Consider the following 72,089-nt stretch of genomic DNA (forward strand, 5'->3'; position numbering starts at 1 on the left):
GTGGGATGAACGTGATCGGTTTTTTGTCTATCATCGCGAATAATTCTTGCTTTCAAGATTGCAGATTGCAAAATTCTTTTGCTTGAATAAAGGATTTCTCTTGGTTCGGTTGATCAAAATTGGATTTGAATTGAAATTTCAGTTCTATGAAATTCAAAATTTTACTTTTTCTATGGAATTATCTTTTTGAATTTGAAAGAATTTCATTTAATCCAAGTCCATGGAATATAATGAATTCAAGATACTGAAAATTGAAATTTTTAGCAAGCAAATGCATCTAATTTCCTCTCCCATTGAAACAAATGTATTTGTTTGATTTGATAACTAAATGCCTATGATTATAAACTCTAAAATATTCATTTTTTTTTCATGTTGATCTATTAGTCATAGCAATCATTGGAGGACACTTTCTACTTGGGATATCTTGTCTTTTTGGCTATTTAATCTACAAGTTTCGACGGAGACATTTATCATTAGATGATGATATTGAAGAGTTTCTTCAAAATCATAAGAATCTCCAACCCATCAGGTACTCATATTCACATTTAAAGAAAATAACTAACAATTTCAGGAATAAGTTAGGCCAAGGAGGCTTTGGCTCTGTGTACAAAGGAATACTTCAAAGTGGCCGCATTGTAGCAGTAAAAGTATTGGTCATGTCAAAAGCCAATGGACAAGATTTTATCAATGAAATCGCCACAATTGGAAGGATTCACCATGTTAATATAGTACAACTTGTTGGATTTTGTGTAGAAGGATCAAAATGGGCCCTTATATATGACTTTATGCCAAATGGATCACTTGATAAGTTTATCTTCCTTAAAGGAGAAAAACACATTCCTTTAAGTTGGGACAGATTGTACAAAATTGAACTTGGAGTAGGGCGTGGGATTGAATACTTACATCAAGGGTGTGACATGCAAATTCTGCATTTTGATATCAAGCCACACAATATTCTTTTGGATGAAGACTTTACACCAAAAGTTTCGGATTTTGGCCTTGCAAAATTGTATTCAACAAATGAAAGTGTTGTATCTCTCACTGCAGCTCGAGGAACATTAGGATACATTGCTCCAGAGTTGTTTTATAAAAACGTTGGACATGTGTCGTATAAGGCTGATGTTTATAGTTTTGGAATGTTGTTGATGGAAATGGTGGGAAAACAAAGGCATTTTAGTAGACATCAAGAGGAAGATCTAAGTGAATTATTCTTCCCATCATGGATTTATGATCGAATTGAACAAGGAGAAGATATGGAAATGGGAGATGTCACAGAGGATGAAAAGAAATATATATGGAAGATGGTCATAGTTGCATTGTGGTGTGTGCAAATGAAGCCCATGGACCGTCCTTCTATGAGCAAAGCACTCGACATGTTAGAAGGTGATGTTGAACTATTGCAACTACCTCCTAAACCTACCTTATATTCTCATGAAATATCAGCTTTGGATCGGGAGAATAAACCAATGGGGGTTCCAATTTCCTCACATAATGCAAGTATTACAATTAGCTTAGATGGGAGATAACTCAACAATGTATCTACTTGCAAATGCTCTCTCTCTCTCTCTCTCTCTCTCTCTTTCTCTCTCTCTCTCTCTATATATATATGCAAATTAATGTACCATCTAAACAACATGTAAGCCAATTCCCTTTGTTTTTAAATTCTTAGGTAAATATAGTTACAAAGCTTGGAGAGGTTTGAGTAATTTATTTTGTAATGCATCGATTAGCGGCAACCCTCACAATTCAAAATTCATAGGCCAATTTTCAACATTTCTTCTTAGTTGACATGTAGGATGATTGATAGGAATGCATTTTTATATGATGAAAATCACAATGCTAAATTGATGTAACTTTTGCCTCTAAATGGGGTTGTTTATTTAATTTTTATTTTTGAATCAAATGAATATGAAATACCCTGACAAAGGGTTGTCTCGTTATATGATCCAACACCTAGTTTAAAAAGAGTTTCAGCTCCTTTCACCATGTGAGATGCATGGGAGGCAGAAACTACTTTTTATAGGGGAATATTATGGGTAAATCTGGTATTGGGGTGGTAAAAATATTACGTGTTGGAAGGCTGCCATATTGCTCTTAGCCAATGAGAATGGTGGTGTTGGAATAGCAACGGAAGCAAAGAGAGGATAGGATTTATGTTTGTGTATTGCAAAAGCTTAGGTTAAGAAAAGAGAAAAAAATGTCACTTTTCCCTTCTGACATAATTGTCTTAGAAAAAATATTATGTTAATAACAAACACTTCTAAAAATGTGCAAGACTAATCAAGTAAAAATAAAAATAGACGGTTTTAGTTTGAAACTCATGCAAGACTTGACAAAAAGTAACATTCCCGAATGTTACCAGTTCCGGTACATAGACCAAACGATACAATGCAAGTAAAAGTTCCTTGATTCATGGAGATATAGAACAACATATAAGTTATCATGCTTGCATGTCCACCATTTAAGTCTCCAATTGTCATTTATTACTTTACAAATCATGATAATTTTTCCCATGAAGTACCTTCGATATAAAGCCAATCCATAAGTTCTCTTAAAGCCACTTATTAATTCTCCTGTCCATTTATTATATTTTTGTTTAGGAAAAAATCTCTCTGACAAACAATATTATCTAAATAGCAACAATAACCTTACATGGATGAATGAGTACAACATGGTCAATATCTAGGTTGCATGCTCATAGTAATAAAAAGGATAAATTAGTTTTCACTCTATTAATTTTGAGATGACTGCCAACTCTTGTTGAAGAGATTTTTTACGTCTTCTAATGTTTGTTCTTGTTGGATCTATGGAAGCAAAAGGGTTGGGTGGCATGGTTAACTTGTCTCCTCCTTCCAACATTTGACTCAACTTTTATAGAAGAGCGATCTATTGGATACCATTGAATGCACCAAAGTCCCATAAATTGTTAGCTTCTTTGCAATTTTAATGTCTTCCTCTTCCTCAATTCGAATACACACCTCTTCCCTTGTATTTAACTGATTATAAACCCATTCTGGGAAGTATACTTGGCTAGTCTTCTCCATTGTTACATCAATATTCTTCCTTCCTCCTACCATTTCCAGTAGCAACATTCCAAATCTATAAATATCTTACTTATAGGACACATTTCCAAAGTTCCTTGATAATACTTTTGGTGCAATATAGCCCATGGTCCCTCTTGCTATTATCATTGAAACTGCACTTTGTTCCTTGGAACATAATTTGACTAGACCAAAATAAGAGATTTTTGATATGAAGTTTTGATCAAGCAAAATATTATGAGGTTTGATATCAAAATGGAGAATTATTTTATCACAACCTTGGTGAAGATACTCAATTCCTTTGGCCATGCCTAAAGCAATATTTTGAAGCTTCTCCCACCTAAGTTAACAACCCTTGACAAATTTTGAAAATATATACTTCTCCAAAGACTCATTTGGTAAGAACTCATAAATTAAAGCTCATTTAACTCCATCAGCACAAAATCCAACCAAGCGAACCACATCGACATGATGAATCGTACCCATTGTTCCCACTTCATTAATGAACTCTTCTCCATTTTCTTTTAAATTGTTTAGGATCTTTACTGCAACAAGAACATCACTAGAAAGCTTTCCTTTATACACAGTTCCATAACCTCCTTGACCTTATTTTTCCTTGAAATGATTTGTAATCTTCTTAACATCAGCGTAGGAGTATCTTGAGGGCTTGAGAGCTTTATAGTCTTCTATAGCCTGTTCTATCTTTTTTGTATTCTCTCTTTCTAATTTGTTTGAGCTATACACATGATAGTGTAATGACTACACGCATCAGAAGACAGAAACTGAGGATTACCGCTGCATGTGATCAGAAAAAAAATAAAAATAAAAGAAAGAAAAGGTTTTTCTAAATAGATGCTGAAAGAGTCAAATACTAATCTTTTCACTCTTCCTAATCCTTAATCAAAAGGAAGTATGAGTGAGTAGAAAGTCACCTGTAACCAGTTTGTTTTTTGATACACCTGTAAGGAAAATAATATAATTATTAGACTGTTAAGCTTGGTAAGCCCCTCTCATCACTACTGTGTGTCACAGTGCTCACCATGGATCTGCCACACTGGTTCAATCCTAAGTTAAGAAAATAATAATAAAAATAAGAGTTCAAGCATGGGAATTCTTGCTTCACGTTTTCCTCAGTAATGATCACCTTTTCAAACATAAAATGCAAAGTAAAAAAAGAAAAGAAAAAATATATATATATTTTATTTATAACTATATTTTCATTCCCTCTTCTGTTATTATTTTTCCTTCTGCTTTGATATTTTCAAGATCCAATTCCTATATAATTTATCCACAACAAACGAAACCCCCTAAAGTAAGTAGTATGATCAGGAAATAACACAGAGGAAGCAGATCGATTATAGAGGAATGAATTCATATAGTACCTTTTTCTGGCTTATCAATACATTCAGTTTCAGGTTCTTTGCCAAAATTGCTCTTCAGTCTGCATTTCGCAGTTTCCACATATCAATTCTGACCATGTTAAGGAAAAATCATTTTCCCCATTAACTATATCATCTGGGAGCGTAACGTTGTAAATCTTGTGGCAAGAGGATAGGTCCAAGCGGTCAAGATTATAGTAAGAACCAACATCATAGACTGGGTTGCTGAAGAGAATGGTGCAAGGGATGGACAAAAAGTAATTTGAGCTGTCTGTTTTATTTGAGAAACAATTGAACAAGGTGTAGTCACTTATTTTCTAATATGTACTAAAATAATTTATTTTTTTTATAAAAAATATAATTTATAATTTTATTATAATATTATTATTCATGTTTTGCTAAAAGCCGTATATTTATTTTTTTAATTTATTGGTAATTATAAAACTATTTTCATTTTTAATAAGATTTGAATTACATTTAAATTATATTATATAAATTGAATTTACAATATTCTTACAAAATCAAAACAAAAAAAAAATTAAAAACAACTTATCCAAATAAGCTTTTTGTTTTTCATTTTTTAAAATTATTTTTAAAAACAATTTGTCAAACATCCTTGGCCCTATTTGGGAAGTATTTTAAAAAATTGTTATAAAAAAACAGTTTTTGATATTTTTAGAAACAAAATTACGTTTAAGAATTGAATTTTGAAAAATAGTTTTGTTTTTCAAAAAAAAAAAAAACATGTTTGATTGGGTTAATAAAAAAGGTATTTTAGAACGAACAAAAAAAAAAAAACAAAAAACATGTTTGAAAGTTTTTTTTAAAAAAAAAAAAATTGAGTATTTTCTTTAATTAACTTGATATTGTAATTATATAAATAATTTTTAGATTCATTTAAATTTAAAAAAAAAAAAAACTATTCTATATATTATGAAATTTATTTGCGTGAGTTATATTTTTTTTTAAACAAAGGATTACTTTACTAGTATATTATACAGCATGGAAGTCTACAAATTTGTCCACCACTACTTCACCTCATCCTTGGACTAATTGTTCTTCATTGCTTGTAGTCATTCCCTTTGCATACACCTTTGGTTTATACTCACTTTAGAAGTAGTCATTACATGAAAACCCCCATGTCAAAGCACACACTACAATGAGAAGAATGTTTCGTTGTAGTCTAATTGATGAAAGGCAATAAAGGGACTCATAAATCTGTTCATCTACATCATTTATTTCATCCAATGAAAAGGTATCAACCATTGATGTCATCTAGTAGCTAAAACAAAAATGTAAAAACAATAACGATTCAAGTATTGGTACATTTCAGATCATTACAAGAGACTTTTTGGGTATCTACAAGCAAAGAATAAAGCGCAAACTAGCAGGAGATAGACTCAACAAGCGAATACAACACCTTCTCTCCTTGTCAGCCCACCATTGAACAATTGAGCCGAACCTATCCCAATGGTGTAGTTAATACTTGGGTCAGGCCTACTTCCCTTGGAAGTTGTACAAATGGTCTAGGAAGAGTTTGTAGTGAAGCACTCCAATGCTATAAGCACCTGCAAATCAAAGAAAGGGAACAGACAAAAACCATTTTTTGTTACACTACAAGAACTAGACCAAGAGCAGGACTTGTAAAATCACAGTAATACAAAACCGAAGGTCCAAAACCAATGGCCCATTTGCAAGAAATGAGAAATCAAATTAATGAAACACAAATCACAATCATTTTAAATAGAGCAGAGGTCATTCAAAACCTACGGCACTCTAGAAGATGCGTTAATGAACCAGGAAATATTCAAAGAAATCATAAAAGTGATCTATCTTAGCCTAATGTTAATATAAAAGATTTATAATTGCAAGAACATATGATTCTCCATTTGGTTGCTGCTATGAGAAATTGAAATATTGAATCCAACATTCAACAAATGAAAAAGACAAAACAATTTCTTTGTCTTTTCGAAACTACAAAGCAAGATAAGGGCTTCAAAGTGTTTACCCTTTTTCATGGTCTTAGTTTTTTATCAACCAAAATGGAGAAAAAAAAAATATACAGTTGAGAATCACTGGGAAAAAATGGAGAAAATTAACAAGTCTCATATTGAATAGTGAAAACAATAATGATAAATGCAAGTGAACATCAAGATAAAGGAACAAGAAAAATCACTTCAAGACCAAATTTGGAACCCATATCGAATTCAGAAAAAATACAAGAAACCCATATCAAAATCAACAATAAAGAGGAAGAAAAACACCAAGGCAAAACAATATAAATTAAATACAAGATGAAAGCTATGAAAATTCCAGCCCATCTAAATGGACTCTCACATCTTTTTATTTTATGTCTGTTGGCTGTTTTCACTTAGAGAGTCACACAACTTGCAATAGGCAAAGATTAAATCCAAATGGATTTTGAAGAAAACAATTAAGAATTTGAAAACTTCAATTACTAGCTAGTTCATATAATAATTGCAATAATATTAGTAGGTATGCTTATGTGAGAAGAGACAAAAATAATCAATAGTCTATTGCCAAAATGTCTGTAAAATATATAAGAATGGTGTTGGTAGATTTTTTATTTTGAAAAATGTATCTTCTCTAATATAATACAGGAAGCCAAAATATAAATTTAATATTAAGTATCTTGTGTTTGCCCAAGAATGAGGCCTTCCAAACAACTGACTTAGCAATCAATTCCTAAGCACTCTGAGCAACCAAAGGTCCAAAACACCTGCAACATGGGCTGACTTTTGTTTTTTAATAATTATTGGGGTCTCACATCTCTGGAAGAGAATGGATTGAGAGCTATTATATTGGATCTAAAAATGATCATTACTACTAAATATACAAAATATGCATTTTTAAAATGTAGAAATTCCATTCTGCATACTTGTTAATTTTGAAATGCATCCAGAAGTGATTATTACCAGTACTGCAATTTTAAGTTCAATCATTAATTGCATTTACCAGTTCTTGTATATAATGTGAGTATACAGAAATTAAAGGGTAGGGTCGAAAACTGATCTGTGATCCAATATCATAACAGAGGTAATGAGAACCACAAGAACCCATCACAACCTTTCAGTATTTTCTAAAATGAACATCAGAAACTTTTTCCCTCTTTCTGGTTTTTTCTCCTTTTCTGGTACTTTGTTTTTAGACCCAGAACTACCAAGAACTTGCGAATCACTGCCCTTATGGAGAAAAAAAATCCCTAAATCTTATAAACCCCAAGAAAAAAAATCCAGATTTTCTCAACAACCAAACAGAGTAACCAAGAAGAAGCATGCTTGAAAACTAAAAGCCCCACGGAAATTTCATGATAAATTAGACAAGAGCGAAGCTAGGGTGGCGAATCGCACCTGGGATTTGCATCTATGAGAGGGATTTGATAGAAAAAAATGAGCGAATCGCACCTCGGTATCGTGCTGGTAGAGAGACTCGTAGTAGACGTTGTAGACATAAAAAAATTAGTGGATTAAATTACCACTAATTTGGTGTTCTAAAAAAAAAAAAAAAAATCATCTTATGGATAAGTCTCCCATCTTATGGATAAGTCTCTCTCATCTCCAACTATAAAAAGGATAATAATAATAATAAGAAAATTGTTATTATTATTATTATCTTGTTGGTAAAACCTCCCGGATAAGAAAATTTTCTAAAATTAAGGAACTAAATCCCTTGAATTAAGCAACTAAAATTGGGGATTCTGAAATTCAAATTCCCTATCTTCACCTATAAATAGAGGTGTCTTCCATCAAGGAAAAAAAGGAGATGAAAGGAAAATTTCTAGAGAGGAAAATCCTAAGGCGGAAAATCCTAAGGAGAAAATCCAAAGGTAACTCCGTATAGGAGAAGGGGCTTCACAACAATAGAAAGCTTCATCAAATCTCCTTGCAAGTTCGGTAAACGGCAAAAGAACTAATACAATCGTTCTTTACCATTCAACAAGGTCATTCGAGAATAAGCCATTTGTGGCCTTCGATTGATCTCTGAAATCAAGAAAACATCATCGTCGTCTTCCGAAGTGTGATCAAGTCAAAAGAATCAGAGGGAAAAATATTCTTTTGGAAAGAATATTATTTATTTCTGAAATTGTACCTGCACTACATTTTTAAATTTAATAAATCGTTTGTTCGCATTAATTTTCCTATTTTATTTTGTTAATTTTTACAGGATAAAATTTTACGAAATTTGTGCGTACAAATTTTTGGCACGCTCGGTGGGACCTCTCTGCCTCTCATCTCTTTTGTTAGAAGATTGATCTCTACTACGTCGATGGCACCCAAAAGAACTCAAGTTGTGCATGACAACAAGGGCAATGATAAGATCGTCATTGCACAATCAACACATGACACCGCTACGGGCCCCATGACTCGTAGCAAAGCAAAATCAACATCTTCGCTCTCAACAAAACAAGCAAGTGAGTCTTCTTGTTTTCCAAAACCGGTAAGGACCCATGATGAGCATCAACCGCTCATCACCTTAGCCTCTTTGGGGGCAAAGAGCCATAGTCCTCGTAGCATGGGAAAGCTCTCTTCAACACTAAGGGACTTTGGGGATAAATCTCCTTGCTCTGTTACTGACGCCAACTCGAGCACTGGCTCATACTCCGGATCGCCAACCAGAATATCAAAGGAGGAAAACTACTCCAATCATTCTGACTCTTTTACTTCTCCCTTCTCGATGACCATGCCGGTAATGGCAACCGGCACTACATCCGTAGAGGAACAATTAGCAGAAATGGCTCTCGCCATCGCCAAACTCACCAAGACGGTTGAGGAGAAAGACATGCAGATAGCCTCTCTCATAAACAAGGTTGAGACACAAGTACAAAATGCGGGTGAGTCAAGTCACGGACTCAACCACCCTCCGAATGTTGCATCTCCTCTCGATGATGCGCTACATACGTATAAGACAATGCAAGGTGAGAGACAAATGACAGAATCTGCCTCAGTGGCGTCATTATCTGTCCAACAACTTCAGGACATGATAACTAACACCATTAGGGCACAGTACGGTGGACCCTCACAGAGTACACTCATGTACTCTAAACCTTACACTAAGAGGATTGATAACCTACGTATGCCTATGGGTTATCAACCTCCAAAATTTCAATCATTTGACGGAAAAGGCAATCCAAAACAACATGTTGCCCATTTCGTTGAAACCTGTAACAATGCAGCTACAGATGGTGACTTATTAGTTAAACAATTCGTCCGTTCTCTTCGAGGGAATGCTTTCGATTGGTACATAGACCTTGCACCAGAGTGTATTGATAGTTGGGACCAAATGGAACGTGAATTCCTCAACCGTTTCTATAGCACTCGACGAATTGTAAGTATGATGGAACTTACTAACACTAAGCAATGGAAAGATGAACCGGTTGTAGATTATATCAACCGTTGGTGTTCCTTAGGTCTCGACTGCAAAGATAGATTATCGGAGGTATCAGCCATGGAGATGTGCATACAAGGAATGCATTGGGGTCTCCTATACATTCTCCAGGGGATACGACCCCGTACCTTTGAAGAATTAGCTACCCGAGCACATGACATGGAGCTCAGCATCGCCAACCATGATGCTAAAAATGACCTTATCATTGGCCAGCAAAGAGAAAGACACAATGGGAAAGCAAGTGATAAGATTTCAATAAAACCCATCCAGGAGTCAATGATGGTAAATGTGACTCTTGCGCGAGATAAAAAGAAAGAAGTAAAAGAGGTTAGACCAACCCAAGAAAATGAGAGGTGTTGGTTCACCTTTAAGGAATTAAAGGAGAAGAGGTATCCTTTTCCTGACTCTGATGTGCCTAGCATGTTGGAAGACCTGCTCCAGAAAAAAGTTATTGAGCTACCTGAGTGCAAGCGTCCAGAAGAAATGGGTCATCTTAATGATCCGAACTATTGTCATTACCATCGAATTGTCAGTCACCTGGTGGAGAAATGTTTCATCTTAAAAGATCTTATAATGAAACTTGCAAAACAAGGAAGAATTCATCTGGATCTAGATGAAGTAGTAGAGTCAAATCATGCTATAGTCACATTTGGGTCCATCGATCCTGTTTTGTTACATGTTCCACCTAAGACACTGGAGGCATGCACCGATACTATCCAATGTGAGTCACCGAAACCAAAGCAAACGCAAGTGTCATGTCAAGACACCATTCGTCACTTCTATTTTGATAATGAATCAATGTTGTATAACGAAGAAGGTTGGACATTGGTGACACGAAGAAGATCTCACAAGAAGCAAGAATCTCATCCCTACCCAAATCTTCCTAGGAAGGAACAACGTATGCAAAATATTCATCGATATGCGAAGAAGAAATAAGAAAAGAAACCTAAAAGAAAACAAACGATTGTACAGGTTGATGATCTCTTGGTACAAAAGCTCATTACCCCTATCACCTTAGAAGAATACTTCCCTCAGGAGTTCTTCAATAGAGGGATGGTGACATCAACTCATATGGTCTCTTATCATGAGATTTCGAAAGAAGATGAGTCAGGTAAAGATGAAGAAAATGCTTTCAGTGCAGAGCCAAGCAAAACCAAGAAAGATGATGAGATACATAGGAATCCATCATTTTATGCCACAAAAATAAAGGGGGCAAAAAGATTTGAAGACAAAGACCACGATTGTGCGACATGTTGTGCAAACATCACCTACACCAGCGGCGATGAAAATGGCGTGACATCAAATTTTACCACAATTGTTTTCAAACCTCAGCATTCTAGTGATTCTCCTTAAAGCATGAGCCTAAACTACATATTGCTCCTATCCTACAAGAGCTTAAACTGTAGTAAAAAAAAAAAATCATTCTTGGCAAACTTCTTAAACCGAGGAACAAACCCTTTGTATTAAAGAAGTCAAATTTAGAGATTCCAAACTAAAATTTCTGACTTCTCTACATACAAGTGTTCTTTTTTTCAGCATGACGCGTTCTCAAAAGGGCGATGCAACCTAGAAGCTTCAAAAGTCAAAATAAAACTCCAAACATTCTTCAACAAGCTCGTGGAAGAATATCAAACACAAACAAAAGTGTCATTCATCCACCTTCAAAGCTAAAGAAGACAAGGATGGGTTCTTCAAAACACTTGAGGAAATTGTTGATAAGTTTACTTGAGAGCAAGTCATCATTGACCCTCAATTAAATTTTCCTCCAAGAACACGTGGTTACCACCCTTGGATTAAAATCAAGTCCAAGCTTGACACATTCTTCAACAAGCTCGTGGTAGAATATCAAATACAATACAAAAGTGTCATTCATCCACTTTTGAGACTGAAGAAAATCAAGACAAATGACTTCTTTTGTTCTCCAAAATGCTTAAGAAAGGTCTTCATAAGTTTGGTTGAGAATAAGTCATCTTTGACCCTCAATTAAACTTTATTCCAAGGGTGTGAATTTATCATCCTTCAATCAAACTCAAGACAAGTGATGCTCCTAGCCCACATGAGCATAAACTGCGTACGGCACACAAAAAAAAAAAAAAAAAATTATTACTTCAAGATTCACCCCATCTACATGACAATGCATGTACGTGATAATTCTTGAAGTGGGGGCACTTATAGACATAAAAAAATTAGTGGATTAAATTACCACTAATTTGGTCTTCTAAAAAAAAAAAAATCATCTTATGGATAAGTCTCCCATCTTATGGATAAGTCTCTCTCATCTCCAACTATAAAAAGGATAATAATAATAATAAGAAAATTGTTATTATTATTATTATCTTGTTGGTAAAACCTCCCGGATAAGAAAATTTGCTAAAATTAAGGAACTAAATCCCTTGAATTAAGCAACTAAAATTGGGGATTCTGAAATTCAAATTCCCTATCTTCACCTATAAATAGAGGTGTCTTCCATCAAGGAAAAAAAGGAGAAGAAAGGAAAATTTCTAGAGAGGAAAATCCTAAGGCGGAAAATCCTAAGGAGAAAATCCAAAGGTAACTCCGTATATGAGAAGGGGCTTCACAACAATAGAGAGCTTCATCAAATCTCCTTGCAAGTTCGGTAAACGGCAAAAGAACTAATACAATCGTTCTTTGCCATTCAACAAGGTCATTCGAGAATAAGCCATTTGTGGCCCTCGATTGATCTCTGAAATCAAGAAAACGTCATCGTCGTCTTCCGAAGTGTGATCAAGTCAAAAGAATCAGAGGGAAAAATATTCTTTTGGAAAGAATATTATTTATTTCTAAGATTGTACCCGCACTACATTTTTAAATTTAATAAATCGTTTGTTCGCATTAATTTTCCTATTTTATTTTGTTAATTTTTACAGGATAAAATTTTACGAAATTTGTGCGTACAGACGTGTTGGAGGTTGCAGACGTGTCGGAGGAGAAATATCACAGGGACAACATGGAGAACACCAAATTGAAAACACGGAGAGATGCCGTTTTTTCTTTGTTCTCTAAACAGTAGGAAAAACAAGGGAAACAACTTTTTGTTGTTTTTTGAAAAGGGAGATTTGAAAACACGGAGAACAATGGGAATCAAGACAACAACCACTCGCCAAACTTGCATTTTGTGTTTTTTGTTTTGAAGAATATTAAACAGTTCTAAAAAACACCAACCTAACACCCCTTATTTTTATAAAATATTAAAAAATTGTTTTTTTTTTAATTTAAAAGTAGTTTTAGAAAATATAGCCAAATCGACTGTTAGTCATGGACATTTCAACAATAGTCTTGGTCATTGTGGGATTGTTTTTTATCATCAACAATTCTGCACTTATTATTGCCAAAATAAACTGATGAAGAAACCTTTTTGCATAAGCTTCCTCACAATCAAAAAGGTTTCGAGTTAAATTATGTACAAAAGCAAAGTCTCTAGAGCAGGGATTTTCTTACAACCATCCCAAGCCCAGCCCAATAAATTCATTGGGTTGTAAGTTGTAATCCATAATAGATTTTCGCAGGGACAGAAAAATTATAAAATAGATAAGTTTATTAAAATAATGGCTGCCCTTGATTTTTTTTTTTTCTTTTTTTTTAAGAGCTAATTCATGAGGTTGGGTAGTTAAACAAAAAAATTTAAATGAGAGGATAATAATTGATAATTGGATGGATAACTCCGATAATTAATGACGTGTTTACTCCATTTTTCGTAATAAAATCAATAAGTTTGATTCCTACTTCAACCATTACACTTACTTGGTAGATGGTGAAATGGGGTGCATATTTATTATAGACTTAAATATTTAGAAATAAATACCTATTATAATTTGATCTTTTAAATATTTAAATATTTTTTAAGTCATTCAACTTATCTTAGAATTTGATATATTTAAGTATTTTTAAACCCATTAAAATTATAAACATAAAGATAAATGAGTTATTAAAAAAATAATCTTGAAATATTATTTAGAGAAAAAAAAAGTCATACTAATATAATCATTAAACTAAGTTATATAAAAAACAATAAAAATAGATTTTTTTTTATAAGGCTATCACGATAAATGCATACATTTTTTTTTTTTTATTTCTTACTATGAAGAAATAGTTAAAATCAATTATTTTTATTGTTATTCAATTTCTAGACAATTATTTAAATACTTCAATCACTTGTGAATACTTCAATCACATTGTTGATTTTGATTCTATTTCCTTTCATTTTGTGGTTTTTCTTTTTCCTTGCAAGATATCTCAAACTAGGAATAGCCACAATTAAGAAGAAGAAAGGCAGAGGGTTGTAGGGATAAACGAGAAAGCACACATTGAAAATTCTTATTGATACTATGTTTAAATATACATGAGTGTTGACTTGATGTATATGGCAATAACAAAAATGTTGCTATAGAAAATTGGGAGAATTATCTTTTGGGGCTAGATGGGCCCCAAATTAACAAAAGGTCCATATAACTCTTCAAATTGAGTTGAAAGATATGAAATAGTAACGGACAAATATACCCTTTAATAATACATATAAAATATTTTATAAAATTAAGTTAAATAATTTTTTTTCAATAATTTTTTTTCAAAAATACTAAATTAAATAAAAGTAGTTTTCAAAAATATTAAATTAAATAATTTTTTTTTCAAAAATATTAAATTAAATTTTTTTTTCAAAAATATTAAATTAAATTTTTTTTTCAAAAATATTAAATTAAATTAAAGTATTTAAAAAAATATTAAATTAAATAAATTTTTTTTTTAAAAAATATTAAATTAAATAAAATTATTTTAAAAAATATTAAATTACATAAAAGTATTTTTAAAAAATATTAAATTAAATAAAAGTATTTTTCAAAAATATTAATTTTTTTTCTCAAAATCAACAAAGGGCATTTTTGGAAATACTGAAGGATGATATCCTTCAACTCAATTTCCATACTTTCATTGGGTTTTGGGCTCAATTTGAAGAGTTACATAGACCTTTTGTTAATACGGGGGCCCATCTACCCCCAAAACATAATTATCCCTAGAAAATTCTAGTCTATAGTAATTACAAAGAATATATACATTGATCAAGCCTTGATTTGAGGAATTCTTATTGCACTAGAATTTTCTTTGGAATCTCCCTTATTGGGTGCATTGGAATAATATATTCTAGAAATGTTGTTGTTGCTATTACCAAAATTATCTCTATCATGCCCTTGCAAAAGTGGGCATCCTGGGAGGACACCAATCTTGGACCGTAATAAGAGCAACCGTTGGTGTGATAGGGGCTTGGTTAGGGCATCAACAAGCTGATCTTGGGAGGAGACATGAGATACACTAAGATTGCCATTATTGACTTGGTCACGGACAAAATGAAAATCGATTTCAACATGTTTCATACGAGAATGGAAAACAGGATTGACACATAAGTAGGTGGTCCCCACATTATCACAATATATAGTGGGTTGTTGTGGAAAAGAGACATTGAGTTCCATGAGTAAAGAGCGAATCCATGAAAGTTTAGTAGCAGTAAAAGCAACTACTTGGTACTCTACTTCAATGGATGAACGAGAAACAGAGCATTACTGCTTAGAAGCCCATGAAATTGGATTGTGGTCAAAGAAGACAACGTAGGCAATGGTTGACGTCCTATCATCTTTATTCCCAGCCCAATTAGAATCAAAGAAGGCATGGAGATGAAGTGGGGAGTTCTTGCGTAAAAAGAGACCATGTGAGATGGTACCTTTCAAGTAACAAAGAAGATGTTTGATAGCAACCCAGTGGGCAGTGGTGGGTTGATGCATGAACTATGAGAGTTTGTTGACTGTGAAAGAAATATTAGGACATGTAATAAACAAGTACTATAAGATACCAACAACCTGTCGATATTCAGTAGCATTAGAAAGGTTTGCACTATCATGGAGAGATAAAACGGAGCTAGTGGAAAGAGAAATGTGAACTTCCTTAGCATCAGACATTTTGGTACGAGAAAGAACATCCTAAATGTACTTACTTTGAGTGAGTAACAACCCATGTGCAGTGGTAAGAACTTTAATGGGAGAATTGTGTTTTGGGCCCAGCTGGGCCCAAAAATTAAGGAATGGTCCATCTAACTAACTAAATTAATGATAAGGATATCAAATGTTAACAGACGAAAATGCCCTTTACATTTCCAACTCAAGTTGTTGTAAAATAATGGGTTTCACAGCTGGTAAACGTGAAATGCCATGTCACCAGAGTGAAAATTCTGAATCTTCCTAAAAACCACTCACATATACCCTCTCCTTCTACTCTCTTTCTTGCCGGAGTTTCAGTTTCTCCGTTCAACCCCAACTCTTCTCCGGCCAATTCTTACTCGTCCCACCATTCTTTCCTTCAATTCTCACCAGAGTTTGCCCCTTTTCCACCAAAGTTCACTCCTTTTTCACGAAAGCTCACAACTTTTTCCCACCCGAGAAACCATTTTCCGCTCAAACAAACAGGATTTTCTCCTTTTCTGGTTTATGGGATTTCGACATAGTTCCTAAAAAGAGACACTTGAGAGCGAACTAAGGTTTTCTCTGTATACACAAAAGGGTTTTTAGAGAGAGAAAACAGAGTGCAGTTTCACTGAGCCATTTTTGTTTGCTTTGAAGGAAATTTTTTATGTGTTTTGGTGAAGATTTTAGGGCCTAAAGCTTCAGATTATTTGTTTGGTAATGCAGAAAATATATTCTGGGTGAGTTTTTTCTCATCTTCATTTTTGAGAAATTTTTTTCTCGTATATGGCTTTGATTCTCAGAAATTTATTCTAAGGTTTGGATTATGTTGATGAGATTACCTTGAAGAACTATGCTTAATTGCTGAATATTTTTATGAATTTAGGTTGTAAATATATAAATATATCAGTGATTGATTAATTAATTAATTAATTGATTGAATGAATGATTAATTGACTGATTGATTAGGGGTTAGTTGTTAGATTGTGTATTCAATGGGTGGATTCATGCATGATTTAAATTTATTTATGAAAAATGGGCCGACCAAAGTCATTTCTTTAATTCTTAGTTTTCAATCACATTCACCATTGATTATGATCATTTTAATATCATATATGCATTGCATACCCAAAATTGTCTATCCAATTCTACCCATTTACAATTATGTTAATGGAATCTAATGAAATTGATGTATTTGTTCATGAAAATGAGCTCATTTGGTCTGATTTGATTCCGGGTGATGGCATTGCAGTGAGTTTAGGTGTGTTATTGGTATGATTATGTTAATCAAAGATTCGAAATGGCCGATTTCTTCATGAAAATGAGCTCATTTGGTGTGATTTGATTTTGGGTCATGGCAGTGAAGTGAGTATAGATGTAGTAATCAAACAATTTGTTTGTGAAAATGAACTCATTTTATTTGGTTTGATTCCGGGTCATGGCATTGCAATGAGTTTAGCTGTATTATTGATTATTTGAATGAGGGCGATTTGTTAGGGGAAAATGAGCTCATTTGGTGTGATTATGTGAATCAAAGGATTTGAAAATGGTCAGATTGTTCATGAAAATGAGCTCATTTGGTCCGATTTGATTCCGGGTCCTGGCAGTGCAGTGAGTTTTGGTGTATTAGCATGATTGTAATTTATATCAATCAAACTATTAGAAACACTAGATTTCTTCACGAAAATGAGCTCATTTTATGTGATTAGGTTTCGGTTCACTGCAATGCAGTGAGATTTGGTGTATTAGCATGCGATTGGAAAAATGATCTCATATCATTTGATTGATCTCCGGCCATGATATCACAATGAGTCTAGGTCTACTACGGTGATTATATCAATCAAACGAGTAAAAATGCTTGATTTATTCATGAAAATGAGCTCAATCCATGTGATTCCATTTTGGGTCATGACAATGCAGTCAGTTTAGGTGTACCATTCATGCATTGTGTAATTAGTAGGTGATCGGGTTTTTGATTAATTAATCAAGCTTGTGTCATTCGTAAAACCTACTTACAATACATTGTGATATTGTTTTTTAAGCAAGCAACCATATTAACATTTTTTTAGCTCATGTTTTATTGTTTCATCCATTGTTGATGAGGGGTTAGGCTCTGACTACAAACGATGCATGTCTTTTTTCGGGATTTATTATACGATAAGAATCATCAATGTGTATATATTTTGTGCATGTTGTCATCTAGGGTTTATCGTATTTGATTATTATAAGTCATACCGTGAATCCTTCTTGACCGACACATGTTTCTTAATTAAGAAACCGATCTCATTGTAGTATAAAAAACAAAACACAGGAGAATTGTGTTTTGGGCCCAGCTGGGCCCAAAAATTAAGAAATGGTCCATCTAACTGACCTAATTAATGATAAGGATATCAAATGTTAACAGACGAAAATGCCCTTTACATTTCCAACTCAAATTGTTGTAAAATAATGGGTTTCACAGCTGGTAAATGTGAAATGCCATGTCACCAGAGTGAAAACTCTGAATCTTCCTATGCATGAGTATACATTCAGTAGTGGTTGTATGGAATTTATGTCTGTGTACAAGACATTTACACTAAGTGTACAAGGTACCTGTGCTTAATGTACAAGGGTGTACAAATGTACCTATGTTGAAGTATTTGCAATGTTTAAAATCATTTCCATTTTGAAAGGATGAGGAACATTCCCTCACACACATTCCTTGATGACGCACTCATCCCCTTCAATTTTATTACTTCATACATGTTGATTGGATGACCAACGACAATAATGATGAATAAGAACCTATATTGTATTTCACTTCCCCCTTTTCCCTTCCCCATTTTCCCTTAGGCATCACATTGGAACATGGTAGCTCACCCATATGCACGCTATTAGTTTTAGGTATGTCAAATTTTTGCCATTGTACAAGGCATTTAAACTAAGTGTACAAGGCCAATGTACTAAAAGTACAAGGGTGTACAAGGGTGTCTATCTTACTTTTTCCAAACGTGGGGAACAATCCTCACACATGTTCCTTGAAAACACACGCATTGCATGCAATTTAATTGATGTCTACCATGTTCATTCATCCTATTAGCTTCCCTAGTAATGATGAATATGAACCGAAATTTGGGTGACCTTTTGTGTCATTTTCCCTAGTCCATGGTAATGGAAACATTGGTTACCCACCCATATTCACTTGGAAATATGTACCTATTAGGGATTTGGTGACTGGACAAGCCATTTACACTAAGTGTACAGGGCAAATGTACTAAAATACAAGGGTGTACAAGGGTGTGTATCTTACTTTTTCCAAACGTGGGGAACAATCCTCACACATGTTGCTTGATAACACACGCATTGCATGCAATTTAATTGATGTCTACCATGTTCATTCATCCTATTAGCTTCCCTAGTAATCATGAATATGAACCGAAATTTGGGTCACCTTTTGTGTCATTTTCCCTAGTCCATGGTAATGGAAACATTGGTTACCCACCCATATTCACTTGGAAATATGTACCTATTAGGGATTTGGTGACTGGACAAGCCATTTACACTAAGTGTACAAGGCCAATGTACTAAAAGTACAAGGGTGTACAAGGGTGTCTATCTTACTTTTTCCAAACATGGGGAACAATCCTCACACATGTTGCTTGATAACACACGCATTGCATGCAATTTAATTGATGTCTACCATGTTCATTCATCCTATTAGCTTCCCTAGTAATCATGAATATGAACCGAAATTTGGGTCACCTTTTGTGTCATTTTCCCTAGTCCATGGTAATGGAAACATTGGTTACCCACCCATATTCACTTGGAAATATGTACCTATTAGGGATTTGGTGACTGGACAAGCCATTTACACTAAGTGTACAAGGCCAATGTACTAAAAGTACAAGGGTGTACAAGGGTGTCTATCTTATTTTTTCCAAACGTGGGGAACAATCCTCACACATGTTGCTTGATAACACACGCATTGCATGCAATTTAATTGATGTCTACCATGTTCATTCATCCTATTAGCTTCCCTAGTAATCATGAATATGAACCGAAATTTGGGTCACCTTTTGTGTCATTTTCCCTAGTCCATGGTAATGGAAACATTGGTTACCCACCCATATTCACTTGGAAATATGTCCCTATTAGGGATTTGGTGACTGGACAAGCCATTTACACTAAGTGTACAAGGCAAATGTACTAAAAGTACAAGGGTGTACAAGGGTGTCTATCTTACTTTTTCCAAACGTGGGGAACAATCCTCACACATGTTGCTTGATAGCACACGCATTGCATGCAATTTAATTGATGTCTACCATGTTCATTCATCCTATTAGCTTCCCTAGTAATCATGAATATGAACCGAAATTTGGGTCACCTTTTGTGTCATTTTCCCTAGTCCATGGTAATGGAAACATTGGTTACCCACCCATATTCACTTGGAAATATGTACCTATTAGGGATTTGGTGACTGGACAAGCCATTTACACTAAGTGTACAAGGCCAATGTACTAAAAGTACAAGGGTGTACAAGGGTGTCTATCTTACTTTTTCCAAACGTGGGGAACAATCCTCACACATGTTGCTTGATAACACACGCATTGCATGCAATTTAATTGATGTCTACCATGTTCATTCATCCTATTAGCTTCCCTAGTAATCAAGAATATGAACCGAAATTTGGGTCACCTTTTGTGTCATTTTCCCTAGTCCATGGTAATGGAAACATTGGTTACCCACCCATATTCACTTGGAAATATGTACCTATTAGGGATTTGGTGACTGGACAAGCCATTTACACTAAGTGTACAAGGCCAATGTACTAAAAGTACAAGGGTGTACAAGGGTGTCTATCTTACTTTTTCCAAACGTAGGGAACAATCCTCACACATGTTGCTTGATAACACACGCATTGCATGCAATTTAATTGATGTCTACCATGTTCATTCATCCTATTAGCTTCCCTAGTAATCATGAATATGAACCGAAATTTGGATCACCTTTTGTGTCATTTTCCCTAGTCCATGGTAATGGAAACATTGGTTACCCACCCATATTCACTTGGAAATATGTACCTATTAGGGATTTGGTGACTGGACAAGCCATTTACACTAAGTGTACAGGGCAAATGTACTAAAATACAAGGGTGTACAAGGGTGTATATCTTACTTTTTCCAAACGTGGGAAACAATCCTCACACATGTTGCTTGATAACACACGCATTGCATGCAATTTAATTGATGTCTACCATGTTCATTCATCCTACTAGCTTCCCTAGTAATCATGAATATGAACCAAAATTTGGGTCACCTTTTGTGTCATTTTCCCTAGTCCATGGTAATGGAAACATTGGTTACCCACCCATATTCACTTGGAAATATGTACCTATTAGGGATTTGGTGACTGGACAAGCCATTTACACTAAGTGTACAAGGCAAATGTACTAAAAGTACAAGGGTGTACAAGGGTGTCTATCTTACTTTTTCCAAACGTGGGGAACAATCCTCACACATGTTGCTTGATAACACACGCATTGCATGCAATTTAATTGATGTCTACCATGTTCATTCATCCTATTAGCTTCCCTAGTAATCATGAATATGAACCGAAATTTGGGTCACCTTTTGTGTCATTTTCCCTAGTCCATGGTAATGGAAACATTGGTTACCCACCCATATTCACTTGGAAATATGTACCTATTAGGGATTTGGTGACTGGACAAGCCATTTACACTAAGTGTACAAGGCAAATGTACTAAAAGTACAAGGGTGTACAAGGGTGTCTATCTTACTTTTTCCAAACGTGGGGAACAATCCTCACACATGTTGCTTGATAACACACGCATTGCATGCAATTTAATTGATGTCTACCATGTTCATTCATCCTATTAGCTTCCCTAGTAATCATGAATATGAACTGAAATTTGGGTCACCTTTTGTGTCATTTTCCCTAGTCCATGGTAATGGAAACATTGGTTACCCACCCATATTCACTTGGAAATATGTACCTATTAGGGATTTGGTGACTGGACAAGCCATTTACACTAAGTGTACAAGGCCAATGTACTAAAAGTACAAGGGTGTACAAGGGTGTCTATCTTACTTTTTCCAAACGTGGGGAACAATCCTCACACATGTTGCTTGATAACACACGCATTGAGATGAGCTGGAAGCAAGGCTTACGAAAATTCTCTCTCATCATGGAATTCAAATCTAGTAATGCTTATTCCATGAGACTTGTTTTACCTTAATGATTTGCACTTTATTTAGACACAGTGTTATGATTTTCAACTAACCCATTACATGGTTTTTCGTAATGCCTTTTTCATTACATGTCAGTGTGGTTGATGATGGGAAACGGATGTCCACAATCCTCAAGGACCATGTGGGAAGGATTATGTTGGGTCTTTTTCTATTTATAAATCAAGTGTTTATATTCAAGAGAAAAGGCTTTCATACTTGGTATGTACCCATAAGCATCACTGAAAATGCAACTTCTCTTTCTATCTAGATTGATTACAGAAGCAAGCTACGTTTTTTTTCTAATAGGATCACAATGTAAATTAATCATGAATGCACTTTATAATTTGATGTGTTTAGATTTATGTACAAAACGGATTTTTATGCTGCTAGTAACTTCTGTTGGTGTTTAAAACAAACATGGAATTAACCATAATGTTCTCTGTGCTCTTTGCAAGATACTGGTATATTGAGTTGTGGATGATGTTAGTTGGTTTATATGCCTTTCCAATCCCTCATGCTACTTGTTTGTTCAAATTGCTAGAGAGATGGTAATCAGCGCAGCAAATTCAAGGTTGGGGCTTACTGCTTTGACAAAACGAGTGCGGTTAATAGATAGACCTGATAGTCCATATGGCGAGTTGATAAAGTACAGTGTATATTCTACTTTTATTCCATGCCTATCATTTTCCCCAAGTTGCTTAGTTGATTATTTTCTCCATATATCTTTGTTGTGTAATTTCTTCCATTCATATATGGGTGTGTTCAATATGACAGAGACAATCATGGGTCTCAATGCCTGCTGACTTGTTCGATGCTGTGACCTAAAGAAACCTGCAACCATGCATGATTATGGACATATGCCTAATCCCTATATGTATAACATGTGTCAGCATGAAAAAGGAAGGATAAATGCTTTGTCTTTGTACATAAAATGCCAGCAAATTGGGTCATTTTGCCAGGTTTTCATTGAACAAATGAACAGAATGACATCCATTATTTTAGTCTGAATGATCATCTAAAGCAACCCATAAAAATTATTCCAGTTGCAACCAATTGTAACTTGTAACAAAAAGGAACATGTAAAATGATACATAAGGAGGCTTACATTACAGTCCCTTTGGCATTGCTTATTCCATTGTAATATGCAAGTAGTGACATTTGGTATTGATCCAGTACATTGAACAGACAGAAGAAATTGCAATGAGTGGTTTGAAGGTGAACAGTCACATACTTTGGAATTGCAAGTGTTATGAATAGTATATGCCCATCATTCACAAATTTCCATTTAGTACCTCTCACCATTAGTGTTTGGACAATCCACATTTTAAGCAAAAATTTATAGAGAAACCATCCCTGCCTGATTGGATGACTTATATGGTGTCTCCAAGCCTGTTATTCTTGCTATATTTTCACCAATTCCTGATGTGGAATCAAGTTTGTACTGAAATCAGGATCCTGTATGTTTTCTCACATTGCATGGTGCTTGTTTCTGTTTCTGAAACCTTCTTCCATGGAGTTTGGCTCTATTGTTAGTAGTGATGGTAATAAACGTCTATTTCCTTGCAATTTCTTCAGGAGGGACCCTTGCCTCACAACGATCGGGTGATATATCAGCCACTGGACGTATATCCTGCTCCACTCCACAGATGTTAAAAGTGTTAACGGAACGACGCAGGGTTCTCAGTTCCTACCATGTTGTCTTTGATCCTACTTTGGCTGCCCTCTATCTGAGTCCAAGCTAGACATTGATTCGGGCTCCTGGGAGAAGAAAGAAACCCGGCTTTTGACACCAATGCTCTGGTTCTTAGATGCTGAAGTTATTGAATATTGTCAGCTGCCTCTTGAGTAGAAGGGTGAAATGCCAATGGAATGTATATTGAGATGAGGCTTAGGAATGTGGTTTACAACAGTTTTGTTGGCTTATTTATTACTGTTTTGATGTTTCTGTACAATGAAATTGAAGTTATAAGAAGGGTCAATTTGTCTTCGTGTACAGAGAAATCTGTAATGAAAATACTTTTTGCCCATTAATGTATTAATGTGCAGAACATCCCTGTTGAAGTGATCAATACAGAAGTCCAAAGAGGAAACACCATGACTTTCTGAAAATGTTTTTTAATGTTTTGTAAAACATTTTGTTTGATAACTTGAAATGTTTTTAACTTTTTTTTTTTTAAGTTTTTTTTAAATGTTAAATATTTTTTTTTTTAAAAATTTATATGTAATGTTTTATTTTTAATATTTTTTATATTTATATAATAATATTTAAAAAACAAGTAAAAACAATTAAAATATATTATTTATAAATTTTATATCTTTAAACATCTAAGAGTATAAAATTATTTATTGATTGTCAATTTTTTTCTAGAAAATAAAAAATTGGTTTTGAAAACAATTAACAAATAGGGTTTTAGAGTCAATTTGACAACTGTTTTGAAAAACAAAATTCTAAAAAATAGAAAATAGTTTTTGAACTTCAAAAACAACTAACTAAAGAGTAATAGATGGAACCGGTCGACCGGCCAATGATAGGCGGTCGACCGGCCAATGACATGGTGTAGACCGGTCGCTTTAAACCGGTCGACCGGATTACTCCATTATTGTATTATATTATTCTTTATGTAAGAATTTAAGTTAATGGGTCAACCAGTACTTCAATATGGTATTATAACTTGGTCATACTGAGAGACCCAAATGTTTATTTTATTAAAGTCATATATACAAGGAAAAAAAAAAACAAGAATATTCATAAGATGCATGAATGGCCTTTATTTTAAATATTGTTAGTATATCATCTAAAATTAAATTCGAGTTTTTAGGTCAAATTAGTAGCTACACAAATTTATTGAGTTGTTCTATTTGAAATATGCCGATATGAATTGATTCTCTTTAATTTTATTAAAAAAATTTATAATTTAAAATATATATATATATAAAAAAAAAAATTGTTTCTCCTGAAAACTCTATTTTGCATTATATAATAAGTTATAAGCCTTTAACGAAACATTTATAATAATGATATTATTCTACAAAAATTATTGTTTTATTTCAACTTCTATCAAAATTGGAAAAAACAAAACCCAGTTTAAAATCTCAAAGCCCTAGGTTGTTAATTATGGTCAAACTGGTCTTCAGGATCATTTATTATACTTGGGGTAAAATTTGTATTATGGGATCATTTATTATTTGGGCTAAGGATGGGGTGGGTACACCCTAAGCTTGAGCCTAAAAACTATAGGCCAAGTTGGTATGAGGGGTAGATGGGGTTAGGCCTCAGCCTTATACTTCGACCGGTCGCTTAAAAACATGACATTATGAAACAGTATATTATTTCATTTATATTTATGCTTTTGGTAACCCTTTACTATTATATTTATGTGTCTTAATTATTTTGAACATTCAAGTCTACTTCACTTACATTACACATTTGGGTGCGTGATAAATTGCATAAAAGGTCTAACTCCTTCCAAGTTGATGAGTTGTTCATTGCTTACTCATGGACTTAGGTAATTTGCCGAATGTTAAAGTTCAGTACCTCCTAATATGGATGATATGACTTGGCGATCTTGTAAATATTACTAAACAACATATAATAAAGTAAATAGCATAATATATATATATATATATATATATATTGAATCCAAATTAAAACAAAATCAAAAACATTTGCATGCTGACACAACTCTAAATATACGTATGCTAATACAAAATATATATGTCCCAGTTTTGCAAGCTAAACAAAATAACGACGTGGTCTAAATGCAATCAAGGTGCAGCGGGTGGCGGTGGGAACACGGCGCGGAGGTACGCCATCAACTCCTCATGCTGACGCTCTTGGCGATCAAGCCTCTGTAGGATATGCTCATGCGTAGCCTGCTGCTGATCCATACGCTCCTCAATACGAGTCCCAAGTGAGGTAATCTGCGCAGACAACTCCATCCAAGGCGCATGCTCAGCGGCGTCAGGAGCCTGGCCAGGTGATGTATGGGTGTAATGAGGCTCAGTAAATGATGGTTGACCAGATGGTCCCGCTGTGTAACCCGTCTCAGTCATCACCGCATCTAAAATAGTCGGGTCAATGTGGCCACCCTCCGACTGCCGTGGAGGGATATCAAACTCAGGCTCTCTATGCTCAAAATCGGGCTGAGGGTCTACCCCACCCTCCATCTCCCCAATCTCCTCCTCTTCGTCTTCCTCTGCCTGTGGATGTGGTACTGATCGGTCCGCCCTCCTAATCCATGACCCATCTGGGGCCTTCTCCAACCTCATCCGCGTCATCGACTGCTCATCATATGTGTCATAACTGCTGGGCGCCTCGACCTCCTGCTCCCTGCTCAAATCCACCCCCGCATCCTTGAACACTCGTGTCATGAAGCGGCCATATGGGAGAATGCGTTTGGGCCTCTCGCAGCATGCCATCATGTGCATCATCATGACATACCCGACGTCAATACGTCTCCCCGTCATAATCGAATCAATCAGAAATGCCTCCAAATAGGAAACCTCATCTTGATGACCGCCACGTGGTAGGAGGATGTACGCTATCATGTGGTGAAGGACTCGGCAGGTCACAGTCAGGCTATGGGCCGATGGTTTGCCCAACCCCGGGGCATCTGCAAGGTCGCACATCCTCTGAATCGCCTCTCTCGGATCGAAACCCGGCACCGTCGGCCAGGCCTTGGCATCATATACTCGGAGTCCACCAGGAGGAATGTCCAAAATGCGGCAGATGCTCTCCGGGTCCAGATGGATCTGAACCCCCCTAACGGTTGAAGTGATCGGTCCTCCATGTCCAAATGTCACGCGGGAATAGAATGCCCTGACTAATGTCGGAAAAATGGGCTCTGAAATAGTGACTAAGGGCAGCCACCCCATGCGTGCAAACAGGCTCTCAAACCCGAAATGTTGTAGATGGGCGAAATTTATATTTCTCCCTGCAACCACCTTCCTCTGGACGAAATGCTGCTTGTACCTCTGGTATTCGTCGACCGAAGTGAAAAGACCGGTGTCGAACCTCGCCTTTCGGCGAGCCTCCGCCTGACCGTCCTGAGAAGGCTGAGCAGGGCGCTTGCCCAGTGCCTTCGACGCACCCCTAGCTCTCCTAGGCGCCATGAAACACTACAAAGGGCCACCCCTATGTCAAAACAAGGGCAATGAAATCTCCTGTGATGCGCGCGGGAAGAGAAGAGAACCCGCCTGTGACGCGCGATGAAGGAGGACCACTGCCAAACCTCACGCCCTAGGTCCGAAATGTGAAGCCGCACCCCTCAAAACTCACTCCGAAGGCTTGCAACAGCTGGAATCGCGTCCAAAATGGGTGTGTGGCAGCTCAATCGGCGGATCCCTTCGACTACCAGAGGAAAACACTGAAGAAATTACGCGCGGAATGGGTTTTTAAACGTCACCCCGGCCGACCGGATATGAACCGGTTGACTCAGTAACATGTTCCATGGTATTCTGCACTTTTTAGAAATAATTTTTGAAAATATAAGATTTTTAAGTTAATACCTTTTATAAAAAGTTTCTATTTTTTACATAAAAAAATTTTATTTTTAAAAATAGAAATCACAAAATATAAGGTTTTTTAGTTAATACCTTTTATAATTCCTTTGTCTATTTAGCCTATTTGATTATTAATATTTGTATATGAAGAATTTATTCGATTTATAAAAAATAAATATGAATATAATTAAAATGTAAATTGAAGAAAAAAATATATTTAATTCAAAAATGAAAACAAATCACAACAAAACAATATCGCACATCAATAACATGTTACTTTGTCATAATATTTATTGTTTTTGTTTTAGTTTTCATAAATTGAATGGTTTTGGGTTTGGAAAAATATTGTTGTTATAATTCTAGTATAATAACATACCTTTGAGAAGTTGAAGGTACGCCAACATTTGAATTCAGGGATGGATAGTGATTAATACTAATGTTGAACTCATTAACCTTCCCCATGTTTGTATTGAACTGAAAAGTTGACATTACACCATCTTGCCTGTTTTGATTGTTCTGGAATGAAAAAAAAATTCAAAACACTTAGTTAATAAAACATTTTACAATTTCTTAGAATATTAGACTGAAAAAAAAATGAAAGGACGATTGAAAAAATGTTGTTTGATTCTGAGATATAGTACCTCATGATTGCCTAATGTTGGTGTTGAATATTGTTGCTGAATCCCATAAGATGCATCATGCCCAAATTGACCCTAAATCCAATCAGAAGGTTAAAATCTGCAAAGTTTCCCAAACAGCAAAACAATTTGATAAACTTTTTAAACAATCAGGTGAATTTTGAGGACATGCAAGTTTTAGGCATTATAAAGTGGCTTGAGAAAACAACTGAATACATGTATTGTATATAAGTACGCAATACCTTTCCAAAGAATAACTCAAGAAAACTTTGAATTTTATTCTTAAACCCAAACAAGAACTGTTTTTAAAAATTAATTTTTAAAAATTATTTTCGAAAACTATGTTTAACAGCCCTTGAAATTTCACAATCCCTATAACTACAATGAAGAACTTTGCCCTTTCTAACTTTTTACTTGAATCAATATATTTCCAGTTTGTATATAGTGTGACTTCATACCATGGATGAGTTATTCAACACTCCCACTTGCTGATTTTGGGGTCTTTGTACAATTTGATTCCTCACCATAGTTTGCTGCTACCATTTTCCCAATGTTAAGTTAAGAGTAGTCAGAATCTTGTAAGAAACAAATCTTTAAACAAAATATATCCACTAGAAAATGGGGTAGCTGCATAGGAGTATAAGCTGGTGAAATTTGAAATTGTGGAGTTGGTGATGGAGCTCTCAACTGGTACATGGATGGAGAGGCACTAGGTAGAGGAAGTAGGAAGTTTGAAGTTGATGTCGAAGCTCCCAATTGGCTCATTAATCCATCGATTGGGTCTTGAAAAATGTTCTCATGGACCTTGGAACTTTCGCAAGGAATAGAACGAGTAATGATTTTAATCCTCTTATGTAAATGATAACCATTTTAGTCCTTTGATGCAATCATTTAATGAGTATATGTATGTATGTACTTACATGGATGGAGAGACATAAGTTGGAGGAATTCGAGCCTGTAAAGTTGATGCTGAAGCACCCAAGTGGCTCATGGATCCATCAATTGTGTCTTGAAAGATGCTCTCACTAGCCTTGGAACTGTTGCAATAAATAGGATAACGATTTTAATCATCTTATATGTACGAGTGTATAGTTATGTATAATTGTAACATGCATATATGTATTCATTACTTACATGGATGAAGGGGTATAAGTTGGTCGAGGAATTTGGAACTGTGACATGGGTGTTGAAGCTCCCAACTGACTCATGGATCAATTTGTTGTATTCTGAAAATTGCTCTCACTAACCTTGGAACTATTGCAAGGAATATAATAATGGTTAATATACTATATGCATGTATGTATGGTGATATGTATATTTGTACGTACTTACATGGATAGAGGGCCATAAGATGGATGAATTTGGAATTGTGAAAATGATGTTGAAGCTCCCAACTGGCTCATGGATCCATTTATTGTGTTTTGAAAAGTATGCTCACTAACCTTGGAACTGTTATAAAGAAATAATAGTTGTAAGCTTCTTATGTAATCATAGAACCATGTGAATATACATATTTAGGTATGTATATATAGATATATGCATATAAATGTAAATAGTAAATACATGGTTGGAGGGGCATATGTAAATAGTAAATACATATTTATGTATGTATTTATGTTTAAAATCTCCATCAGGATCATCAAGAAGAATTGAGAATTTTCTTGACTTGGATCAAATGAGCGGTGAGAAGTCTTATATACGCACTTGCCAGATTCCAAATGAGTTTTATCAGGAAAGAAGAGAGAATGCTATCAATGAGCCTTCATTGATTCAGAAATCCTCAACAACTGTATCTTCATCTTCTGAACATTCGAAGAAAATTGATTCTAGTGTTGACAACTGTATTACCAATGTTATACCATCAGAGAGTAACTTGGCTTCTGTTGGAAGAGCTGCTGATAAAGGAGCATGCTCTTTAAACACCAGAGAAACTAGTGATGTCACAATGCGAATTGCTATGGATATTCGTAAAGACGGGTCTACACCTTCAAATGTGCTCAATCCAATAGATTTTGCACAGTTCCTTAAAGAGGGTTACCACAAAACATTGGAGCTTGGCGGATGCCGTGAGTTAGCTGAAGTTGTAACTGATGATGTAAACAGTAGCGGCAGCCACAGTGAGAGGGAAAACCCTGAGGAGGATGATGAAGAGAACAATGAAATGCTTGGTGGCATATTTGCCTTTTCTGAAGAAGGTACAATATTCAGCTGTGGACTTTACCGTTGTGATTAAGTACGGTGACTGCAAATTTAGTTGATGTGGAAGTTACTATTTTCAATTTATTAACTTGGTCTAATTCAGCTTTCACCATTTCTATTGCAGGTTGATTTATAGCTTTTATAGCTTCCCTTTGGTCCGGATCATGGAAGAAGTGCAATGGTTCAGTAGGTGTGCATAAATGGGGGTGATCAAAGCACAGAATGTGATCATCCCCCTTTCTCTCTTGTACATTTTGTAGATGGAAATTCATAAATTCATGGGCATGGGGTTGGGTTTGAATTCTTGATAGAAGTAGATTTGGGTGTTCATTCCCAATATTGAACTTTCTATCAAGCTGTACATAGGATTTCAGTTTGAACAAGTTCTTTTCAAGTTGTACAACTATTTTTCCTTTCAAAAATGTGACCAACAAAAAAAAGAAATGAAAAAAAAAAGACAATGAAAATCAACATTATGTTCATAATTGCTGCTACTTATTTATATTATTTTTTGTTTTGTCCCCCTCATTTTTCTCATTTTATGCCCTAAATATCATCAATTTTTCTAATTCTCAAAATAAATAAAGTAGAAAATGAAAAATACCCATTTTAGAGCCCGGAAATTTGGCTCATCTAAAATAGGTTCCAGCATCGGAAATTTGGCTGAAAATTGTCCCCTTAATTTATATATAACCATAATATCCCAATCATTTATATTTTTCCAAAGTTAAAAAATCCACTATATGAAAAATTAGCATTTAAGAAAAGAAATCATTTGTTTTCTACAAAAATTAAGTACTAATAACTTGTATATTGTTTTATCATTCCTTAAAATTTTGTCCAAATTTAAAAATAACTTCTTACTTTAATTTGAGCCCTTTCTTAATTATATTACATTTTGAGTTTTTAAATATAACTAAGAATTATTTAAAAAATATAAAATATTGGCCAAGCCTCCTGGAACCGGTCGACCGAAGCTTAGCGACCGGTCTAACTCCGGACGAGGGTGCCAAAATGCACTCTCTCTCATCCAGTAGGTTGATCAACACTCCATGAACCGGTCGACCGCATATGATCGACCGGTCTATCTCCGGTCGATGGTGCCAAAATGCACTCTCTCTCATCCAGTAGGGTGTGCGCGACCGGCTGAAGAAAGGTTCGACCGGTTGACCAATGGCTAAAGGACAATCTCGACCGGTCGACCCTTTATGCTTTCCGATCCACGGGTCCATCTAGACCGGTTCCTGGGATGGCCATATATACACCTGCATTGTACTGTATAAATTGTTAACGATATGATATGTTCGAGATTGTTGATGAAAAGGTTTGTTATAGGTTGTAATGTCGGTGCCTTTTGTTAGATGTTTTGAGATAGTGAGGGAAAATGCGACTTCATCACAACCTTCATTAAATATATAAGCCATAAAATTGGCAATACAATGTCAGGAGTTGGTTTTTCCTGTATAATGTACAATCATCTTTAATTTGCCCTATTTACTTACAATGCATTGACAAGCAACTTAAGTAAAAAAACAATCAAATTCTGACTAATCCCATAATCCCAGTGTTCATTTCCGCATATGTCCACCATAAATTACATACAAATGTGCTAATTTTATACAGTTTTATCACAAATTACAATCCCCTTCAATCTCTCTGGACACGGTCTCGGTGTGCATTTTGTGCTGAGAACAACATACTCCCCATGATCTTCAACCTGTAATGTTTCAATTTCCCATGCGTTCATTCACGTTGATAGCAACAAATCAGCAAATTAATTAATTAGGTTTTTCTAACTATTTTAACATTAATGAGATAGTCATAGATAATTCCTCCTACGTACCACATTGATTGATTTGGAGAACCCCCCCATTGACCACAATTCCATGAATTTCATTACAAAAACTCCGCAATCGTGCCTACGCCAATATAATTACCAACACGTTATTAAGTGTGGAATTATAAATACGAGATGAACTTCAAATAAATTGCAATCTTATACAATATCCCGGACTGCAAGATCAACACTCACTCATTAGTTTGGAGGGGTACATCAGGTGTTATGAAATTGAATGTCCTCAAATCATAAGGTGATACCTCTTTTTTGTGGGCAGCCAACCACGGGACAACCTTGGCCTGAAACATTTATTAACGCAACAATTGAAATTTTAATGGGAAGACATACCTATCAATTTATTACTTGTTGCTTGTTACTTTACCAGATTTTGTTGGACTCCACTCAACATTGTCTTCTTTCTACCAGGACGAGAATCTAGCAGTTGGATTCTCCTGTTTTCTAGGTCATATACATACAATGTCCAATGGTTCTTTATGAGAACCGGTAAGAAGACCTGCACCAATAGACTGCCATTAAACATACATCTAAATATTGTACATTCATGGAATAAAAATACAAATCCAAGCATTAAACATATGAATCCACCTCGTTAACATTGACATATGGAATATCAATATGATACAGATGTGGTTCAAAGCGTCCAATAACTGCCTCCCTAACTAAGTGTTTTGCCTGGGAGTGGATTACCATTTCCTGCATGTTAGACACGGGATAATATCAGGTTTCTCATTGTAGGTGATGCCTGGTTCAAGACAAAAAATAAAGATAAGCAAGGATTTAATGGAATAGTCATCATTACAGCTATGTAGGGGGATAGAAAAAGTTTCGACTTCGGTTCATGTTGATACTGCAACAATCTACAGTAGGCATCGACGACCTGATTTCATATATCATAAAAGTGTAAGCAACAAATTATATTAGAACCACACTTTGATTTTGAAACTTAAAATAATGCATAAAGAGGGATAAGAAATGATATGCACGTCGTTTCCTATCCACCCATTCCCTTGGAAGCAGCCCAAATTGCCTCTGGTTAGGATAGTGTCATGCATAGACACTAGTTCCTCACTGTTACAAAAAAATACATTTTAGTTTTTTTGTTTTAACTATCATACAATGAGAGGAGTGTCACTCAAGTATGTTACCTTGCATCCAAATCGTCTCCAAATACCAGTGCAGCTCCTTGTTTTAGGTCGATTTTGATGGCAGATTGTTTCGTTTGTGGTTGGGATATGTATGGGGACAACAGGTTTGGAGCCATGCGACGCACTCGACGTCTCCGGACGTTTCTATTTGTGGGGACAACATTACCTTCTGGTTGTTCTTCACCATCTGCAATACGAGATTTAGAACTACTCAGCAAAGGTATACATTATGATTGGGTACATGGGTTGTTAACCATATGGGTGTTTGCATAAATTTTATCACTTACCGCTTACAACATTAATGGGTACACTGGGCTGCAACTCATACTCAGGGGCGACAACGCGATCTGGTGTGTCTAGCACATGGTATGCAGCATGCGAAGCCATGTACTCATCACCAGGAAATGCATGGTCATCGGCTGTGGGAGTGCTGGCTGGTGCATAGCTAGAGTGACCCCCCGCATCTGAATTTACCCCACTATGTCTGCGAGTCCCTAACTTATGCATAAGGCCACGCATTATTCTCAGCTGCTGCTGAATGCCCCGTTGATATTGGTCGATTGCGCGTTCTGCATCATGATATTGATGCCATATTTCCTATGACATGATATTGATGTCAATATTTTTTACAAAATGTGACAACAACATATTTATTTGTAGTTAAGAAGTAAAAATAAATTACAATGACAATGAAATGAACATTTATTAAGTTTTTGAAAAATTCACAGCTTACATCACTATTTTCAGCATCAACATTTGTGTCATGGTCCACATTAGTCTCTGGCTCCGGAGTTCTCTCTACGGTTGGAGATCTCTGGGACGCCTATAATTAGCACTGAAGATTAGTACTTAAATAATGAGTGTTATGCTAGTAATGACAATATATTTATGCATGCATAACATACAAAATCAATCTCAGCATGTCCGAATGCTCCAAACTCCTTTATCTCAGCGACTAGTCGTCGCTTAATCAAATCATCAGTCCATGCCAATGCTGGGGGCACTATAATGGGGACTTGGACTGAAGGAATTTGGAATTTAATGACATAATGCAGCTGCAAAATGAATAGAAACATCAGTAGGCAAATGTGAATATGTTGTGCAATAAAATTAGATAACAAAATGGAAGAGAAAGACTGAATAAGTTAACTACCTGAAGAAATAAAACGCAGCCATGTACCCAAGAGGTCTTAGATTGTTGGTATCGCCTAATTCCCTCAACTAGTTGGTCAAGCACAAACTGGGCCCAATTAACATCATTTCGGAATCCATCCTCATGGATGGTATGCCACAAGTTACGGCAACCATTGAGCCTAGACGTGGGGGCCAACAATGTGGCACATGCGTAGTAAATGAATGCTCTACGGAACTCCTCACCTACAGGTAAGTCTAGGAGTTTCTCCTCGCATGCCCGAATAGGCCCAAATGGATGATCTGATGATGTAAAGGTCACCTGCAAATTCCGTCCTTCTGTTGGGAGGCCCAAAATAAGGCCAACATCGGTGGCTGTAACAGGATAGTGTTTCTCGGCTGAGAACTCTATCCGTCTAAATCCAACATTGAAATGTTGGATTAGAAAGATACAGAGGTTGTGGCGCACCTCTGTGCAGTTTAAGTTTAAGAGACCTCCAAATTGGAGGTCTCTTATGGCTTGAATTTTTGCCTCTGGTAATCGGTTGCACAGTTTCTTAAATCTTGCAGCTGAGCATCGTGTAAACATTGATGTGCCCTGCATGCAATGTTTGAAAACATGGACATGTTAGCAAATTTATGAATAAGGCGATATAGAATAGGCAATAACAGTAAAAATGTACAGAATAGACTATAAAAGAAAAAAATAAATATGATAATACTACATGATATATAAAAGAAAGAAATCAAATCAATTTATGGAAATAAATTGACTAATTATATTAGAGAAAGAAACCATCAACAAATCAATGAATAATCCTTGTGATACTTATGACATACACAAAATCTAGAGGAACTGCTAGAGCAAGCACTTTGCTACTGCCATTGAACATGGACAAGGTTTGGAATCCAGGTTTCTGTTGAGAGTATTCCAACATGGTACTAACTATCAGTGAAGAATTGTACACTATCATTTGATACCACGAAACATGTGTTTGACCAAAGTTCATTCATACCTAAGTTGTTAGCTGAGTGAGGATTCATGGGAAAATAAATGAAACATAGGACTATTAATCTAAACATGTGAAAGTTTTGAGGCTTGAATCTGATTCAATGGCCATAATAATCTAAAATTTGCAGCAAAGAGGAAGTGGGCAGTTAAAATAAGGTAATGATACACTATGAAATGCTACTACATACTTTTTTGTAGAATAGTAAACAAAGAGTATGTTTACGCTTGAAAACAAGAATAAATAAGATGAATCCATGAGTGTTGGAGAATTAAATGAATGAAGAGGAGTTTGGAAAACATACTTTATGTTGGAGATTATATATAAACAAGGGAGTAATTTGTTCACACCAATTCAAATATGTAAAATATCATCAAATGAAATTTCACCCATTTTGATACCAACATGCATTATGATTTATGTTCTGACAATACATTAAAATTGCATGACTATAGATTATAACTTCTTGTGGCACTGTACTAGAGAAGCGAAAACCTCTCAAATAGTATGTTGGCAACGGAACAATGCAAAAAACAACAAAGATAAGCAAGTATGAGGAACCATACCGAGAGTGGGCGTGAACTGGCAGCAGAACCATCTAAGCCATTACCAGCCATTGTTAATATTATAACTGCATCATTTGGCATAGAAAAGTCGAATGAAATGCACAGATAAACTAACCAACTGAATAATTAGACAGCAAGTATAGTACAATACTATGAAAGTTCAGCTAAGTGATACGAAAAACGCAAGCATAGGGAAGTGAAAGTATACATCAAGTTAAAGGATACCACATTGAAAGTGCAATTTCAAATTAAATCAGTAATGAAAGCAACTCCAAATCATGAAAATTTAAAAGTAGTCTTATAAAAAATAAAATGAAAAGGTAGTGCATCGTGTCTATAATAAGGACAATACATAACATCCAAAAGCAACAACCCTATCACCATAAAGCAAATAATGGAACAATGAGGGATCGTACACAAAATGAAAACCTTACAAGCAAAGAAATGAACATGTCACGGCAATGGATTATTACATTTAGACCGATTGTGACCTATGCCATTGCATCGAGAGCAATGAATAGCTCTCTTATGGCTAAATTGTGACTCAATACGCCTTTGTCGGGGTCTTCCTGGAGGACGTCTCACTTGTGGGGGTTGGAGACTAGGAAATACGTTGCCTTGGCCATCTTGCAAAGTCCCAGCCTCACAAACTTTAGGCATGTTGTGTGTTGGTAATGGTTGAAACTGACCCGAGTAAATCAACTGTTGGGTGGAGACTTTAAAACATGGGTCGATATAGTCATACACATCGTGTCTCAATGTACGGATCACAACACATACATGTGGACATGGCAACCCGGACATTTGCCATGTTAGACATGTACACTTATGTTGCTGCATATCCACAACCAAATAAACTTCTCCAGTAAAAACCTTGAACGTCCCACCCAAATAAGGCATCACAGTAATCGGAGCAGATCTCGTGATATTTGACATTAGCTTTTCCTCTGTTTTGGGACCAACCACGCTCTTCCACTTATCTGTACCACGCATATGGGTGTCCAACATGGCTACAAGCTTATCCATGTGCATCATCAGCAACGTATAAATTGTTTGGTGGCGTTCCTCTCTTAACCACGCATTGAAGGACTCTGCAATATTAGTTGTCATTTTATCCCAACGTTTTTTAAGGAACTTTGACATCGCCCAATGCTCCGGACTATTCTCCGCAACCCACCTTGCTAGGTCGCCATTAAAACGCACAAGTTTTTCAAACGCCTCATTGTAGTCTATATCCAACCGAGCATATGCAATGTTGTCTAAAAGCAACAAAGCATCTTCTTTCCCTTTCTTTCCCCTAATGTTTTGCCTGTTGAAGAAGCTTGAAAAGTTCTCTTTGACATGTCGATAACAATAGGCGTGATTTTCTACCCCAAACAACTCCGAAACACTACGCAATATCCCTTGATGTCTATCTGATATAATAATTACTTCTTGACCATCTAGGATCCCCTTCAATTTCACCAAGAACCAATACCAATCCTCATAATTTTCTGAACCAACCACACCCAAGGCTAGAGGGAACATTCCATCATCTGCATCATATGCAATGGCAGACAAAAGAGCTCCTTTGTATGGACCACTTAGGTGGCAAGAATCAATAGCCAATACCGGTCGACACCCCATGGTGAACCCTTGAATTGAAAATGCGTGGGCAAGGAACAATTGCTTGAAGTGACCTTCATGAGAAGTGTACTCGGCAATAGTTCCAGGGTTAATTTCCCTTAGCCTATGGCATAACCAAGGCAAATACGCGTAGGACGCACGTGGAGATCCATATACACGCTCTTTTGCCTTCTCTTTAAGATGCCATGCTTGGTTATAAGTCAATTGAACTCCATGATCACGTTCAAAATCCTTGCAAAGTTGTCGAGGAAGGTATTCTGGAGTTGTTCTAAACACGTCTTCAACAACAACAGCTCCTCTCTTGGAAGAAACCCGCACCTTAGATGAACACTCATCTTGAGCTATATGATTATGATTAACTTGGTAAGTATAAACTCGCAATATTTGATTTCCTTCAACAGCATGAGCTGTTATCTTCCAAGGACAATCCTCAACCGAACACTTTACTGACATATGGGTAGGTGAATTTTTATTGTACTTGTATTGAAACCTTCCAGCTAATGACATTTGGTATATTGCATTCCGAAACTCATCTGCATTCTTAAATGTATGTCCGGAACCTAATATTGCCTCACGAAACCGATTCGATTCCAAAGGGGTGTACTCAGTATCTGCACAACGCGATGCAAAACCTCTTGATAACATCATAGTATTAGGATTTGCATCGCATGATGCATTAGATGAAGGAAACGTAGGATGTGGACCTCTGCATTTACATTCATAACCAAAATTAGACTACATAATGCGTAAAATTGATATTCATAAAATTTTAAATAGACATCCAAGTGAAAACGCATTACCCAAGTGCCAACTGTGTATTCGGTATATTTGCCTCTATGGCTTCCACACCGGGTGACTCGACTATGTACACATTTGCAAAGTCATCACTGTGTGAAACCACATTATCCAAGTCATCCTCATTTTCTAAATCTTGGATGACTCTAGGGTTAAACTTGAGGGTGTAGTGCATCCTCATCACATGAAGGGAAATGTCGAATTTTTCTAAGACCTTCTAAGTGAATTCTTCAAATGTCATTCCCTTATAAATGTGAATACCTTTGCTTCTTCCACCAACATATTCCCAAAGGCCATCATTTTTTTGGACAAGTTTGCCTCCCACGAAAATATAACAGTATATTCTATTTGTGGCATCCATCAACCTATTGAAATAAAGCACAAATTTATATTGTTGAACAAACAATAATGCATATTGAATGTGATCTTACAAGTTTTTTCATCTCACAATATACTAATTTCCCATACAAAAAAGTTATATTTTAAAAAATGTATATACAAAAAAATGTAACTTTAAAGTCTTAAAAAATAATTTTTGTTGCTCCTTTTGATTATTCTAAACATTGTCAACGGTAAGATTATTTTAAGATAGGCACTAATAAACAAACGGTCAGTTGAACTAAGATATGAAGACCGAGCTTCTCTCTTCTCTTGGACTGATAAATACTACATAACCTAAACAAAACTAAAAATAATAATAAAAAAAAACAAAAATGAGAAATGTAAAACTGAAATGGAAATTAAAAGATTGAAATTAATAGATTAAAAAAATCATTAAATTAAAAACTAAGAAAGGCTTTAAAAGGAAAAAAAAAACAAATCTCTAACTTATTTTCCCTATCATTCCCCTTTACTTATATATTCATAGTTCACATTTTTATAAGCATAAACCTCTCTCTCCAACTACTTTAGTGCTACCCAATTTGACACTACTACTTACCTATGCTAATAATCTAATCGTGTCAATACTTGGAACTTTAAGACAGAACATCACAACAATATCTAGTAAAGTAGGAGGATTTTGTGTCCGATTCGACATAATACTGCAGAACATATATATATATATATATACACCAAAAACATTGGAATTATGGAACTATAAGACATTCAATAGGAAAGAATCCCCCACGTTTTATTAAGCTCTGACCTATACTTACACTAGGTAGAAAACAAATTCTCATTCTCACTCAAACCCTTAGACAATTTCTGTTGGTACTACTATATCAGACATGCCTACAAACTTATTCAAAGAGAATGGAGATATTTAAATATTAATTATAAAGCGTTGCTTTTCAAAATAATATGAAGAGATAATAGCCTAAAAAATGTAACAAATATAGAATTCTCTTCTAAACTATCATCTCCTACTTTAGATGATTCATACAAAACCATAAGCAATAGTTTAACACATTTAAGGTTTAAGGGTCAAAAAAACTAATAGATAAAAAGAGATAACTCTGTTACTTGTGCCTACATCTCAAGCCAATGCACCATAAGAAAACTTTAGGGTTTTTAGGTTATCCATTTCCCCTTTCCATTTTTCCTCTCCTGGTTTTCTAGCAACCAATTAAACAATTATAAATTATTTTCAAGTATATATGACAATTTTTCACAATTATTTTTTTTAATTTAAAATATACAAATAGCATGAAAAAAAAATCTAAAAAAAATTACAAAAATATAATCAGATCGATTAAGCCATGAATCATGAGTTGCAGGTAAAGTGCATTTTCTGTATTCTCAAGGATTAAAGAAAAAATTATGGTTCAAAATTTTTCCTTTCTTTTTCTCATTACTTTCTCAGCATCCGAATAATAGTAGCAAACCAAGAAGTCAATTATTGAATGGGAACACTAACTTGAACTCCGGAGATCAAGTTGAACACAATTTAGAGATTTGGACTAAGAAAATTTAGGTCGAGATTTAGGCAATCTACTAACCTCAAATATGCAACAAGAGAGACCCAACTGAAATCCATACCTTATTCAAATTCTCGAGAGAGACGGATGAGAGAAAAAATGAAAGAGCCGCAAAGATTGAGATGCAACCGATGGAGGTGCTCGGGAGGAAGAGAAGAAAACGGCTTCTAGGCTTGAAATGCTGAAGAGACCAAAATTTAGGCAATCTACTAACCTCAAATATGCAACAAGAGACACCCAACTGAAATCCATACCTGATTCAAATTTTCCAGAGAGCCGAATGCGAGAAAAAATGAAAGAGCCGCAGAGATTGAGATGCAAGCGATGGAGAAACTCGGTAGAGCGTTTTCCCAGTGCGCGGAGCCCCAACGAGGAAGGTGTTAGTGGTTTATCATTGGGTCAATAATGGTAATCCCTCTTTTTGTGCTACTCCTACTCCTAGGGCGGGAAGAAGATAAGAAAACGCGAATCGTTCTTGATCTACGACCAACCTGTTGCTTCTAAAGGCTGCCCTCTCTCGGCTGGATGTTGGTCCAGCCTACTACGAGGATCCCGTATCCAGCAACCCAACCTAGTAAAAGGTTTTGGCTTGCCCCTTGTATAGGTTTCTTAACGCCCTTATTATTAGAGAAAGGGTGGCCGGAACGAGAAGGAAAAACGGCTTCTAAGCAGAGAAGAAAACGACTTCTAGGTAGAGAAGAAAACGGCTTCTAGGCAAAGAAGAAATCGGCTTCTACACAGAGAAGAAAACGGCTTCTAGGCAGCGAAGAAAATGGCTTATAGGCTTGAAATGCTGAAGAGATCAAAATTAGGGCAAAATTCCCAAGAGCCGCAGACGAAGAGAGGAAAACGGAGGCTTGAAATCTGAAGAGACATAGGGCAAAATTCCAACCTGGCTTTTTTTGTTTATTATATTTTTTTTTTCATAATCAGCAAAGGTTATTTTTGGCATTAATAAAAGTGCATATCCTTCTTTTTAATTTTGACACTTCCTATGGGTTTTCAGCTTAAATGGGTCGGTTAGATGGACCATTCCTTAATTTTTGGGCCCAGCTGGGCCCAAAACACAATTCTCCCAACTTTCATACCTAAGAAGTAATGAAGTGCCCTAAGATCTTTAATGGGAAACCTTGTAGATAACCGTTGGACAAAACTTGTAAGAAAAAAAAAGTAGTGTTTACCAATGAGAATAAGATTATCCACATAAACAAGCAAATAAGCAATGATGCCATCATAAGCATAAATAAATAAGGTGTCTGATTGAGCATTAGAGAAACCAGTAGAGAGAACAAAATTTTTCAACTCATTATACCTTGCACGTGGAGCTTGTTTGAGTCCATACAAAGCCTTCTATAATTTGTAGACATGATCAGGGAAATTTGGATGAACAAAACCAGGTGGTTGATTCATGTAGACGCCTTTTGAAAGAGAACCATGAAGAAATGCATTATTCACATCAAGTTGCCCAATAGACCAATTTTGTGGAAGTGCAAGGCAAAGAACAAGGCGAACTGTGGTAGGCTTGATAAGTGAACTGAAAGTGTCGATGTAGTCAAGGCCAGGTTGTTGGTGAAAGCCTTTAGCCACAAGACGGGCATTTTATTTAGAAACTGAGCTATTAGGATTTTTCTTAACCCGAAAAACCCACTTGCAACCAATGAGATTATGTTGAGAATTAGAAGGAACAAGTTGCTAAGTTTGATTATGGATAAGAGCATCAAACTCATCAGACATTGCTAGTCTCCACTCAGGAATATTCAGTGCATGTGAGACACAAGTAGGTTCGATAAGAGAATGGGGTGAAGAAATGGTAGAAATAAAAAGGGTTTTAGGTTTGAAAATATTATTTTGAGAACATGTAACCATGGGGTGAGTATGAGTAGGAGGATAATAACATACTTGTTGTGGAACACTTTGATGATTAATGAGAGGTGGGCGAGGTTTAGTGGAAAAGGGCTCTTCACGAATAAGAGCATCACTAGGGGAAGGAGTAGAATCTGACAATGATATAGATGACAAAGAGAGAGATGGGCAAGAGGGAACTTGGGAACCTATAGGCAGTGGAGAGAATGGCCCAGGGGATTTGTGAATAAGGGAAGAAGAGGAATCAATGGGGAGAGGTTGAGAAGATAAGGGTTGAGAGAGATTAAGAAGCACAATGGAAAATAAAGGTGTTGGGTTGATTGGTTGGTACCAATTCTGAACATTGTCCGGTGTTAATCTAGACAAGTTTTGGTCAAACAAAGAATAAGAAAATTAAGATATTTTCAAGAAAATCAACATGTCGAGATATGTAAAAACGTTTCGTGGAAGGATCAAAGCAACAATAGGCACTTCGATTCTTTGAGTAACCAAGAAAAACACATGGTTTCGACCTTGGGTCAAGTTTATGTCTAATGTATGGCTTCAACCAAGGATAACAAAGGCACCCAAAAACCCTCAACTTTGACTAATTCGGGGAGCAACCAAACAATTTTGCAAAAGGAGTATGAAAAGATAATGTGAAAGTGGGCATGCGGTTGATAAGGTATGCAACAGTCATGAAGGCATAAGACCAAAATTGAAAAGAGAGAGAGGCTTGTGTCAGAAGTGTGAGACCAGTTTCTCTAATGTGGTGATGACGACATTCAGAGAATCCATTGTGTTCAGGTGTATATGGAGGCATGATAAAATGACTTATACCATGAGATTCGATTTTTTTTTTTTAAGAGTAATAAACTCACCTCCACCATCAAAATAAAAGGAAATGATTGGTTTTTGAAAATATTTTTCAACTACCAATTTAAACTTTTTCAACACAGTGGGAACATCTAATTTGAATTTAATTGGAAACAACCATAAATATTTTGTGAAATGGTCAATGAACATAACATAATAATGAAAACCATCAAATGATTGAATAGGAAATGACCCCCAAACATCTGAATATATTAATTCAAGAGGTACATGACTTGTCAAAGTAGAAACATAAAAAGGTATTTTATGCAACTTATTACATTTGCAAGCATTACAAGCAACATCACCACGTAAGGAAGAAGACAAAGGCAACTTATTAGATGAGACAATTTGTTGGAGAATTTTGATGAAGGGATGGCCAAGACGATTGTGCTCTTACTTTAAAGAGGTTTTGAGATGACAAACGCAAGGATAGTTGTCGATGAAGTCACATGTGATGGTCATTCATACACTCCATCTCGATTACGCCCTATCACTAGTGGTGCCCCCGTTCGAAGATCTTTCACCACAAAAGAAAAAGGTAGAAACTCAACTGAGATATGGTTCGATTGACAAAATTTAGAAACAGATACTAAATTCTTTTTCATTGATGGAACACAAAGGACTTTAGAAAGGGTAAAAGGTTGAGAGAAATTAGAATAGAAGGAGAAAAGTTTGGTAAAACCAGTGTGAGTTATGTGCAAACTAGTACCATTACCGATCACTATGTCGTCACTATCATCATGTTCTGAGTGAAGAGACATATTTTGCAAGTCAGAAGTGACATGATGAGACGCACCAGAATCCATCAACCATCCTGTATTAGAGCCATTTGATTGTGCTACAAAGTGAGCTCTTAGTTGGGAAGAAAAGGAAGGTGGTTGATAGTTGAGTGGAGGTCGTGAAAACCGTTGAATAAGTATTGCAATTGTGGCTACAATGACGATGGAAAGACACAAAACCTCAGGCAATGCTTAGCTGTATGACCCTATTCATCACATAGATGACAATACCCTTTATAAGGCTTTGGGTTAGAGTTTCTATTTGGATTCTGACTTTATTTAGCACTGCTATTACCACCAGTGTTGTAAAATCTACCTTACTTATAGGGGTTGTAGTTGCTTCGATTATTGGGATTCTGTTTGGTTGCTATATTTGCAGTGATGTTTTGTTTTGTTTCAAGCCTTCTCTTTTGAGATAACCTGCATGAGCAAGTAGTTTGTCATGAAGTTCCTTGAAGATAATAGAGGTCTCACATGCTCTCACAACAACAACAATCTCCTTGAATTCACTACTGAGACCATCAAGAATGTGTATAATGAGGAAGGTTTCACCAATCGGGGCATCAACAAGTGCTAGAGCATCATCATAATCTTTTGATTGCTGCATGTATCGAGTAATAGTGAGAGTGTCATGTGAAAGATGAGTAAGATTTTCCTTTAGATGATGGATCCGAGTATGGGATGGTTTGGCATATGTAGTGGCAAGTTTCTTCCAGGCTGCTTAGGATGATTCAGACAGTGTAATGAGAGGAGAAATATCTTCAGAAACAGAACCCAAAATTGCATTAAAAATGAGATGGTCCTGACAAATCCAAAATAGGTAAGCAAGGTTAGGAATTTCAGTATTATTCTCAGTTATGGTTTTTGATGGACAAGGGGTTGATCCATCAATATAATCTTTGAGATTAAGACCAACAACCAACGAGTTGAATTGTGCTCTCCAAGTAGTATAGTTGTTGGATGTAAGTTTCAAGGGGGTTTGAGAAGCAACATTAATGGTGATGATTTGATTTTGAGAATCAAAGAGAAGAGAAGTTATTGAATTGATAGGAGAAGAAATTGAGAATTTGTTGCTATTACCAGACTTATCTCTATCAATAATGATAAGGCTGGTCTTTTATCTGGAAGGGGAACTTGTGGGGCCTTGGAGGTCGGTTGGCCCCATCGGGGCATATCTTCCGTTCAGCATAGAACCCAGCTTAATGTTTGCTATATCATGATCCTTTTACTTTATTGTTGGTACTTGAGTATTGTTTTATTTTTTTATTTACTTTAGTGGTAGAAAGTTGCAGGCAACATTTTATTGTCTAATGATGACTTTGACCATTGTTGATTAAGTGGAATTTTGGGGTTGAGCCTCAATAGTTCACTTTCTCAGCACTTTTTGTCATAACAGTGTTGAACCCTTGTTTTATTTTTTTGTTACCTTCTAACATAGCATAAAGGCTAGCACTTTGCAGAGCTTTGAAAAATTTCTCCATCAAATTTTCTTTGCATTTTTGTAAATGCTTGTAATTTCTTGGATTTTCAGTTTTTCTTCAGTATTACTTGTATTTTCTCTTCAGAAATACAACTACTTTACTTTCATTTTCCATTTTAATCACCATTTATCTTGTGGTATAATTCTAGTTGAATTACGATAATTTGTTCATCATTTTTAACTTTCCTTCAATTTGTATTTGCATTTGTGTTATTGATCTTCAATACAAATTGGCTAGGATTTTGCCTTGGTTTATGAAACTACGAAGAAAGGGATACAAGAATAGGATTTTGAATTTTCTAATATTTTTATTTATTATTTTTATTTTTGATGGGAACCTCTCCTATATACCACTCTTCTCAAGGAAGTGTTAAGCTCCATTACAATATTTCATTCTAAAGTTGATTAGTCATTGTCATCAACTATAAAGATTATTAAATTTAAAGCAAAACTTAATGAAATGGATCGACAATTGTTTGCATCATGGGTTTTTTCTATAGTAGCAAAACACCTTTTCTTTATAATTTATCAAATAAATTATAGACAACATTTAATTTATTATTATTATTAAAAACATAAAATGGTTTTTTTTTTTTTTCACCCTTGTCATTAAGACTCTTGCATGGCTATGGACCTTATTGAAATGGAAAGGAGAAAAAAACTTACCTGATTCAATATGTCATAGTGAATATACTTAGTATGTTTACTGAACTTTGTGCTACTACAAGGAAGTGTTATCAGAAATGGACATTAATGGAAAGACCTGCAAATAAAGTGTTTTTGCGAGTTGAAAATCTTAATCGATTAATTTATGGGAGTGATATAGCATGTATGAAGCAACTTAGGATGGATAGACATATTTTCATCAGGTTATGTTCTATCCTTCTCCTATTGGTAAATTAAAGGATTGAAGATATGTTGATGTAGAAGAAATGGTTGCATTATTTTTACATATTCTTGCACATCATGTAAAGAATCGAGTAATAAAATTTCGATTCTTAAGGTTTAGATCGAGAATCTATTAGTAGGCATTTCAATGCAGTATTGAATGTGGTTATTCCCCTACAAGGAGTATTACTAAAAAGTCAAGAACTAGTCTCTAAAAGCTCCACATATGAGAGATGGAAATAGTTTAAGGAATATAAAATATAAATTTAGTTTATGTAGATTTAATTAATTCATAATATAGAAATACTAATTCTTTTATTTGTATAGAATTGTCTAAGAGTTTTAGATGGAACATACATTCAAGTGAATGTACTTGATAGAGATAAGACTAAATAACAAACAAGGAAGAATGAAATTGCAACAAATGTCATAGGAGCTTGTTCTTAGGATATGCAGTTTATTTATAGATTACTAGGTTGGAAGGGATCAACCTTTGATTCCCAAGTGCTTCGAGATGCAGTTACTAGGGGAAATGGACTAATAGTGCCACATGGTAACTATGTGTTTCTTATAAATTATTAATTTTTTTAATATATGATTTATTTTTCAAAATATATTTTGGAATATTCATTTTAGGTTATTACTATGTTGTTGATGATAGCTATACAAATGGAGAGAGATTTCTTACCCCATATAAAGGGCAAAGATATCATCTCAATGATTGGAGAGAGGAACACATGCCAACAACCCATGAGGAGTTTTTCAGCATAAAACATTTTGTCGCAAGAAATGTTATTGAGAGATGTTTTGGTGTGCTCAAACTACGGTGGGCTATACTTAAAAGCGCTTGTTTCTATCCAGTGAAGATACAATGTAAACTCATTCTTGCTTATTGTCTTTTTCATGATCTCATAAAAAGAGAGATGTCTATGGACCCATTGGAACAAGAGCTCGATGTGCAAGACCACCAAGTTGTAGGTGAACCAATAGCTATAATTGAACCATCGGATCAATGGAGTGCTTAGAGAATAAATTTAGCAATTCAAATGTTTAATGAATGGAAGACATTGTAGTATGTTGTTTATTTAAAAAAAAAAATCTATTAGATGTTTTAGACTTATCATTTGTAAATTGTGAATGGTTTATATGGATTATTATATGATGGATTAGTTTCAATTGTATTTGATAATGTCTTTCTATTGGTAAAATTTAGATATAGTTAGATTGCATTTATTATAATTGTCTTTATATTATATTTGTTCTTAAAATATGGTTATATAATTTTTATATTTTTGAAACATAGGATGAATTCTACATCAAGTGTTCAAACAAGTGTGGAATCCCAACAAAGATGAAAGATTAATTAGTTAAGTTTTTTGTTGAATTATGTGTTTCAGGGAAGTTAAAGTGAGATAACAGGTTTAAACTAGGAACATTTTTAGAAGTGGATAAGTAGCTAGAGGAAATGTTTCTAAATAGCGGACTTAAAGCAAGTCCACCTATTGAATCATGTGTGAAGACTAAAAAGATGATTCAATGTCATAATGTATATGCTAACCCATGGTACCAAGCTTTTAAGGGACAATGAAAGAAAAATGATTTTATGTGATCAAGTTACATTCGAAGGTTGGGTCAACATAAATATTCAATTCTTCCTATCTTGTATTTTCCTTGTTTACCTTTTTTCTGAATTTTTATTCCACAACATGATGCATTGGTATATTATTTTGCTTTCAATATATTATGTATTTTATATGTTTGAATGTCACTTTTATTTATACCAATTGCATGAATGGTGCTTGTTACTATTGTTTACTAATTTTTTCTAAGAGAAATATTAGTTGCACCTACTTTTAATAAACTACACAGTGCAGTTTAACTAGTTGTTGTTGTTGTTTTTTCTTTTTTGTTTTAAAGTTCTATTCAATTGTTGATGTTCCTATGTTCCTCCCTTGCTTGGATTGTTTTATTGTATTAGATTGCTAAGGGGAACCTAAAGTAAGCCGTTATGGTTATTTATTCATATCCATTAAGCAAATTTTCAATAATAAGCATGCCTATGATTATAACTCTTAAATATTCATTTTTTTCATCTTGATCTATTAGTCATGATAATCATTGGAGGACACTTTGTACTCGGGATATCTTGTCTTTTGGGCTATTTAATCTACAAGTTTCAACAAAGACATTTATCATTAGATGATGATATTGAAGAGTTTCTTCAAAATCACAAAAATCTCCAACCCATCAAGTACTCATATTCACATTTAAAGAAGGTAACCAATAATTTCAAGAATAAGATAGGCCAAGGAGGCTTTGTCTCTTTGTACAAAGGAATACTTCATAGTGGCCACATTGTAGTAGTAAAAGTATTGGTCATGTCAAAAGCTAATGGACAAGATTTTATCAATGAAATCACCACAATTGGGAGGATTCGCCATGTTAATATAGTACAACTTGTTGGATTTTGCTCAGAAGGGTCAAAATGGGCCCTTATATATGATTTTATGCCAAATGGGTCACTTGATAAGTTTATCTTCCTTAAAGGAGAAAAAAACATTCCTTTAAGTTGGGACAGATTGTACAAAATTGCACTTGGAGTAGGGCATGGGATTAAATACTTACATCAAGGGTGTGACATGCAAATTCTACATTTCGATATCAAACCACACAATATTCTTTTGGATGAAGACTTTACACCAAAAGTTTCGGATTTTGGCCTTGCAAAATTGTATTCAACAAATGAAAGGGTTGTATCTCTCACTATAGCTCGAGGAACATTAGGATACATTGCTCCAAAGTTGTTTTATAAAAATGTTGGACATGTGTCTTATAAGGCTGATGTTTATAGCTTTGGAATGTCGTTGTTGATGGAAATGGTGGGAAAACAAAGACATTTTAGTAGATATGAAGATAAATATCTTAGTGAATTATTCTTCCCATCATGGATTTATGATCGAATTGAACAAAGAGAAGATATGGGAATGGGAGCTATCACAGAGGATGAAAAGAAATATATATGGAAGATGGTTATAGTTACATTGTAGTGTGTGCAAATGAGGCCTATGGACCGTCCTTCTATGAGCAAAGCACTCGACATGTTGGAAGGTGATGTTGAACTATTGCAACTACCTCCTAAACCTACCTTATATTCTCATGAAATATCAGCTTTGGATCTGGAGAACAACTCAATGGGGGTTTCAATTTCCTCACGTAATGCAAGTATTACAATTAGCTTAGATGGGAGGTAACTTAACAATGAATCTACTTGCAAATGTTCTCTCTCTTTTTCTCATTCCCTCCCTTTCTCTCTATATATATTTAAATTAATGTGCTATCTAAACAAAATGTAAGCCAATTCCCTTTGTTTTTAGATTCTTATTTATGTATAGTTGTAAAGCTTGGAGAGGTTTAGTAATTTATTTTGTAATGCATCTGTTAGCAGCAGCCCTCACAATTCAAAATTCATAGGCCAATTTTCAGCATTATTTTCTTAGTTGGCATGTAGGATTATTGATAGACATGCATTCTTATATGATCAAAATTACTGTACTAAATTGATGTAACTCCTATCTCTAAATGGGGTTGTTTATTTAATTTTTATTTTTTTATGAAATGGTTATGAAGTACCCTAACAAATGAGTGTCTCACTGTATGATCCAACACCTAGTTTAAAAAGAGTTTCAACTCCTTACTTTAATCAAGTGAGATGCAGGGGAGGCAGAAACTACTTTTATAGGGGAATATTATTGGTAAATCTGGTACTAGGGTAGAAAAAAATATTGCGTGTTGGAAGGCTGCCATATTGAGTAAAAATAAAAATAGAAGGTTTTAGTTTTAAACTCATGCAAGGCTTGACAAAAAGTAACATACCCATATAGTTTGAAGTAGTTTCAATTGTCATTTATTTCTCTACAAATCATGATAATTTTTCCTATGAAGTGTCTTTGAGATCAAACCAATCCATAAGTTTTCTTAAAGCCACTTATTAATTTTATAGCCTACTCTCTTTGAATAACAATCTCCTGTCCATTTATTATATTTTTTGTTTAGAAAAAATCTCTTGCACAAACAATATTATCTAAATAGCAGCAATAAACTTACATTGATGAATGAGTACAATATGGTCAATATCTAGGCTGCACACTTATAATAATAAAAAATATAGATTACTTTTCTTTCACTCTATTAATTTTGAGATGACTGCCAACTCTTGTTGAAGAGATCTTTTACGCCTTCTGATGTTTGTTCTTGTTGAATCTATGGAAGCAAAAGGGTTGGATGGCATGGTTAAATTGTCCCCTCCTTCTAACAGTTGAATCACAACTTTCATAGAAGGGCAATCTACTAGATACCATTGAATGCACCAGAGTCCCACAATTGTTAGCTTCTTTGCAATTGCAGTGTCTCCCTCTTCCTCAATTCGAATACACACCTCTTCCCCCTTATCTAACTGATTATAAACCCATTCTGGGAAGTATGCTTGGCTAGTCTTCTCCATTGTGACATCAAGATTCTTCCTTCCTCCTACCATTTCCAGTAGCAACATTTCAAAACTATAAATATCTTACTTATAGGACACATTTCCAAAGTTCCCTGATAATACTATACTTCTAATGCAATATAGCCCATCGTCCCTCTTGTTGTTGTCATTGAAACTACACTTTATTTTTTTGGAACATAATTTGGCTAGACCAAAATCAGAGATTTTTGGATTAGAGTTTTGATCAAGCAAAATATTATGAGGTTTGATATCAAAATGGAGAATTCTTTTTATCACAACCTTGGTGAAGATACTCAATTCCTTTACCATAGCTTAAAGCAATATTTTGAAGCTTCTCCCAACTAAGTGAGCAGTCCTTCATAGATTTTGAAAATATATACTTCTCCAAAGGCTCATTTGGTAAGAACTCATAAATTAAAGCTCGTTTAACTCCATCGGCACAAAATCCAATCAAGCAAACCACATTGACATGATGGATCCTACCCATTGTTGCCACTTCATTAATGAACTCTTCTCCATTTTCTTTTGAATTGTTTAAGATCTTTACTGCAACATGAACGTCACTAGAAAGCTTTCCTTTATACACAGTTCCATATCCACCTTGACCCAATTTTTCTTTGAAGTGATTTGTAATCTTCTTAATATCAGCATAGGAGTATCTTGAGAGCTTGAGAGCTTTATAATCTTCTAAAAAACTGTTCTATCTTCTTTGTACTCTCTCTTTTTAATTTGCCTGAGCTATACACATAATAGAGTGTGATGACTACAAGCACCAGAAGACAGAAACTGAGGATTACCGCTGCATGTGAACACAGGAAAAAAAAAATCTAAATAAATGCAGAAAGAGTCAAATAATAATCTTTTCTCTCTTCCTAATCCTTATCAAAATGGAAGTATGAGTGAGTAGAAAATTCATAGGCCAATTTTCAGCATTATTTTCTTAGTTGGCATGTAGGATTATTGATAGACATGCATTCTTATATGATCAAAATTACTGTAGTACTAAATTGATGTAACTCCTATCTCTAAATGGGGTTGTTTATTTAATTTTTATTTTTTTTATGAAATGATTATGAAGTACCCTAACAAATGAGTGTCTCACTGTATGATCCAACACCTAGTTTAAAAAGAGTTTCAGCTCCTTACTTTTATCTTGTGAGATGCAGAGGAGGCAGAAACTACTTTTCATAGCATATTATGGATAAATCTGGTATTGGGGTAGAAAAAATATTATGTGTTGGAAGGCTGCCATATTGAGTAAAAATAAAAATAGAAGGTTTTAGTTTTAAACTCATGCAAGGCTTGATTAAAAGTAACATACCCATATAGTTTGAAGTAGTTTCAATTGTCATTTATTTCTCTACAAATCATGATAATTTTTCCTATGAAGTATCTTTGAGATCAAACCAATCCATAAGTTTTCTTAAAGCCACTTATTAATTTTATAGCCTACTCTCTTTGAATAACAATCTCCTATCTATTTATTATATTTTTTGTTTAGAAAAAATCTCTTGCACAAACAATGTTATCTAAATAGCAGCAATAAACTTACATTGATGAGTGAGTACAACATGGTCAATATCTAGGCTGCACACTCATAATAACAAGAAAGATAGATTACTTTTCTTTCACTCTATTAATTTTAAGATGACTACCAACTCTTGTTGAAGATATCTTTTATGCCTTCTGATGTTTCTTCTTGTTGAATCTATGGAAGCAAAAGGGTTGGATGGCATGGTTAAATTGTCTCCTCCTTCCAATATTTGAATCACAACTTTCATAGAAGGGCAATCTATTAGCTAGATACCATTGAATGCACCAAAGTCCCACAATTGTTAGCTTCTTTGCAATTGTAGTGTCTCCCTCTTCCCCAATTCGAATACACACCTCTTCCCTCTTATCTAATTGATTATAAATCCATTCTTGGAAGTATGTTTGACTACTCTTCTCTATTGCAACATCAAGATTCTTTCTTCCTCCTACCATTTCCTATAGCAACATTCCAAAACTATAAATATCTTACTTATAGGACACATTTCCAAAGTTCCTAGCTAACAATACTTTTGGTGCAATATAGGCCATTGTCCCTCTTATTGTTGTCATTGAAACTACACTTCGATTTTTTGGAACATAATTTGGCTAGACCAAAATCAGAGATTTTTGGATTAGAGTTTTGATCAAGCAAAATATTATGAGTTTTGATATCGAAATGGAGAATTCTTTTTATCACAACCTTGGTGAAGATACTCAATTCCTTTACCTATGCTTAAAGCAATATTTTGAAGCTTCTCCCAACTAAGTGAGCAGTCCTTGATAGATTTTGAAAATATATACTTCTCCAAAGACTCATTTGGTAAGAACTCATAAATTAAAGCTCGTTTAACTCCATCGGCACAAAATCCAATCAAGTGAACCACATTGGCATGATGGATCCTACCCATTGTTGCCACTTCATTAATGAACTCTTCTCCATTTTCTTTTGATGTGTTTAGGATCTTTACTGCAACAAGAACGTCACTAGAAAGCTTTCCTTTATACACAGTTCCATATCCACCTTGACCCAATTTTTCCTTGAAGTGATTTGTAATCTTCTTAATATCAGCATAGAAGTATCTTGAGAGCTTGAGAGCTTGAGAGCTTTTTAATCTTCTAAAAAAACTGTTCTATCTTCTTTGTACTCTCTCTTCTTAATTTGCCTGAGCTATACACATAATAGAGTTTGATGACTACAAGCACCAGAAGACAGAAACTGAGGATTACTGCTGCATGTGAACACACGGAAAAAAAATCTAAATAAATGCAGAAAGAGTCAAATAATAATCTTTTCTCTCTTCCTAATCCTTAATCAAAATGGAAGTATGAGTGAGTAGAAAGTCACCTGTAACCAGTTTGTTTTTTGATACACTAAGGAAAATAATACAATTATTAGATTGTTAAGCTTGGGAAGCCCCTCTCATCACTACTATGTGTCATAGTGATCGCCATGGATCTACCACACTGGTTCAATCCTAAGTTACGAAAATAATAATAAAAATAAGAGTTTAAGAATTGGAATTCTTGCTTCACGTTTTCCTCAGTAGTGATCACCTTTTCAAACATAAAATGCAAAGTCAAAAAAAAAAAAGAAAAGACAAAAATATTTTATTTATAATTATATTTTCCTTCCCTCTTCTGTTATTACTTTCAAGATCCAATTCCTATATAATTTATCTACAACAAACGAAACCCCCTAAAGTAAGTAGTATGATCAGGAAATAGCACAGAGGAAGCAGATCTATTATAGAGGGATGAATTCATACAGTACCTTTTGCTCGCTTATCAATACATTCAGTTTCAGGTTCTTTGCCAACATTGCTCTTCAGTCTGCATTGCTTACCTTCTCTTTCGCAGTTTCCACATATCAATTCTGACCATGTTAAAGAAAAATAAGTTTCCCCTTCAACTATATCTTGTGGGGGAATAACATTGTAAATCTTGTGGCAAGAGGATAGGTCCAAGCGTTCAAGATTATGGTAAGAACCAACAGCATACTGGGTTGCTGAGGAGAACGGTGCAAGGGATGGACAAAAAATAATTTGAGTATTCTGTTTTATTTGAGGAACAATTGAAGAAGGTGTAATCAACTAGGTAGTTGGAAATTGTAAGTTTGAAATGGAAGGGAGAGGCAGACAAAGTAAGGTTTTGAAGCTGTCTTTGAAGGCAAAAATCTGGGTCATGGACGATAATCTCCTGAGAGTTGTAATTTATCTTCTTCACTGAGAGACTTACGGATGGCAGCTATAGGATGGTCTGCTTCTTTTCTATACAAGATATCTCAAACCCAGGATAGCCACAACGATATGGCTGGTCTTTTAGCCGGAAGGGGAACCTGATAACTGAGCCATGGTCGCTGCATCTTGATACCTTGCACTCATCTTGGCTCGCTCCAATCTCTACAAACCATCTCATAAACAAGAACAGAAAGAGATGGCCATTTTTAAGCAATTGCTCATCCCCATAGCTTTTGGTCTGTTCTTCCAGCCTTCCGTAGTTTGGACTTCCATTCCTTATTCAAAGTAAAGTTTAATTATATTCTAATGTTGACTTGGTCATAAGTTAGCCGACCTAGTGGTTGGCCCGACGAATTAACTAATTGATTTCATTTGTTTTAATACTTCAAAACAAAATCATTTGACTACAAACCACGTCATTTTACACGTACCTTGAGTTCAAACATTGATATTAGGAAAAAAAATTTATTGAAAATAATTAGTTTTATATTTAGTTATTGTAATTATTATTATGAAATTAAAAACATTTTTGCTTTCCTGATAACTCCAATGTACGTACTTGGTTGTGGTTTGATAGACAAGGTTTCCTGATAACTCCAATGTACTTAGTTGTGGTTTGACAAGGTTTCCTTATAACTCCGATGTACTTAGTTTGGTTTTACGTTGATGATGACCCGCCGGCCAAATATGAAGAGAAAAAAAAAAGAGGAAGATTTTGGGTGGTTGATTTCTAAGCAGCTTTGCTCCTTGGGTTGTAATTTTATCTTCAGAAACTTGGGGATGCCCCAAACCAAAGAAGCGTCTCTCTCTGCATCTGAACTTATGATGCTGAGAGAAGCAAAACTCCTGGGGGTAGGCCTCATAACACTCCTCCACTTTAGTTTTCTTTCATTTTGCGCTGCTAGTGAAAACCAGCCCTGCAGGCCCTCTTCTTGCGGAGATATTCAAAACATCAGCATCCCATTTCGATTAAAAGGAGATCTGCTCGGCTGCGGTCATCCTGATCCTGCATACGAATTGGTTTGTGAAAACAATCGTACCATGTTATATGGGAAATACTATGTCGAGGAGATCAATTACCAGAACTACACCATCAGAGTAGTGGTTGCCGGGCTAGAGAAGAGCAACTGTTTCTCCCTTCCTCTCTATTCCTTGACAGCAGATCATCTAGATGGATATAAATATCCTGATGAACTGGATACTGTAGTTTTGATGAACTGCGCAAGACCAATCTTTGATCAATACTACATTCCTATTGTTCCCTGCAACCGCACCGATGCTACTTTCTCTTCCTCACAACCATATGCTTATGCACTATCTGGGCGCAACCAGCAGGTGAGAGATCTTCCATATTCGTGCACCATTGGCTTGACTGTTGTCACTGGCAATTTCATGGCTGTGTCAGAGCCCAGCAATCTTTTAAGATCAGATTTGCAAGAAAAGCTGCTTATGGGGCTCCAGATTTCATTTTTGAGCTCTCGCTGCCATGAATGCGAAGCGAAAGGCAGATGGTGCACGCAACATTTCAGCAACAACACTATAGAATGCCTTGGTGATGATGGAAGAAACTGTGAGTGCTGAAAATTTTCAAATCAAATGGCTGATGAACACTAATGTCAATTTTAAAACAAAAAAGAAAAAAAACAATCATTGGAAATCCAACCATACATTGCAATTAGAAGTGATTAGGATAACCAAACACAATCTTATGTTTGCTAAGGGTCTGCAATTTCTATAACTAATTTCAGTTGCTTGATTTAATCATGCAGGGCTTAATAAGTTGAAAAATGTACTGGAGCTAGCAATTGCGTTCTTTAGTAAGTCCTTTGGAGTTTCTTTTATCGTCTTTCATTTTTAGCTTTTGGCAACTTCATTTATTTATTTCTTCTTATATCTTTCCCATTTTGAATTTTGTATCTTCTCTTGTTAACAGTTAATACACTTGGAAGTCCCTATACAACCCAAGGTAATCCTTAATAGATCTTGAAATCGTTGTCTTGATTTTAACAATTATATATATTCTTGGAAGACAAACTTCTTTCTTTTTTGCTGTAAGTAAAGTGTTGTTTTACACTTGGATTCGTATGTAAATGTAGACTGCATAATTATTTTTCATTTCTGGTAATAATGCTTTCCATCCTCTATTTAATCTTCCAGGACGTAAAGATAGTATTGAAGACTCTGGGACTGTTGGAATTGGTACGGCTTTGATGGTTCCTTCCGTCATCTTCCATGATTTACAAATTGAACTTTCCATCATCATTCTTCCTATTTTCAATGTTGTTTCTTCTTTTTCTCTAATAATAACAATCCCTCTTTAATTTGCCTTATTTCTAATTTAGCTTATGTTTTCTCTCTTATCAGGTGCCTGGTTTCTTGAAAAGACTGGTAATACTTCCAAGTTCCAATTCTTATGTTGTTATAGAATGAACATGATCAGTATTTTGTTTATCATCCGAATAATTCTTGCTTTCAAGATTGCAGATTGCAAAATTCTTTTGCTTGAATAGAGGGTTTCTCTTTGTTCAGTTGATCAAAGTTGGATTTGAATTGAAATTTCAGTTCTATGAAATTCAAAATTTTACTTTTTCCATGGAATTATCTTTTTGCATTTGAAAGAATTTCATTTAATCCTAGTCCATGGAATATAATGAATTCAAGATACTGAAAATTGAAATTTTGTGCAAGCAAATGCCTCTAATTTCCTCTCCGATTGAAGCAAATGTATTTGTTTGATTTGATAACTAAATGCCTATATATGATTATAAACTCTAAAATATTCATCTTTTTTATAGTCATGATAATCATTGGAGGACGCTTCGTACTCGGGATATCTTGTCTTTTGGGCTATTTAATCTACAAGTTTCAACGGAGACATTTATCAGTAGATGATGATATTGAAGAGTTTCTTCAAAATCACAAAAATCTCCAACCCATCAGGTACTCATATTCACACTTAAAGAAGGTAACCAATAATTTCAAGAATAAGTTAGGCCAAGGAGGCTTTGGCTCTGTGTACAAAGGAATACTTCAGAGTGGCCGCATTGTAGCAGTAAAAGTATTAGTCATTTCAAAAGCCAATGGACAAGATTTTATCAATGAAATCGCCACAATTGGAAGGATTCACCATGTTAATATAGTACAACTTGTTGGATTTTGCGTAGAAGGATCAAAATGGGCCCTAATATATGACTTTATGCCAAATGGGTCACTTGATAAGTTTATCTTCCTTAAAGGAGAAAAAAACATTCCTTTAAGTTGGGATAGATTGTACAAAATTGCACTTGGAGTAGGGCATGGGATTGAATACTTACATCAAGGGTGTGACATGCAAATTCTACATTTTGATATCAAGCCACACAATATTCTTTTGGATGAAGACTTTACACCAAAAGTTTCGGATTTTGGCCTTGCAAAATTGTATTCAACAAATGAAAGTGTTGTTTCTCTCACTGCAGCCCGAGGAACATTAGGATACATTGCTCCAGAGTTGTTTTATAAAAATGTTGGGCATGTGTCGTATAAGGCTGATGTTTATAGCTTTGGAATGTTGTTGATGGAAATGGTGGGAAAGCAAAGGCATTTTAGAAGACATGAAGAGGAAGATCTAAGTGAATTATTCTTCCCGTCATGGATTTATGACCGAATTGAACAAGGAGAAGATATGGAAATGGGAGACGTCATAGAGGATGAAAAAATATATATATGGAAGATGGTCATAGTTGCATTGTGGTGTGTGCAAATGAAGCCCATGGACCGTCCTTCTATGAGCAAAGCACTCGACATGTTGGAAGGTGATGTTGAACTATTGCAACTACCTCTTAAACCTACCTTATATTCTCATGAAATATCAGCTTTGGATCTGGAGAACAAACCAATGGGGGTTCCAATTTCCTCACATAATGCAAGTATTACAATTAGCTTAGATGGGAGGTAACTCAACAATATTTCTACTTGCAAATGCTCTTTCTTTCTCTCTCTCTCTCTCTCTATACATATATGCAAATTAATGCGCTATCTAAACATGTAAGCCAGATCCCTTTGTTTTTAAATTCTTAGGTATATATAGTTGTAAAGCTCTGAGAGGTTTGAGTAATTTATTTTGTAATGCATCTATTAGCAACAACCCTCGCAATTCAAAATTCATAAGCCAATTTTCAGCATTTTTCTTAGTTGACATGTAGGATGATTGATAGGCATGCATTTTTATATGATGAAAATCACAATGCTGAATTGATGTAACTTTTGCCTCTAAATGGGGTTGTTTATTTAATTTTTATTTTTGAATGAAATGAATATGAAATACCCTGACAAAGGGTTGTCTCATTATATGATCCAACACCTAGTTTAAAAATGAGTTTCAACTCCTTACTTTAACCATGTGAGATGCAAGGGAGGCAGAAACTACTTTTTATAGGGGAATATTATGGGTATATCTAGTACTGGGGCAATAAAAATATTACGTGTTGGAAGGCTGCCATATTGCTCTTAGTCAATGAGAATGGTGGTGTTGGAATAGCAAGGGAATCAAAGAGAGGATAGGATTTATGTTTGTGTATTGCAAGAGCTTAGGTTAAGAAAAGAGAAAAAAATGTCACTTTTCCCTTCTGACATAATTGTCTTAGAAAAAATATTATGTTAATAACAAATACTTTTAAAAGTGTGCAAGACTAAGTTAGTAAAAATAAAAATAGACAATTTTAGTTTGAAATTCATGCAAGGCTTGACAAAAAATAACATTCTCGAATGTTATCAGTTCTGATACATAAACCAAATGATACAATGCAAGCAAAAATTCCTTGATTCATGGAGATATAGAACAACATATTAGGTATCATACTTGCATATCCACCATTTAAGTCTCCAACTGTCATTTATTTCTTTACAAATCATGATAATTTTTCCTATGAAGTATCTTTGATATCAAGCCAATCCATAAGTTCCCCTTAAAGCCACTCTTATTAATTCTCCTATCCCTTTATTATATTTTTTGTTTTAAAAAAAAAAAAATTCTCTCACAGACAATATTATCTAAATAGCAACAATAATCTTACATTGATGAATGAGTACAACATGGTCAATATCTAGGCTGCACACTCATAATAATAAAAAGGATAAATTAGTTTTCACTCTATTAATTCTCATATGACCACCAACTCTTGTTAAAGAGATCTTGATGTTTGTTCTTATTGAATCTATGGAAGCAAAAGGGTTGGGTGGCATGGTTAAGTTGTCTCCTCCTTCCAACATTTGACTCACAACTTTTATGGAAGGGCGATCTATTGGATACCATTGAATGCACCAAAGTCCCACAATTGTTAGCTTCTTTGCAATTTTAATGTCTTCTTGTTCCTCAATTCAAATACACACCTCTTCCCCCTTATCTAAATTATTATAAACCCATTATGGGAAGTATACTTAGCTAGTCTTCTCCATTGTGACATCAATATTCTTCCTTCCTCCTACCATTTCCAGCAGCAACATTCCAAAACTGTAAATATCTAAACTTATAGGACACATTTCCAAAGTTCCTTTATAATACTTTTGGTGCAATATAGCCCATGGTCCCTCTTGCTGTTGTCATTGAAACTACACTTTGTTCCTTGGAACACAATTTGGCTAGAGCAAAATTAGAGATTTTTGGGTTTAACTTTTGATCAAGCAAAATATTATGAAGTTTGATATCAAAATGGAGAATTCTTTTGTCACAACCTTGGTGAAGATACTCAATTCCTTTGGCTATGCCTAAAACAATATTTTGAAGCTTCTCCCACCTAAGTGAACAATACTTGACAGATTTTGAAAATATATACTTCTCCAAAGACTCATTCGGTAAGAACTCATAAATTAAAGCTCGTTTAACTCCATCAACACAAAATCCAACCAAGTGAACTATATTGACATGATGGATCCTACCCATTGTTCCCACTTCATTAATGAACTCTTCTCCATTTTCTTTTGAATTGTTTAGGATCTTTACTGCAACAAGAACATCACTAAAAACCTTTCCTTTATACACAGTCCCATAACCTCCTTGACCCAATTTTTCCTTGAAATGATTTGTAATCTTCTTAACATCAGCATAGGAGCATCTTGAGGACTTGAGAGCTTTATAGTCTTCTAAAAACTGTTCTATCTTTTTTGTATTGCCTCTTTCTAATTTGTCTGAGCTATACACATGATAGAGTGTGATGACTACAAGCGTCAGAAGACAGAAACTGAGGATTACCGCTGCATGTGATCAGAAAAAAAAAAAAAAGGAAAGCAAAGAAAAGAAAAGAAAGAAAAGGTTTTTCTTTCTCTCTTCTAATCTTTTCTCTCTTCCTAATCCTTAATCAAAAGGAAGTATGAGAGAGTAGAAAGTCACCTGTAACCAGTTTGTTTTTTGATACACCTGTAAGGAAAATAATACAATTATTAGATTGTTAAGCTTGGTAAGCCCCTCTCATCACTACTATGTGTGTCACAGTGATACCATTGATCTGCCACACTGGTTCAATCCTAAGTTAGGAAAATAATAATAAAAATAAGAGTTTAAATTCTTGCTTCACGTTTTCTTCAGTAATCATCACCTTTTCAAACATAAAATGCAAAGTCAAAGAAAAGAAAAAATATATATATTTTATTTATAATCATATTTTCCTTCCCTCTTCTGTTATTATTTTTCCTTCTGCTTTGATATTTTCAAGATCCAATTCCTATATAATTTATCTACAACAAACGAAACCCCCTAAAGTAAGTAGTATGATCAGGAAATAACACAGAGGAAGTAGATCAATTATAGAGGAATGAATTCAGTTTATCAATACATTCAGTTTCAAGTTCTTTGCCAACATTGCTCTTCAGTCTGCATTTCTTACCTTCTTTTTCGCAGCTTCCACATGTCAATTCTGACCATGTTAAGGAAAAATAATTTTCCCCATTAACTATATCATCTGGGAGCCTAACGTTGTAAATCTTGTGGCAAGACGATAGGACCAAGCGGTCAAGATTGTAGTAAGAACCAGCATCATAGACTGGGTTGCTGAAGAGAGTGGTGCAAGTGATGGACAAAAAGTAATTTGAGTAGTCTCTTTTATTTGAGAAACAATTGAACAAGGTGTAGTCACTTAGGTCGTTGGAAGGTGTAAGTTTGAACCGGAAGGGAGAGGCAGACAAAGGTTTTGAAGCTGTCTTTGAAGGCAAAAATCTGGGTTATTTTCTAATGCCTTCGATAATAATATATGAGGTACTACTTATTATCTTTCTCTTTTGGTGTTGTTTGGTTTGGAGGAAAATTATTTTCTTGCCAAAAAAATTATAATATTTGCCTACGCACAAGCGAGAATGTTTTTTATATTGAAACTGTTATAAAGAAAAAAGATTAGGGAAAGTGTAAAGTATTTGAAACTAACATATTTGTTTATGGGATATATTCATATTGCAACATATAATATTTAATTGAAAATGTTATAATTAAAATTGGAGAATTAATACATATTATATGAATCTTAATTTTGTTTCCTTAGATCCATTCTATCTTGCAATTCCCAACTTGTCGTTTTTTTTTTTTTTTAATTACTTAGAATAATTTTGAATTCAAAAAATTGATTTAATTAATTACAAATTAAATCAAAATATTGTAGAATATTATGTTTGTAATTAAGTACTAAAAGTGTACAGGAAATAAAAACCTCTGACTCATTTATATATTGAAAAGGTTGAACCTTATTCACTATTCATTTTAAATAAAATATTATTAAAAAATATTATTTTAAATTATTATTCATTTTTAACCAAAAAATTATGAAGATGTTTTAATATCCTTATGTTTCTAATATATACTAAAATAGTTTTTTTTTATAAAAAGTATAATTTATAATTTTATTATAATATTATTAGCCATGTTTTACTAAAAGCTATATATTGATTTTTTAACTTATTTATAATTATAAAACCATTTCCATTTTAATCAAATTTCAATTACATTTAAATTATATTATATAAATTGACTTTACAATGTTCTTACAAAATCAAAACAAAAAAAAAATATTTTTAAAAATAACTTATCCAAATAAGTTTTTATTTTTCATTTTTTTTAAAACAACTTGTTAAACATCCTTATTTTTATAAAATACTAGAAAAATGTTTTTATTTTTAAATTAAAAGCAGTTTTTGGAAACAAGTTTTAGAAAATATGGTAAAATGGGTTGTTAGTCATAGACATTTCAACAATAATCTGGTCATTGTGAGGTTGTTTTCTCCATCAACAATGCTGCACTTATTATTGCCAAAACAAATTAATGAAGAACCTTATTGTATACAAGGATGAAAATATCGGTAATCACGGATATATCGGTACTTCGATTTTACGAATATATCGGATATATCGGAGATATATCGGCGGATATTTTGGAAAAAAATATCGGTAGGCTTAAAATTGTTAAAAATTCATGAAAATGTAAGGAAAACCTCATAATAATATAATTAGAAGTGTAATAGACATTTTAAAGTTATTTTATTGAAAATTTTGATATATGTATAATATGATTTATCATATTTGATAATAATATCGCATGCATCGACAAAAATATGAATTTTATAAGTGTACATTTATTATTAAATTACATATAATATTATGATATTTGATGATAATATGTCTAATTTTAAAATATATATTAATATTAAAATTATGATCCATTTAATATTAATATATATTTTGGGGTTTTGGGGTTTCACTGTCTTAGCACTTTTTGTCATAAACAAAGTGTTGAACCCTTATTTTATTTTTTATTACCTTTTGACACAGCATAAAGGCTACCACTTTGCAGAGATTTGAAAGTTTTCTCCCTCAAATTTTCTTTGCCTTTTGTAAATGCTGGTACTTTCTTGGATTTTCAGTTTTCTTTCACTATTACTTGTATTTTCTCTTTAGAAATACAACTTTTTGCTTTCATTTTTCATTTTAATCATTGTTTATCTTATGGTCTAATTCTAGTTGAATTACGATAATTTGTTCATCATTTTTAACTTTCCTTCAATTTGTGTTTGTATTTGTGTTGTTGATCTTCAATACAAATTGGTTAGGATTTTTGCCTTGGTTTCTGAAACTACGAAGAAGGGGATACAAGAAGAGGTTTTTGAATTTTCTAATATTGTTATTTATTATTTTGATTTTGGATGGGAACCTCTTCTGTATACCACTCTTCTCAAGGAAGTGTTAAGCTCTATTACTAAATTTCATTCTAAAACTGATTACTCATTGTCATCAACTATAAGGATTATTAAATTCAAAACAAAACTTCATGAAATGGGTTGGCAATTGTTTGCATCATGGGTTTTTTCTATAGTAGCAAAACACCTTTTCTATATAATTTATCAAATAAATTATAGAAAACATTTAATCTTTTCTTATTTTATTAAAAACATAAAATGTTTTTTTTTCACCCTTGTGATTTAGACTCTTGCATAGTTATGGACCTTATTGAAATGGAAAGGAGAAAACAACTTACCTTGATTCAATATGTCATAGTGAATATACTAAGTATGTTTACTACACTTTGTACTACTACAAGGAATTGTTATCAGAAGTGGACATTGATGGAAAGACCTGCAAATAAAGTGTTTTTGCGGGTTGAAATTTTAATCGATTAATTTATGGGAGTGATCTAGCATGTATGAAGCAACTTAGGATGAGTAGACATATTTTCACCATATTATGTTCTATGGTTCTCCTATTGGTAAACTAAAGGATTGAAGATATGTTGATGTAAAAGAAATGGTTGCATTATTTTTACATATTCTTGCACATCATGTAAAGAATCGAGCTATAAAATTTCGATTCTTAAGGCTTGGATCAAGAATCTGTTAGTAGGCATTTCAATGCAGTATTGAATGTGGTTATTCACCTATAAGGAGTATTACTAAAAAATCCAAGAACTTGTTTGTAAAAACTCCACTTATGAGATATGGAAATGGTTTAAGGAATATAAAATATAAAATATAAATTTATTTTATGTAGATTTAATTAATTCATAATATAGCAATACTAATACTTTTATTTGAATAGAATTGTCTAAGAGTTTTAGATGGAACATACATTGGAGTGAATGTGTCTAAGAGAGACAAGCCTAGATATTGAACAAGGAAGAATGAAATTGAAACAAATGTTATAGGAGTTTGTTCTTAAGACATGCAGTTTATTTATATATCACCAGGTTGGGAGGGATCAACCTTTGATTCCTGAGTGCTTCAAGATGTAGTTAATAGGGAAAATGGACTAACAGTTCCACATGGTAACTAAGTGTTTCTTATAAATTATTGATTTTTTTTAAAATATATGATTTATTTTTCAAATATATTTTGGAATATTTATTTTAGGTTATTTCTATCTTGTTGGCGATGACTATACAAATGGAGAGAGATTTCTTGCCCCATATAGAGGACAAATATATCATCTCAATGATTGAAGAGAGGGACACATGCCAACAACCCATGAAAAGTTTTTCAACATAAAACATTCTACAACAAGAAATGTTATTGAGAGATGTTTTGGCGTGCTTAAACTACGTTGGGCTATACTTAAGAGCTCTTGTTTCTATCTAGTGAAGACACAATGTAAACTCATTCTTGTTTGTTGTCTTCTTCATAATCTCATAAAAAAAGAGATGTCTATGGACCCATTGAAACAAAAGTTGGATGTACAAGACCACCAAGTTGTAGGTGAACAAATAGCTATAATTGAATCATCGGATCAATGGAGTGCTTAGAGAAGAAATTTAGCAATTCAAATATTTAATGAATGAAGAGCATTGTAGTATGTCGTTTGTTTTAGAAAAAAAAATCTATTATATGTTTTAGACTTAGCATTTGTAAATTGTGAATGGTTTGTATGGATTATTATACAATGGATTAGTTTGAATTGTATTTCATAATGTCTTTCTATTGGTAAATTTGAGATATGGTTAGATTGCATTTATTATAATTGTCTTTATATTATATTTGTTCTTAAAATATAGTTATATGATTTTATATTTTTGAAACATAGGATGAATTGTACATCAAGTGGTCAAATGAGTATGGAATCCCAGTAAAGATGAAAGATTAGTTGAGTCTCTTATTGAATTATGTGTTTTAGGGAAGTTAAAGTGAGATAACAAGTTTAAACCAAGAACATTTTTACAAGTGGAGAAGTAGCTAGAGGAAATGTGTCCAAATAGTGGACTTAAAGCAAGTCCACATATCGAATCATGTGTGAAGACTTTAAAAAGACAATTCAATGTCATAATGGATATGCTAACCCATGGTAGCAGGTTTTCGAGGGATAATGATTTTATGTGATCAAGTTATATTTGAAGGTTGGATCAACGTAAATATTCAATTCTTCCTATCTTGTATATTCCTTACTTACCCTTTTTGTAAATTTTTATTCCACAACATGATGCATTGGTATGTTCTTCTGCTTTCACTATATTATGTATTTTATATGTCAGAATGTCACTTATATTTATACCAACTGCATGAATGGTGTTTGTTACTATTCCTAATTTTTCTTAAGAGAAATATTAGTTGCAACTACATTTAATAAACTATACAGTGCAGTTTAGCTAGTTGTTGTTGTTTTTTTTTTCTTTTTCTTTTTTTTGGTTATTGTAAGTTCCATTCAATTGTTGATGTTCCTAGGTTCCTCCCTTGCTTGGATTGTTTTGTTGTATTTAACTGCTAAAGGGAACTTAAAAAAGGCCGTTATGCTTATTCATTCATATCCATTAAGCAAATTTTTAATAATATGCATGCTATAATTTTTTGGATTTGTGCAATTTTTGGATTGAGGAAGAACAAAACTTTCTAGATTTTCAATTGTTGATGGATGTTTTATGTTAATAAAAAATCAAATATCATTATTATTATTATTTCTTTTAGCTTTTTAATTATCTTTTGTATGTTTTATAATGGCATAAAGATGCTAATGGTTTGAGACTCAAACCATTTCCACACTTTGATGAATCAAACCTTGTTTTTGGTAAGGATCATGCTAATGGAAAATGAGTCATGTCAGCTATCAATATTTTGGACGAGTTAGATCAAAATGAAGCAATCAATGACATTGGAATTGATGACTTAGGAGTCGATGCTTCTCATACTCATACAACTGCATCTACTCCAAATAGAATGGAATGTTCATCACAATCTTGTAAGAAAAGAGCAAAGATGATGACACGACTTTAATTGATGTAATGACAAGGATATGCAATGCACTAAAGAGCCTTGTTGCAAACTTCAACCAACAAACAAAAAGGGAAGATAGAGTGGTTGGTGAATTGCAGAAACTTCCCAATCTTAGTAGATTGAAATTATTGAAATTAAGTCATATTATTATGAACGACCTAATGAAAGTCAAACTTTTGTTCAGTTTGGATGAAGATCTCAAGGTTGAACCCTATGAATTTCTATGTTGTATCCTTGTTGGTTTATTGTCTTTAGGTTGGATTGATAGAAATTTTAGGTTGGATATTTTGTTTTGTCAATTTCCTATAAACTTTTTATTGTTTTGTTGGATCAATTTGGGTGGATACACTAGTTGTGGCTTTTATTAGATATGGTACTTGTGGGGGCTTTCCTCCACGTGCCACTCCCGTAGTACTGCCCGAATAACTGCCAGAGTGCCTAGAGCCTTCCATCCAAACCACAAAAGCATGCAACAAACGACACCAAGACTCCCTGAGCAAGCAACGCCTTCCAACCAACCTTCAAGTTCTCCTTGCTATGTGTAATCATCTCCATCTAACATGGGAATGACTTATGGGATCTTCTCCAATCCTTACGTCCACGTCAATGGATTGTCACACACTGCCCCATACCTTCAACAAGTTGAAACGACGGGCAACTACATCATGACACACCATCAAACGGCACCTACCAACTGCCCTAAACTATAATGATTGCCCTGCCACCTATAGGATAGCCATCATTACGGTGAAAGTCAAAGTGCCTACTCAGCACTATAGTGACTTTCTCCTAAGCACTATAAAAAGCCCTCCTGAAGCATAACCCTGGTACGCACACCTAAGTTGGCCTATTCACTCTCTCTCTAAAGGCTCTAACCTACCTATGTCTGACTTAAGCTTCGGAGGGGCGTGCCCGAACACCCTGTTCAAACATGTTTTGTGTAGGGAAGAAGCTTACTCAATCCCTTGTTGCTGGGTAAAAGCTCTCAGTGGCATAGCATAAGGAGGATCTGACTCTAGTTGACCTCGCATCAACAGTACTTCTATTGAGAACTAGGATGAAGTTTGTGTTCTTTTATTCCTCTTTTGCAAATAGGAAACAAGTATTTGCTAGCTTTAAGAATTTAAATATTCTTATATATTTTTTATTTTTTAAAAAGTAAAATATAATTCTATAGCTTCTTTTGCATGATAAATTATTCAAATTTTTTATAAAGAGAATAAATGAATATTTGCATATTTTAGGGTTATGGACTTTATTGGATATGATACTTATTGAAAATTAGAATGAAGTTTGAGTTTTCTATTTCCTCTTTTGGAAATAGGAAAAGTATTTCTAGCTTTGAGAATAAATATTATAACAAATATATTTTTTCTTTTTCTTTTTTTTTTTTGGTAAAATATAACTTTTTAGCTTCTTACTTAACAAATTATTCAAATTCTTTTTATAAAAAGAATAATTGAATAATATTTGTATATTAGGGTTGAATGATTTTTTATGCTTAATTTTTATTATTGAGTATGTATATTATTTTTTTAGTCTTATTATTTAGTAACAAAAAAAAATCCTCAAAAATTATTCTTTTAAAATGAAAATAAAAAATTATTTTAAACTGTGTAAAGGTATTTTTGTCAATATCTCTTTTTCATTCATATTCCTATTGTTACCAAACATTGAAATGGAAATAAATAATCATTCTAACCTTAGATTCTAAGTTCATCCAAACACTATAAATTGAATCGTCAAATTCATTCCCATTCAACAAGAAATAGGAATGAAAACAAAATATTTATTCCCATTCCCTATTCCACGTACCAAACACCCTAAAGTGGAAAATGAGGTATGATCCTATGCCCTTAGCTTCACTTTAGAAAAAAACTTGACTCCTATCTTGAGAAGTTGTAAGCTACATGTGATTAGTAAAAGACTTCAATAGCCTTCCCTCATATTTACTATATAAGGACAAGGTTTCCTCATAACTCCAATGTACTAAGTTGTGGTTGTATGTCGATGATGACTCTATCTTGAGAATAAGTAAACTACATGTGATTAGTAAAAAATTCGACTCATTTTTCAATCCCTCCAATTGAAGAGTGGTGCACATAAATATTCAAGGGATTAGAGCAATTTCAAAAATAAGAATATTCAATTTTATGTTATTAACATTTTTCTTAAAAAAATAATAAAATTTTGAATTGGAAATGGATGCATATTGAAATTAATTTGGCATTTCTAAACATGTTGTAAAAATAAAATCATCTAGTCGTGTGAAGGATTCTAAGTAAGTTCATGCATTTGCATGAGAAAAAGGGAAAAACTTCCCACTAGCTTTGCATAACGATATTAATCAATGCTACTAAGAAGAGGAAAAGTGGTGTTATCAAACCCATTGCAAGTTCTTTATAGAAGAAGACTTGCATTTCTTTAATATAGTTTTTATCCAAATCAAATCAGTGGTCCAATGGAAAATGAATCGGTTAATAGTTATTTGATAATATTGTGCAATGGTTGATATTTTGAAATAAAATCACATTTTAGGAATTTTTTTTTAAATATAATGAATATATGATTTTTATGTTGTGGTTTGAGTCCAAATTTAACATCTAGTTAAAAGAATCCATTTTTTCAAAGCATCATCCAACTTAAAAACTTATTCAATCGTGGATAGAATTGATTCGATAATTTAATTGTGCTCAAACCGTTATATCAATGTCAGATGAATGGCTAATCCAATTATTGAGTGATCCAATAATAAACTATTTCAAACATAAGAATCAAATAGATGATTGAACTAATAAGTCTAATTTAACTTTCAAATGGATGATCCTATTCTTTCATTATGATTTAAAGCGAGGAAAATATTCAATAAAATTTTAAATTTATGGTAATTAAGTATATTTTGCTTGAACTTCAAAATTCTAAAAATATGTCAAAGAAATACAACAGAGAGCTTGATTAAAAAGCTCAACACATCTCCTCTATCTTACAAAGATTACGATATTTATAAGTCTTCTTCTTAATAAGACTTTTGTGAATTTTTTTATTGTAAGTTTTGCCTTTTTTGCAATCTTTGGTACATATATTGGACCAAAGACCATTGCATAATTCTTGCTTTCAAGATTGCAGATTGCAAAATTCTTTTAGCTTGAATAAAAGATTTCTCTTTCTTCAGTTGATCAAAATTGGATTTGAATTGAAATTTCAGTTCTATGAAATTCAAAATTTTGCTTTTCCATGGAATTATCTTTTGAATTTGAAAGAATTTCATTTAATCCAAGTCCATGGAATATAATGAATTCAAAATACTGAAAATTAAAATTTTGTGCAAGAAAATGCATTTGATTTCCTCTCCCATTGAAACAAATGTATTTGTTTGATTTGATTATTAAATGCTTCTGATTATAAACTCTAAAATATTCATTTTTTCATGTTGATCTATTAGTCATAACAATCATTGAAGGACGGTTTGTACTCAAGATATCTTGTCTTTTTGGCTATTTAATCTACAAGTTTCGACGAAGACATTTATCATTAGATGATGATATTAAGGAGTTTCTTCAAAATCACAAAAATCTCCAACCCATCAAGTACTCATATTCACATTTAAAAAAAAAAATAACCAACAATTTTAGGAATAAGTTAGGCCAAGGAGGCTTTGGTTTTGTGTACAAAGGAATACTTCAAAGTGACCGCATTGTAGTAGTAAAAGTATTGGTCATGTCAAAAGCTAATGGACAATATTTTATCAATAAAATCGCTACAATTGGAAGGATTTACCATGTTAATATAGTACAACTTGTTGGATTTTGTGTAGAAGAATCAAAATGGGCCCTTATATATGACTTTATGCCAAATGGGTCACTCAATAAGTTTATCTTCCTCAAAGGAAAAAAAAAAACATTCCTTTAAGTTGGGACATATTGTACAAAATTGCACTTGGAGTAGGGCGTGGGATTGAATACTTACATCAAGGGTGTGACATGCAAATTCTACATTTTGATATCAAGCCACACAATATTCTTTTGGATGAAGACTTTACTCTAAAAGTTTCGGATTTTGGCCTTGCAAAATTGTATTGAACAAATGAAAGTGTTGTATCTCTCACTGCAGCCCAAGGAACATTAAGATACATTGCTCCAAAGTTGTTTTATAAAAACATTGGATATGTGTCATATAAGCCTAATGTTTATAGCTTTGGAATGTTATTGATAGATATGATGGATAAATAAAGGCATTTTAGTATACATGAAGAGGAATATCTAAGTGAATTATTCTTCCCATCATAGATTTGTGATCAAATTGAACAAAGAGAAGATATGGAAATGGGAGATGTCACAAAGGATGAAAAGAAATATATATGGAAGATGGACATAGTTGCATTGTAGTGTGTGCAAATGAAGCCCATGGACCATCCTTCTATGAGCAAAGCTCTCGACATGTTGGAAGGTGATGTTGAATCATTGCAACTACCCCCTAAACCTAGCTTCTATTCTCTTGAAATAATAGCTTTGGATAGGGAGAACAAACTAATGGGGGTTCTAATTTCCTCACATAATGCAAGTATTACAATTAGCTTAGATGGGAGGGTAACTCAACAATGTATCTACTTGAAAATGCTCTCTCTCTCTCTCTCTCTCTCTCTCTCTCTCTCTCTCTCTATCTATATATATATATATATATATATATATATATATATATGTGTAAATTAATGCGCTATCTAAACATGTAAGCCAATTCCCTTTATTTTTAGATTCTTAGGTTTATATAGTTGTAAAGCTAGAGAGGTTTGAGTAATTTATTTTGTAATTCATCTGTTAGCAACAACCCTCAAAATTCAAAATTCATAGGCCAATTTTTAGCATTTTTTCTTAGTTGACATGTAGGATGATTCATAAGCAAGCATTCTTATATGATGAAAATCACAATGTTAAATTGATGTAACTTCTGTTTCTAAATGGGGTTATGGGGTTGTTTACTTTATTTTTATTTTTGAATGAAATGAATGTGAGATACCCTGACAAAGGGCTGTCTCATTATATGATCCAACACCTAGCTATTTTAAAAAGAGTTTCAGCTCCTTACTTTAATCATGTGAGATGCAGGGGAGGCAAAAACTACTTTTTATAGGGGAATATTATGAATAAATCTGGTACTAGATAGTAAATCTTGTACTGAGGTAGTAAAAATATTATGCATTGGAAGGCTGCCATATTGCTCTTAGTCAATGAGAATGGTGGTGCTTGAATGGCAACGGAAGCAAAGAGAGGATAGGATTTATGTTTGTGTATTGCAGAAGCTTGGGTTAAGAAAAGAGAAAAAAATGTCACTTTTCCCT

General features: G+C 34.2%; 3 protein-coding genes and 1 long non-coding RNA gene across 4 annotated transcripts in view; 3 read left to right on the top strand and 1 right to left on the bottom strand.

The window, feature by feature from the left end:
* Positions 1-1,526, top strand: part of LOC100247587 (rust resistance kinase Lr10-like) — a 3,233-nt gene extending 1,707 nt beyond the window's left edge. The window contains exon 5 of the mRNA XM_059743351.1: positions 572-1,526. Coding sequence (XP_059599334.1) covers positions 572-1,526 — 955 coding nt within the window. The remainder of the gene's footprint in view (positions 1-571) is intronic.
* A 21,043-nt stretch (positions 1,527-22,569) lies between these two features.
* On the top strand, positions 22,570-23,991 carry LOC109124202 (uncharacterized). The gene is made up of 2 exons (XR_002032122.2): positions 22,570-22,665; positions 23,595-23,991. It is a non-coding gene; the product is annotated as an uncharacterized LOC109124202 (long non-coding RNA).
* A 5,806-nt stretch (positions 23,992-29,797) lies between these two features.
* LOC100259268 (uncharacterized) lies at positions 29,798-30,659 on the top strand. The gene is made up of 2 exons (XM_002263880.5): positions 29,798-30,354; positions 30,483-30,659. Exons 1-2 carry the CDS (start codon positions 29,835-29,837, stop codon positions 30,485-30,487), a joined length of 525 nt encoding a protein of 174 aa, XP_002263916.1. The 5' UTR covers positions 29,798-29,834; the 3' UTR covers positions 30,488-30,659.
* A 1,909-nt stretch (positions 30,660-32,568) lies between these two features.
* LOC132255279 (uncharacterized) lies at positions 32,569-35,081 on the bottom strand. The gene is made up of 9 exons (XM_059743352.1): positions 34,515-35,081; positions 34,267-34,416; positions 34,095-34,184; positions 33,649-33,958; positions 33,362-33,548; positions 33,200-33,284; positions 33,016-33,093; positions 32,802-32,909; positions 32,569-32,709 (listed from the first exon to the last, which is right to left on the bottom strand). Exons 1-9 carry the CDS (start codon positions 35,079-35,081, stop codon positions 32,569-32,571), a joined length of 1,716 nt encoding a protein of 571 aa, XP_059599335.1.
* Between the last annotated feature and the right edge of the window lie 37,008 nt (positions 35,082-72,089).

Source organism: Vitis vinifera, chromosome 16, assembly GCF_030704535.1.
Source record: "Vitis vinifera cultivar Pinot Noir 40024 chromosome 16, ASM3070453v1".
Lineage (NCBI taxonomy): Eukaryota > Viridiplantae > Streptophyta > Magnoliopsida > Vitales > Vitaceae > Vitis > Vitis vinifera.

Bases quoted from the DNA above. Each gene is read 5' to 3' on its own strand.
- LOC100259268 (XM_002263880.5), top strand. From the start codon at position 29,835: ATGAGCGGTGAGAAGTCTTATATACGCACTTGCCAGATTCCAAATGAG.
- LOC132255279 (XM_059743352.1), bottom strand. From the start codon at position 35,081: ATGTTTACACGATGCTCAGCTGCAAGATTTAAGAAACTGTGCAACCGA. The intron at 33,959-34,094 runs GTAAGCTGTGAA...ATCATGTCATAG, and splicing joins TTGATGCTGAAAATAGTGAT to GAAATATGGCATCAATATCA. The intron at 32,710-32,801 runs GTGGATTCATAT...CTATTGGTGCAG, and splicing joins CATATGTCAATGTTAACGAG to GTCTTCTTACCGGTTCTCAT.